The sequence below is a fragment of the Cornus florida genome, unplaced genomic scaffold (assembly GCF_030987335.1).
Source record: "Cornus florida cultivar Cherokee Brave unplaced genomic scaffold, ASM3098733v1 CherokeeBrave_3.0.0_Hap2_Chr02, whole genome shotgun sequence".
Classification (NCBI taxonomy): Eukaryota; Viridiplantae; Streptophyta; class Magnoliopsida; order Cornales; family Cornaceae; genus Cornus; species Cornus florida.
In genome coordinates this window covers 73,015,297-73,087,385 of record NW_026775572.1, presented here as the reverse complement: position 1 = coordinate 73,087,385, position 72,089 = coordinate 73,015,297, and the positions used below count along the sequence as shown (strand labels likewise).

The 72,089-nt window shown below is 35.8% G+C and overlaps 1 protein-coding gene across 3 annotated transcripts; it reads left to right on the top strand.

The window, feature by feature from the left end:
* The first annotated feature begins 38,718 nt into the window (after positions 1 to 38,718).
* LOC132295316 (long chain base biosynthesis protein 1-like) lies at positions 38,719 to 64,925 on the top strand. Of its 3 annotated transcripts, none has more exons than XM_059793531.1 (15): positions 38,719 to 38,964; positions 39,051 to 39,133; positions 48,647 to 48,717; positions 48,878 to 49,091; positions 49,194 to 49,288; positions 50,763 to 50,854; positions 51,212 to 51,305; positions 51,395 to 51,467; positions 51,575 to 51,707; positions 55,633 to 55,807; positions 63,219 to 63,359; positions 63,436 to 63,531; positions 63,683 to 63,824; positions 64,026 to 64,153; positions 64,232 to 64,925. In XM_059793531.1, the coding sequence occupies exons 4-15, from the start codon at positions 48,986 to 48,988 to the stop codon at positions 64,406 to 64,408; spliced, it is 1,452 nt and encodes a 483-aa protein (XP_059649514.1). In that variant the 5' UTR covers positions 38,719 to 38,964; positions 39,051 to 39,133; positions 48,647 to 48,717; positions 48,878 to 48,985; the 3' UTR covers positions 64,409 to 64,925. The 3 variants fall into 3 exon arrangements, with proteins under 3 accessions (XP_059649514.1, XP_059649513.1, XP_059649511.1); XM_059793530.1 differs by lacking the exon at positions 48,647 to 48,717 and adding an exon at positions 43,468 to 43,576; XM_059793528.1 differs by lacking the exon at positions 48,647 to 48,717 and having other exon boundaries at positions 38,720 to 38,964.
* Positions 64,926 to 72,089: the final 7,164 nt, after the last annotated feature.

Below are 72,089 nucleotides of genomic sequence, written 5' to 3'. Positions count from 1 at the left end.
GTTCTTCAATGCTCTATTTTGATTTTTGTTTGACTTCATTTGACTTTTTAATTTAAAAGAAAAAAAAAAAGAGGGATTTTACTTTATTTATTTCAAAAATCCAAAAATATTTTCATTTTTCAAAAATCCAAAAATATTTTCTATTTTAATTTTTAATTTTAGTTTTTAATTTTTCAAAAATTCCAAAAACACTTTGAAGAGAGACCATCAAAGTTCGATCGATCTGAAATCTCAGTTCGATTGATCGAACTAATCGGGAAAAGTTTTTTAAAATAGACCTGGAAGGTCTTAAGATCGATTCGTTAGATCGATCTAACCCTCCAAACCCTTGTCCCTCATTCCCGTCACCACTATACCCCATCATCATCATCTTCTCCGGCGAGATCCAAACTTTGATTCTCTCTCTCCTCTTGGATTTTCATCTCCATCTTCCTCTCATCTTCTCTCGCAACTTGAGGTAAGATCCGAGCCACACCTTGTCATTTCAAGCTTCAACTTAACAATACATGTTGCCTACATGTTAGATCTAGGATATATTGTTAATGAAATCCACCATTGATGAGCTTGAAGCATGTTTGTATATATATGTATATATGGTTATATATTTTTGAATTTTGAATTGATTTTTGGGAGTATGGGCTTTGTAAAGTGAGTAAGATTGATTGAATGATGTGTTGATGGCCCACGACCTTGTTCGTGTGGCCCCCGTGCTTCCAAAGTCACAGATCTGTGACTCTTCAGTTTTCATCTTCGCACAGTTTGATCGATCGAACTTAGTTTTTCAAATTTCTCAGATCGATTAAAGTTTTGAGATCGATCTCAAACCTTTTTGTGATCGATTGAACTTCATAGATCTCATACATACACTTCATTCATCATGTATTTTGTTCATGTTATCTCATATATGCCCAATGCCTATGATATTCCACATTGGATGCATTTCATACTTACATTGTTTAGCATGTTTCATATCCTGTCATTTGCATAGATTCATGTCATCTATATATTTTGTCTATCTTATTTGACATGCATGTTTATATTTTGTGCTTTCAATTCTTAATTCTGGTACTGACTCCCCTTGCAAGTTTTTAAATTATTTTTCAGGCCATGACTATGCGCAAGACTGTTGCCAAGAGGCAACATGGGCCTCACAGACATATCTGACCGAGGATAGAGGAGCCAGTAGAGCCCTCTCATGCACAGGAGGAGCCATTACAGCTTACTCCACCTCAGTCACCTGCTCATGAGGCTGAGGATGATCATATTCCATCCACTTCTGTGGCTCAGCCTGCATTTACACTATCACCATCTCCATCACATGCTGAAGCTGAGCATTCACCATTACCATCTCCACCACACCAGCCAGCTCCACCAGCTCGAGAGCGTGATAGGCCCGCGCCTAGATATACGCACATGACAGTGGATTATGAGTCAGTGTTCGATATAGATTTCTTCTCCAGATCGGTACTGACCCGATCAGCTTACCATGATATTATCCAGAGGGGCTTTACAGCTATTCTTGCCCCAGTTACTGAGCCAGTCTGCCCGCGGCTGGTACAGATGTTCTTCTAGAACCTCTGATCGTCCCCTCGTACCACGGCAGAGCTGGTCACTACTATAGATGGCCATCATATTACTATTACTGTGGACACGCTAGCCCGATCATGCCATTGTCCACACCGATGCCCTCCGGAGCTACAAGAGCTATATCCGAGGCTATACAGGCCCTCTTATGCCGACATGGCAGTTTTCTTAACAGGTCACCATGCCGATGGCCAGACTTTCGCCACCCGCACTTTTCTTCCAGATGACCTATGGTTCTTTGATTCCGTTCTCTTTCGGAATATATATATGGCCGGGCACAAGATTCAGCGGCGAGGAAACTATCTGACAGCCCTCTACGCATTTTATACAGGCCATTGGGTATCTATCCCTACGCTCATCTAGAGCATGATAAGGAAGCTCTTCGACGAGTATATCAACAAGGAGAAGCCCAGAAGGGCTAAGTCTCTCCCTTTTAGCCACCTTATCACCCAGATATTAATTGACCAGCGCTACCCTTTTCATCCTCGGGAGCACCCTGAGAGAGGTTCCTGTTACTTCTTGAAGAAGGATTGGGACAAAAGCAACAATGCTATTATCACTAGACTGCAGGACCACGCAGTAGTGGCTGCAGAGGAGCTCGAGGCTGAGGAGGCAGAGGCACTAGCAGCAGACCCTGCAACGGACAATGTATCAGTAGGTCCAGCTGCCGAGCATATAGACATTGATTTAGAGCGACCTGCAGATGACGCAGAGCAGCACTCTCCAGCTGGGTCGCCAGTACATAAGGAGGAGCAGACTCAGGATCTTTCTTCTGATTCATCCATACTTGAGGCTCCTAGTCAGACCCCCGGCTTTGGAGAGCATCTTCAGGCTCTTGAGGATGCAGTGGTTGCTATCAGAGCTGATACTGCTGCCATTCGAGCCGATTCTGTAGCCCACCGAGCTAATTTTGCTACATTCCGCACGAATCTCATGACTGCACTTCGAGACTTATCTCGCGATATCCGCGGAGCTCGCCCTGCCCGTCCTGCCTCGTCCTCCTGAGATTTCCAGTTCTTCTATCTTTTCATATTACACCTCTGCGCTCTATACTTCATTTTTATCACTGTATATTATTTGCAGCCGATCTGTCGGCTTTGATCTTTTGATGTATCCAGTACTCTATTTTCCTAATAAATGCTTTTGTTATAGATGTCATGTGTTATATTCTTATCTCTATATGTTTGACTCCATCAGGTACATCACAGTAACTTTAGTGAGAGAGTGCTACCCGATTTTCAAGACCACCCTTATACCTCTGTCACTGTTTTATTTCATTTACACTTACATGTCCACTGTGCACTGATTATCCCTTTTTGTTATCTGATCAGTTTATCCGAGTGCCAAATTTCAGGACCACAGTTAATCCCAAGTTTGGGGGGGCCATGCCACCCAATTTGGATACTTCAATCCCGATCATTCTATGCCTTAATTGCACCGGTATACTCTTTCCTTTTGTTCTCTTTGCACATTGAGGACATTGTGCCATTTAAGTTTGGGGGTAATGGTGTACTTTACAATGTTTACTTTTAAATTCAAAATTTTGAGCATGACTTGTGTATTTAAGAGATTTTTCTTGATTGGTCCATATCTAGCTATGATTTTGATCTTTTGAGGACTATATTGCTTAAAATTTAAAAATTGCTTGACTTGAGAGTCCAATACTCCTTGTATGCCTTGTAGAAGCCATTTAGGAGTAAATTTTTTGAAAGATTGATATCTTGTTTGCACTTGTGGTCCACATCATCTTGATTTTGTGATTGTTTTGAGATTCATTCTAGGATTCTACACTAGCACCGATGCACACTAGCATTCATTTGTGGGGTACATGCTTTGTTGATTATTGAATTGGTTATATCCCAATTGAGCTAGTAGTGCATTGAAAGCTTTCATTCTTGATAAAGGTGGATAACAACCCCTTTTCACTAAGTAGCCGGGATTCTAGCCTCATCAAGCACTGAACTTCTCGCGCCGAAAGGTAGAGGGCCCAAACTCTAGGTTAATAATTGAACTTGCTTACAAAAAAAAAAAAAAAAAAAAAGTTGCAAAAGCAATAAAAAGTGAGGACTTCTCCCAAATGGTGAGAAGTGGGAAATGATTAGATGGAGGTTGTCTTGATTTGTAGCCTAGTTAATTTGAGCTTGTAAGTCCGTAGGGGTGTTCAAATGCCTAATGCCCTAAAGCCGTCTGATTTGGGAGTCATTGACCTAACGCTTGACCTCATGAATCGCTAGAAAGCTTAATAGATTAACACATTACACTATGCTTCCATCTTTGATCCTATATAAAAAAAATAAAAAATAAATAAAAATCGAGTGAAAAGAATAAGCGCACCTAGATGAATGAAGTTTTAATAAAGGTCCACTTTTTGTCTTGATGATCAGTACTAGATTTGTGTGCTAGTTTGAGGGTAAGGATGTAATTAATTCTTTAGTTGGCTTAGATAGCAACATATTTGATGCCGGTCCACTCAAAAGGATTCTAGAGTTGTTTTGATTTGCATGATCATTTTCTTGATGTGTGAATGACCATACATGCTTGCTTAATGTTGAGATTTTGGGAAATTGCTTAGAAATGTTTGAAAAATTGCATACTTGAGGTAGTTTTCTTTCATTGCTTGTTTGCAATATTGGTGCCTCTTTTGAAAGAATGAGCTTCATGTTTATAGGTATCATTTCTGGAAACCTTCATGAGACTTCACTCGTCCACTAGGGGTAACCTAGGGGTTTGAAAGGCTTGTTGCATGTGCTAAGTGCAATCGTGTTCCCTACAAAAGTGGCGTTATCCATTTATTATTTTCTAGTCCATAGTAGTTTAGTTATTCATTTCATTCCTTTACTTTTTAGTTCATTGCTAGGGACTAGCAATATGTAAGTTTGGGGGTGTGATGAGCGCTGAAAAATGCGTATTTAAACCCCTTAAGCTTAGGCATTCTAGTACCTTTATCTATCTTACTTTACCATTTTAGATTGATTTCGTATTATTTCCATTTTCAGGCACTTATCCCGAAAATAAGCTAACTCAGCCAAATAAAAGCAGAAATGAAACAATTCTGGGATAAATCAAAGAAAGGAGCCAAGTGGAAGTAAAAGGAAGAAAAAGGTGGAAATCAACATCTTCGATCGATCTTAGATCAAAGTTCGATCGATCCAACATGATCGATCTCGGCACTTCAAGATGGATCAGAGCCATGATGACATTTTCAGAGATCTCAAAAGTTCGATCAATCCAACATTATTCTTTGATCGATCGAACTACCTTATCCTTATCCAATTGATTGATCTTATCTAGTTGTATCACTCTACCAACCACTTTTATCCTTTTCCCAAAAATATCTTCAAAATATATCAGATTTGTCTTTATCCAAAAAGCGCCGCCATTGAGGATCGATCCAACTTTAGTTTGATAGATCTCAGCCATATTCGATCAATCCAAGTCCAAGGTTTGATCGATCGAACTTCCTCCAGTGCGAAAAAGTTAAATCTCCAGCTCACAAAAAGTTGTCCTTTATCCAATCATTGGGGAATATTTTGTGCATGACCCCAGCTCATTTTGTGTGTCATTTGACCTACCTATATAAGGATAAGGATTACTTTTTACATGGGAGAACATCATATCACATCATATCATCTCATATCTTGTAAGAACTCTTGGAGAGTAAGCTTAGACGAGGAGGAGGCTAGAGACACCATTGAAGACTCTTCATCAACCAAGGAGCAAATCTCTACCATGGAGTTAGCCCTTGAGGGTTGGAGAAGCACTACCATGAGTGGCTAGATATCTTCTTGGGGCTAGAGTTAGCCCCAAGCATGCTTTCTACATCTTGATTTTGTGTATTATTGAGGGATTAGTGTTGTAATACATATTTTGTCACTTTTATATATATAGATCTTGTTTATTCAATGATTTATGTGGTTTAATGCTTCCAATTGATCATTTCATTCTATCCATATGTCTATGTATGTTCAAATAGATGTTCATATGTTTGTCTCTATTTCTTGTCTTATTGATGCATGTCTATGTGTATTAATGTCATAGATTTAGAGATTGTCAAAACATAGTGCTTAAAGGAATACTCTTATAATTTTCTAGATGGTTCATGCTCATTTCTTGATGGATAATTGTAGTGTAGTGGTAGCATAGTTATTAGATAGGAAGACAATCCATGTATGTTGTTTGATGTTCCATACTTTTGAATGCAAGTAGCATATGTCTCTAACCTTGTGGTGTATTTAGCTTGTGAGCTTAATGAAAGGATTAATGACTTGCTAGATATATTGTGTTTTTCACATGCTATTTAGACAATATATACTTAATTGTTAGATATATTGTATTTTTCACATGTTGATTAGACAATGTTGCTTAATTGGTCACCCTTGCTAATTGAATCAACCAAACACACACACACATCAATATTGCAACACACATTTCCCTCATTAGTCACTAGTTAAGGGTGTAAAAAAGCATTGTTTGGTGGTGACCTCTAAACCCCCAGATCTCTCTCTCTCTTACTTACTCTTTATTGCATTCAATTATTTAGTTTAATTTGCTCTCTAGTTTAATCAACCAACCAACTATTTGTTTGATCACTCGACCTACTAACCCTAACAGCGATTCCACAACCAAATTTGTCTCCAATTCCTTGGGACGATCCCTACTCATCCTAACTATATTTTTGGTGAAGGTAGTTGTGGCTTCTATAAATGTAAAACTTAGCCATCGCCTTAATGCACACTCTTAAGCTTGTGGTGTAGGACGACATAGCCACCACCAATAATAATAATAATAATCATAATTAGAAAACCAACCACAATCAAATCAGCCCAAACTTCAGGTTTAGCGCTCCACATTTTTGTTTCTTGACTCCAAGCAAACCCACTCAAACCATTTTTGAACAAGTCAAAACACTCGTTAAAACGAGTCTTGGTTGTCTTCAATCGATTCTTTACTTTAGCTTTGTTGATATCAATTCCGCGTTTTTGTTTCAATTTTTCAACAATTTCATGATAAGCTCTTGTTGTGAATGTCCTATCAAGCATATTTCCCTTGAGATATTGATTATGTAATGCATCCACAAATATATCATCCATTTGTGCATTCCAATCCAATCTGTCCCCCTTCGACACACCACTTATGGTTGATTCTTTACTCATTCTTATGTCTACATAATAACAAGTATAATACAAAGAAAGAGACAAAAAAATAAAATGAAAATTGAAGATAGATAAAAAAAAAAAATGCATGCAAAGTAGGAGTTTAATTATTAGCATTCTACATCTCCAAATCAAAACAAGCACTCTAACATAAAAAGACGTTAAGTTTTTTCAAACAAATAAACATATGAAATATCACATTTGATTAGCTACATAGTCATGCCACATATGGGAAGCTATTGAATCTCTTAAGTATTCCCCCAAACTATGGTCTTCACTTCTCTCAACTGGACCAGCCTCTTCATTTTGAGTTTCATTCAACAGCTCCCGGTCTACTTCATTAATAAGGCTTTCATCAGGATCCATGCCCATTAAATAGTTATGTATGATGCAACATGCTAAAATAATATCAACTTGAGTATTAACATCATATGTTGGTTCAGTACTGCTTCCTATGATAGGAAATCGTTTCTTCAACACACCAAAAATTCTGTCAATAACATTACGTAATGATACATGTCAAAGGTTGAATAACTTTCGAGGATTCTCTAGTCGACGTGAGGACCATTCTTTTAAATGGTAGCGCACACCTCTATTAGGCGTGATAAGTCCAGCCTTCAATGGGTATCCCGCATCAACAAGATAATATTTCCCTATTAAGAACAATAATAATTATTATTGGCTTCCTATTAATAATTTTTTAGTTAATATTAACAAAATTTAACTTGAGGAAGTTTTAGTTTATCTCCATTTCTTTCTAGTGCACTAGCCATAACTCTTGAGTTTGAAGCGGTACCCTCCCATCTAGGTAAGACATAAGTAAACTTCATGTCAAATGAACAAGCAGCTAACACATTTATTGTTAGATAATTCTTCATACCACGATATCTTGGTGCATCTTCGTTAGATACTCTCACACGAATGTGTGTTTCATCAATTGCCCCAATGCAATTCTAAGATAAATTATTATATAAAAATTTACATGTAATAGTTGGTGAGAAAAGAAAAATTGAAGTATTGAGGGGTACAAGTAATAATCATGTTTACCTTAAAATATGGATGAAACCTATCGTTATTGAGTATTTCTGGGGGGACGTCCGATCCATTAGGTTGCTTGAGGAACTGTCTTTCCAAGGATATTATTACTTTTAGCACACTATGAAAATGAAGGCTTATGGTCTCACCAGAGCGACAAAAGAAAAATGACATTGTCCGATTCCTTACATTGTGTGATATAATGTGAAGAAACTTGGCAACTTGCTCTTCAACACTTGCATGTCTTGTGGATCGAAGACCACCATATCTCATAAGCAGCTCATAGAAATTTTGAAAAGCTTCTGGTCCCATACGAGTAATGTTACAACATTTCACACTTACCCTAAGCTCGTTCATTAGTTTATCCCGTATTATTTGCCTTTCAATTTCTGGTTGTGTAATAGGTTTATCTATATAGTTTCTACGTTTTCGACGCATAAACCAATACACGGCAATGGCCGTGACTAGAGTTGCAATTTTACGCCGTCTTCGTTCCCACATTAAATGTAATTTTTGTATCCCATTTCGTTGTCTCTCCATCTAAAATTGTAAAATGCAAAATGATATATTAATAACAAAAAAAAAAATTGAAAGCAATTAAAATTGATGAATAATCTTAAAATTGGTTGTAAGTTATGAAATCTTTTTAATTTTTCATAGAAATGGTTGTTTACTTGTGTAACGACCCGGGTTTTTAGTCAACCCGGTGGGTCAGTGATAAACCGAAGATTGACCCGTTAATGGATCCAGATGCAGAAGCAAAAAACAAAACGATGGTCTTCCAAGGCACAAAACACCTCTAAGACCCTAGGATGACCCTCCATGAGGTCATGGTACTCAAAGAAAGTATGTTGATAAGCGCCGAATATTGTATATTCAAGCGCCCTAAATTGCATTAGTTAAGTCCATCGTTTGATTATTTAAGTAGATTATCTTCATTTGTGTGTATGTATATATTTTCAGGTCCATTTGCCAAAAAAGGAGCAAAATCAAGGCTTTGTGGAGTTTTGGCCATCAAAAGACACAAGGCTGAATTTCTGGCAGCAGTGGATCCTGAACTTTGCTCACCATTTTGACCTTGAAAACTTGAGAACTGGACTTCCATCATGACATGACATATTTAGAGCTCTGAATCAGCTTTCCAAATCTTCAAGTGGTTCATCATTCGGAGTTCGGAGAAGAGAGTTATGATCTTCTTATCATAGGTGCTCAGAACTGCCTGGCAGCAATGAATTTCTGCCTTGCTCTTCAATTTTGACCAACCAGACTTGAGAATTGGATCTCCACCAAAACATAAAGTTTTTAGAGCTCTCAATTATCTTTCCAAATCTTCAAACAGTTCATCATTCAAAGTTCGGAACGTAAAGTTATGGCTGTTTTACCAAAGTAGGTCCGGGCGAATCAAAGCAAGCATGGAGCAATCTGGTCCATTTTTGAGTGCTCGAGGCCTTGCTTAGAGTGCTCGAATTTGGGGCAGAATTGCCTTCGGGAATTATCATTTTGGCAACCACTTGTGCATTGGTTTCCTCATTTTCTACTTACTTCTTTATGAGGTGGTTGGGGATGTTTTTGGATGAGAGAGAGAGCTTTGTTGAAGGAGATAAGGCAAGGAAGGCCACACATATCATTAAGCTAGATTTTGTAAGATAGAGGAGAGAGAAGAGAGCAAGAAAAGAAGGGGTTCTTCAAGCTCCAAGAAGGTTGCACGAAAATGGCCATGAAGATGGAGCTTCTTCCTTCTTCTAGCTTGGCAATGGGTAACTAACTCCCTATCTAGGGAGGTGATGAAGCCCTACTTTGTAAGCATGTCTTAGTTTTAGTTTAATCTTGGGAAATATGTATATATATGGCACTTTCATGGTCTAGAGCTTGTATTTGATGTAATGAACATAAACTCTTATAAATGATCATGTTGAATATATTATCTTCTCTTAGAGTGTATGTTCTCATGGTTGTATTGCTTTCATTTCCATAGTGACAATGGAAATAAGATTGTGAAAGTGTTTTTATTGGCATGTATTTGAGAATCTTGTTAGTCCATAGCTTAGGGTCCCCCTTTGATGGATTTATTCTTGATTCTTAGCTCCATGTGCTATCACCATAGTTATTGAGGGGTTTGATAGTCCCTAGCTTAGTGAATATGTGAAGCTACAATTTCATTTAGGTAGTCAAGCATGTATAACTTTGAGGGATTATGCTTAAATCTTGATTCTATGAAATTCTTGGAGATAGTGTAGTAATTTTGTATTGCTACATATCATTGCCATATATCTAATTTGTTTCCCAAGTTAACCACATACTCGCATGTTAATAGAGTAGGTAGTGGATTCATCTCCCTAGTCTTTTCTACATGTATCTCACTTCTTTACATTCCTTGCAATCTACTAGTTTATGCATCTTTACATTTCTAGTTTAGTGACAAGCAAACAAACCCTTATTACCCCTTATCATTCTAAGAATGATTCTAGACATTTAGGTTGCCTTAGACTAGCGCAGTCCCAGTGGTTCGACTTACCCGACCAATAGCCCTATTTTACAATGATTTGTGCTATTGCGAAGGTTGATGTATGATTGACCAACCGATCAATTTTTGGCGCCGTTGCCGGGGACTGCAAACAGTTTAGCGACCATAGTTCTAGGGTTAAATTTAGTTTGATTGTGAATACTTGTTTTGTGAATATTTCTTTTGTGGTTTAACCATCTTTGTGTTGTAAGTGAGATTCTAGAAACTCAAGGCTTGCCGAATGAAAATTGAGAAAATTGTAAGTCTAGAGGACTTCCGATAAGTTTTTCAAGGTTCTAGTCTTTCAAATTGTGAATATCTTGCATGTGTTTAACTTAGTGTTATATAGCTTGTCGAGGCTATTATTTTGTTTTAATTTCGTGTACGAGCATTGGTCCTTGTCGTAGCCATTTATTTTTTGTCTTGATAATTGAGGAGAAAGGGAACATCGTATGTGGAGTATTGATGATGAATTGTGTTGTTGAATATATGCTTTGTTGTTGATATTTGGCCGTAGGTCACTCTCTTTACCCACACTTGACTCGCCTATTGATATAAATTCACTTGAAAGAACTCTTAGACGGAACCTTAGGGAACCCACTCTTACAAGGGATCTTGAAACTGAATTTAATACAATGTGGGATAACGTAGGAAATCCGGGGAATGAAAGGGCTGAAATTCCTAATGTAGAACCAATGACTCTTAGAGATCATTTCATCCCTACCACCTATGCTTCTCCTTCTTGCATAGTAATGCCAAACATCGATGCAGCTCAATATGAGATCAAATCAAGCACCATCCAAATGCTTCCATCATTTCATGGCTTTGATAATGAAGATCCATATAAGCATCTTGATGAGTTCCTTGAAATTTGTTCGACCATCCGGTTGAGAGGTTTTCCGGACAATGCACTCTATCTCCATCTTTTCCCATTCTCCCTAAAGGATAGGGCAAAATATTGGTTGAACTCCCTCGCTCCCAATTCCATTACTTCTTGGGCTCAATTGCAACAAGAATTCCTTAAGAAGTATTATCCGGTGAGTAAAACCAACCAAATGAGGCGTTCCATTCTAAGCTTTTCTCAAGTTGATGGAGAACAACTCCATGAGACTTGGGAAAGGCTACAAGATCTTTTTCGGAAATGTCCTCATCATTTGATCCCAAAATGGCAATTAGTGCAAGCTTTCTATGCCGGCTTGACCGAACCCCATAGATTCATGGTTGACTCTTCTTGTGGTGGGATGTTCATGTCCAAGAATGCGGATGAGGCTTGGACCCTACTTGAGAATTTAAGCAAAAATTCACTTCAACATAATTCTCGTAGGGCTCCGACCTCAACCATTGCAAAGAACACCAACCCTTGTCAACCAAAATCAATAAGGGAGGAATCATCTCAAGTGGATGCCATCGCTCATAAATTCTACCAATTGATGGCACCACATCTTCCTCCTTCATTGTCTCAAAATTCGGCAAGTTCAGTTTGTGCTTCATATACTAGTCCATTCCATCTCTCGGAAGATTGCCCCACACCGAAGCAATTTCCCAATCCCAACCAAGAGCAAGCTAATGCCATGTTCTCAAGGCCCGGGCATAACCCGTATTCCAATACATATAATTCGGGTTGGAGGGACCATCTGAATTTTTCGTGGAGGCAACAAGCCCCACAAAATTCCTAATTTCAAAATCAAGGGCCTCATAATCAACCCTCTTCTCAATATCAAGGTAGACCATTTCAAGCCTCTTCAAGCTACCCTCCTCCTTACAATCCAAATGTTTCCAATCAACCTCCTGTGTGTCCAACTGACGAGATAGTAGCTGCAAACAAGCAAATGATGGAATCATTGAACAAGCAAATCATGGATTCCAATAAGCAACTCTTGACATCTTTGCAGCCTACTCTCCAAATGGTTCACTCTCATACTCAATCCATAGCTAATCTCGAAAATCAAGTGGGCCAAATAGCTAACTCGGTGAATCAATTGCTTCAAAAGGACAAGGGCAAGCTTCCCTCTCAACCTTTTGAAAATCCTAGAGGAATGCATGTGATTGATGAAACCCCTCCTCTGAGTGGGCCGACTCATGAACAAGTTCAAGCTATCACCACCCTTCGGAGTGGTAGAGTGGTTGACAATAAGGTCGATGGAGACAAAAGTGAGGAAGTTTCTCCTTTGAAAAATCCAAATCTAAGCTCTTCTAATCCAAATCCAAGCTCTTCCAATCCACATTCTTGTCCAAATACCATTCACGAAAATCCCACACATGTCACCCCAAATGTGGAAACTACTTATGAGCCAAAAGCTCCGTTTCCTCAACGTCTTCAAGAGTCGATACATTTTGGGAACAAGAATTGTAAAATTCAAGACATGTGGGAAGTTTTCAAGCAAGTGAAGATTAACTTGCCCCTCTTGGATGCTATCAAGCAAATCCCTCCCTATGCAAAATTTCTCAAAGATTTGTGCACTCAAAAGCGCACTTCTAAAAATCATTTGCCAAAAAAGGTAAGGTTGACTGAAAATGTTAGTGCTATCATTCAGTACAGCACTCCTCCGAAGTATAAGGATCCGAGTGCCCCCACAATCTCTTGCGTCATTGGTTACAGCAAAATCGAGAGGGCCCTCCTTGACTTAGGAGCTAGTGTGAATTTGATTCCATATTCAGTCTACCTGCAACTTGGTTTAGGAGATCTTAAGCCGACTTCCGTGGTTTTGCAACTTGCCGATAGATCGGTCAAGCATCCACGAGGCATTCTTGAGGATGTTATCATCAAAGTGGACAAATTCTACTTCCCAGTAGACTTTGTGGTTCTTGATACGGAACCGGTCCATGACCCAAATAAGCACATTCCCGTGATCCTTGGTTGGCCATTTTTAGGCATGGCTAATGCATCAATTAATTGCCGAACCGGGGTGATGGACATTGCTTTTGGAAACATGCAAGTCAAACTCCACATCTTTCATGCAACTCAACATCCCTCCAATGAGGATGATTGTTTTCTTATGGATGTCATTGATGAAGTGGTCGAAGAATCTCTCCCCTTCATTCTAAGTAAAGATCCTCTTGAAACTTGCATGTCCCATTTTGACTTCTCAAACTTTGATGTTGATCAAGCCATTCAAGAAGTCAATTCCTTGCTTGATATTAATGCTATCATGGATGTACCTTCTTGGAAAATTCCAAATGGAACCACTTCCCCAACTTTCCACTACTCCTCCGGTCCCATCATTGCTATCTCCGCCATAACTTGAGCTTAAGCTGCTCTCGGCCCATCTCAAGTATGTGTTCCTTGGTCCAAAGCAAACTCTTCCGGTCATCATTGCCTCGGACCTTCAAAAAGACCAAGAGACCAACCTTTTAGCGATGCTCCAAGAGCATAAAGAAGCTATTGGTTGGACAGTGGCAGATTTGAAAGGAATTGACCCCTCCATTTGTATGCACTGCATTCATATGGAGGATGACGCAAAGCCTACTAGAGAGGTCCAGCGCCGGTTAAATCCAAATATGAAGGAAGTGGTCATGAAAGAGGTGATCAAATTGCTAGATGCGGGAATCATCTACCCTATCTCTGATAACAAGTGGGTGAGCCCCACACAAGTTGTGCCCAAGAAATCCGGTCTCACCGTTGTTGAAAATTCAGCGGGTGAGCTCGTGCCACAACGGACTACCACCGGGTGGCGTGTGTGCATTGATTACCGGAAACTCAATTCGTCAACTAGGAAGGATTATTTTCCACTTCCATTCATAGATCAAATCCTAGAAAGGTTAGCCGGCCAAAGCTTCTATTGTTTTCTTGATGGTTATTCCGGCTATAACCAAGTGGCAATCGCCCCCCAAGATCAAGAGAAAACAACATTCACATGTCCCTTTGGTACTTTTGCCTATCGACGCATGCCTTTTGGTCTATGCAATGCGCCGGCAACGTTCCAAAGGTGCATGATGTCCATATTCTCCGATATGGTTGAAAAGTTCTTGGAAGTTTTCATGGACGATTTTTCCGTATTTGGCTCCTCCTTTGACTCGTGTCTCAAAAATTTATCTCTTGTGCTCCAAAGATGCAAAGAGACGAATCTCATTCTAAGTTGGGAGAAAAGCCACTGCATGGTCCAAGAAGGAATTGTTTTAGGACATGTCATTTCTAAGCGGGGAATCGAGGTAGACAAGGCGAAAGTTGAGTTAATCTCTAATCTTACTCCTCCGAATTCAGTCCGTCAAATTCGTTCTTTTCTTGGCCATGCCGGATTCTATCGTTGCTTCATCAAAGATTTTAGCAAAATCTCACGGCCCTTGTGTAATCTCTTAGCCAAGGATGTTCCGTTCAATTTTGATGACGCTTGCATGGAAGCTTTCATCAAACTTCGCACTCTCCTCTCATCCGCCCCAATCATGAAACCCCTTAATTGGTCTCTTCCCTTTGAGATCATGTGTGATGCATCCGACTATGCATTAAGGGCGGTTTTGGGCCAACGTGTGGATAAACTTCCGCATGTCATTTATTATGCTAGCAAAACTCTCTGCGATGCCCAATTGAACTACACCACCACTGAAAAAGAATTGCTAGCTGTGGTGTACACCTTGGATAAATTTTGCTCTTATCTTCTTGGCTCCAAGGTCATCGTATTTTCGGATCATGCCGCTCTTAGGCATTTGTTAGCGAAAAAAGAGACAAAACCCCGTTTAATTCGATGGATCCTCTTACTTCAAGAGTTTGACATTGAAATTCGGGACAAAAAAGGAACCGACAATGTTGTCGCCGATCATCTCTCTCGCTTACTTATTGAGAAATCTTCAGAATTCGCAGTCATCCGTGATTCCTTTCTGGATGAGCAACTTCTTCAAGTTTCACATTCTACTCTTCCATGGTTTGCGGATATTGTCAATTATCTTGCAGTTGGCAAAATTCCAGCTCATTGGTCCAAACAAGAGAGGGACCGGTGTTTCTCCCAAGTCAAGCATTTCTTTTGGGAAGATCCGGAACTATTCAAGTATTGCCTGAACCAAATCATCCGGCGATGCATTCCTGAAACCGAGGCCACAAGCATTCTAAATTTTTGCCATACTCTTGCTTGTGGAGGCCATTTCAGTGCCAAAAAGACCGCTAACAAAGTTCTTCAAAGCGGATTCTTTTGGCCTACCTTGTTTCGGGATGCATACAATTTTTGCAAATCGTGTGAACGATGTCAAAAACTTGGATCCATGTCCCGAAGAGACATGATGCCCCTCACCAACATTTTAATTGTTAAAATTTTTGATGTGTGGGGGATTGACTTCATAGGACCATTTCCATCTTCTTATGGCTATGAGTACATCCTTGTAGCGGTGGATTATGTGTCTAAATGGGTTGAAGCCGAGGCTACCAAAACCAATGATCATAAAGTCGTGATCCATTTCATTCAGTCTCACATCTTTAGTCGTTTTGGTACGCCCCGAGCAATCATTAGTGATGGCGGATCTCATTTTCGAAATCGTTATCTCAAATCCGTCCTTACCAAGTATTCCGTCATTCATAAGGTTGCTACACCTTACCACCCTCAAACGAGTGGTCAAGTAGAGATTTCTAACCGGGAGATTAAGCACATTTTGGAAAAAACGGTTAGACCGGACCGCAAAGATTGGTCATTAAGGCTAAACGATGCGCTTTGGGCTTACCGGACAGCTTATAAGACACCCATTGGCATGTCACCATATCGACTTGTCCTTGGCAAAGCATGTCATCTCCCGGTAGAATTAGAGCACCGTGCTTATTGGGCCATAAAAAGGTTCAATTTTGATCTTAAACAAGGCGGCTCTAATCGTGCGTTGTAATTAAATGAACTGGAGGAATTACGTAATGACGCGTATGAAAGTGCAAAAATCTACAAGGCAAAGACTAAAGCTTTTCATGACAAACACATCGTCAAGAAGTCTTTTGCCCCCAGACAAAAGGTTTGGCTTTTCAATTCCTGCTTGAAACTCTTTCCCGGTAAACTCCGGTCAAGATGGGATGGTCCATACATTGTCACTACTGTCTTTCCTCATGGAGCAATCGAACTTCATGATCCTGCAAAAGGATCACTCTTCAAGGTTAATGGCCAACGGCTTAAGCCTTGCATTGATGGCACAATCCCAACCCGAAAAGTTGAGGAAGTCCTTTTGACGGACCCAATTCATGAGGATTAGTGCCAACTCTAACTTCGTCTAGCTATCAAGATTTTTGAGGATAAGTGCCAACTCTAACTTCGTCTAGCTATCGACATTAAATTTAGCAAAGAAAGGGAATAAATTCTTTCAATTTCCAAGCTTCCCTCCTTTCAATTGCCTGAGCCTTGAAATTTTCTGGGAAATGGTTTCGAAAAGCCAAAAATTTGATTTTTCTGTAATGTTTTTCAATTGTGTTTCACAATTTTAGACCGGCTTATTAGACCTTCTCAACTCTTGTTTTCATTCCCGCAAGTTTCCGGCTCTATCAGGCAATTTTCTCGGACTTTCGACTTGGCCCTCACATGCATAGCCTCTTCTCTTCCTGCATTATTGGATCATGATTCCTAAAAATCATCCATGTATTACATTGATGTTGCAAAAAGTTGAAAAGTTTCTTAAATTCATTCATGCAGTAGAGAGTAGTTGCAAGGTCTCAAAATTTTCCCAAATTTCATTCATACATTCATTGGAGGAAAATTGCACAGTTTGCAAAAATTTCTAATTTTTCCATGCATTGCAATGAGGTATAGAGTTGAATTTTTCATCCTTGCATTCGAATGACATGATGTTGCAAAGTTTAAATTTTGTTGCAATGTTTCAAGTTTATATATATATATATATATATATATATATATATATATATATACAAATTTTTGCAAAATTTTCATGAACTTGAAACATTTTTAAAAAATAAATAAATAAATAAAATAAAATAAAATAAAATAAAATTTTTTACGTTCATGTCAACTTATTATTATTATTATTGTTAATAATAATAATAATAATGCAAAATTTTTAAGGTTCCAGTTCAAAGTTTTCTTGCATGCATTGCATTCATGCATCATGATCCATGCATTCAACTTTCATCACATAATCAAATGCATTGATTTTCAATGAGCATGCAAGACTGCTGATGAATTGCAATTACATGGAAATTGCATGGAATGCTTTTGCCACGTTTTCCCAATGTTTCCATTCATGCAAATGTAGTGCCAAGTGTGAGCATAGGACTCAATGTTACATGGCATGCCCACTGTTATCAATTGCTCACTGGCATGCTCATTGTCCCTCCATAGTTCCATGGTATCAAGAACCTGTTTCATCCTCATGCCCAAGCCCAAGTGCTCAAGCTCTCCCTCTGCTATCATTTCAGTCCTCACAGCCTAGCTCACTACCACACTCTCGAGCACTCCAACCACCCATCCGAGTGCTCAAACTGCTAGCCGAGCCCTCACTCAAGCATTCTCACCCTTCCATCTTTCAACCTCACCCACTGCTCAAATTTCGAGCACTCGAAGCCCAAGCTTCGAGTGCTCGACCTCTTCATGCCCATCGCCCGACCTCTCTGCCAAAATGTCGAGCACTCAAAAAGGCCATTTCGAGTGCTCCACTTCCTTGTGCCAACCATCTTGCTCTCTGCCCCAAGCTCGAGCACTCCAGCTCCCACTTTGGAGTGCTCGAATTTTGCTTCACTCCAATCCTTCTCTCTTTTCATCATCCATCACCCTCGGCATCAACATCACACACATGGTGGCTCTCTCTCTCAACCCCACCTGCTGCACACCCCAAGCCAACTTCTTTCCTTTCACTCACAGCAACCAACTCCATGCAACCAACCAACCTCCAACCCAATGACCATACAAACCCACGCAACCCACTTCAAACCAAACAAGCCACACCTCCTCACGACCAAACCACCACCACCTCTTCAAGCCGAGCACCACCCTCCAACTCATGCTCACCACAACCCAAACCAACAACCTTCCCAATCTCGGCATCTCTGCAGACACCCCACTAACCTTCCCAATCTCTTGGCATATCTCTCTTCAACCTTAACCAACCTCCAACCCAACCACCATCTTGCTCGACACCACAAACCCACCTTCTCTCTTTCTCTCTCTACAACACCACCATGCATGAGCCACCTGCATCCACCTCCCAAACCCACCCTCTTGGCATCTACAAACCAACCCATCCATGCAACCCCACTCACAACCCTCTCTCTCTCAGCACTTACAAGCCCTGTATCCATCTTACAACCCCTCTACAAACCAACCCAACCAACAACAACCACTGCCTTCACTTCGAGTGCTCGAAGTGAAGCTTCGAGCACTCGCTGCAACCTCTACTTCACTCACAACACCATCATCTCTCGGTTTCCCATGCATCAATCCAACCCCACCAAAAACCAACCAACCTCTTCCTCTCGGCAAACTCCCCACCACCTCCTCACATAAACCCACTTCCCATTCCCCACCTCTCGGCAACCTCAACTCAACCCAACCCTTCCCTCGGCCCTCATCACCTCACCACCCTAACCAAACTACAACACCCCCCACAACCAACCTAAACCCCACCCATCACCACCAAGACACCCCATCTCTAGGCATCTCCCACAACATTCAAATGCCATCAACCTCACAACCCCCTACTCTCGGCATCCTCCCTCACCAACCCTCTCTCTCTCCACAACCCAACCATCCAACCAACCCCACCAAACTTCCTCATCCAAACCACCACTTTACCACCTCCAAGTCACAACCATCCAACCCCAAGTCACAACCATCCAACCCCAACACACATCCAACCCTCATCTCTCTATCTCAGCAAACCACCAACCTCCTCTCTCTCTTTAAACCCTCATGCACGCCATTCAAAAAATAAATAAATAAACCAAAAACAAAAAAAAAAATAAAATAATAATAATAATAATAAAATAAATAATAAATAAATAAATAAATTTGTTGTGCTCATTTTGAGGAGTGTGGGATTGACAATTTTGGAGGGTTGATTATGATTGTTGATGTTGCTCTAGGCTAGAGAGCATTTTTGTCTACAAATTTTTGGGTTTTCATGCACCATGCATTGTCTTTGCCTCTAATTTTTGTCTTGCACACCACCTGTTCGACAAAATTCCTGAGCCAACTTCATCTCTCTAAATTCCCCACTTTTGGCCCTATTTTGTTATCTATTTTAAACTTGTGGCTAATGTCTGCATTTGTGTTTTGTTTGGATTTTTATCTTGCACTAAAATTCAGGTTAGTGTTTTTATTTCTGTTTTGGTTTTTCTTACGAGCCTATGTTTTTACCTGTGTACATTAGTTATGTTTTGATAGGTCTTCATGTCCAAGTTTGGGGGACGCCGTTGCGCACTCACATGGCTGCACATCTACGTCGTCGTCACTCCACTTGGTATTATTGTTCTTTTCCCCCCTTTGCTCTTATTTTGTTTCACTTGTCTTCACACATTGAGGACAATATGACATTCAAGTTTGGGGGTGCATTAGGACATTTTTGGTTTTGCATTTTTGCTAAGCAATGATAGTATGATTTGAACTTGTCGGGGATGAAGCATATGTTTAATACCTAGTGTATAGAAGTAATTGACATTTTTGAAAATAAAGAAAAATTTGAGTTGAAATGATCATGTGGATTCAAATCAGTCTATATAAATGTCTCAATTAGATTCTTGCTGGATTTGACACTCTTTTAAGCTTCACAATGCACAGATGCACATTGGAAACTTAACTGTGAGGCATGCAACTTGATTGACCTTGACCTTGGCCTGATTAATTTGATTTGATGAACCTGATAGATGAATATATTTGGCATGATTTAAGTTGTCTAAAAAAAAAAAAAAATTTAGAAAGAAAGAAAAAAATGACCAGTTGACGTTCGTAGCATTTCCAACTTGAGCTATTAAGCCCTAGGAGTGTCTTTACACTTAGCATCCTAAAGCCGTCTGGTTTGGGAGTTGTTGGCCTAACACTTGCTACAGGGGTTGGTTAGAAAGCTTAAGGGACTTAAACATTGCACGGTCATTCAAAAAATAAACTGGTAATAAATATGGTTTGTTGGAGTTCGTAGCCTTTCCAACTTGAGCTATTAAGCCCTATGGAGTGTCTCTACACTTAACACCCTAAAGCCATCTGGTTTGGGAGTTGTTGGCCTAACGCTTGCTACATAGGTTGGTTAGAAAGCTTAAGGGACTTCAGCATTGCACAACCATTCTATGTTTCGCTTATGAGTTACAATAAATTGTCAACAAGCAACAAAAGTTGTCTTATAAATAAAATCATGCCTTAGGGACCTCATTTAAAGGGGAATTCAATGATTTGAAAACTTGTGCTTTGGAATTGGAAAAGAAAGTAAAAGCCGCATGTTGAGAATCCAATTCACTTTCACTGAAGCTAGAGTTGATTTCCATTCAAAAGATGATAATTGAGTTATTTATATAGACTTTGATGTTGATGCATGTATGTGGAAATGTATTTGGCCAATTTTTGTATCAATGCTTCATATATGCAAGGTAGTTTTCCCAATGACCCCATCTCCAGTTTTTGTCTGTTTCAAGTTGTATTTGAGCTATGTATCTATCTCATTTTACCATGGATGATATTTTTGTAGTAGCATGCCCATGGTTGTCTTTTCATTAAGTTTTTCATTGTAGTTTTGCTAAGGGACTAGCACAATGTAAGTTTGGGGGTGTGATAAGCGCCGAATATTGTATATTCAAGCGCCCTAAATTGCATTAGTTAAGTCCATCGTTTGATTATTTAAGTAGATTATCTTCATTTGTGTGTATGTATATATTTTCAGGTCCATTTGCCAAAAAAGGAGCAAAATCAAGGCTTTGTGGAGTTTTGGCCATCAAAAGGCACAAGGCTGAATTTCTGGCAGCAGTGGATCCTGAATTTTGCTCGCCATTTTGACCTTGAAAACTTGAGAACTGGACTTCCATCATAACATGACATATTTAGAGCTCTGAATCAGCTTTCCAAATCTTCAAGTGGTTCATCATTCGGAGTTCGGAGCAGAGAGTTATGATCTTCTTATCATAGGTGCTCAGAACTGCCTGGCAGCAATGAATTTCTGCCTTGCTCTTCAATTTCAACCAACCATACTTGAGAATTGGATCTCCACCAAAACATAAAGTTTTTAGAGCTCTGAATTATCTTTCTAAATCTTCAAACGGTTCATCATTCAGAGTTCAGAGCGCAAAGTTATGGCTGTTTTACCAAAGTAGGTCTGGGCGAATCAAAGCAAGCATGGAGCAATCTGCTCCATTTTCGAGTGCTCGAGGCCTTGCTTAGAGTGCTCGAATTTGGGGCAGAATTGCCTTCGGGAATTCTCATTTGGCAGCCACTTGTGCATTGGTTTCCTCATTTTCTACTTACTTCTTTATGAGGTGGTTGGGGATGTTTTTGGAGGAGAGAGAGAGCTTTGTTGAAGGAGATAAGGCAAGGAAGGTCACACATATCATTAAGCTAGATTTTGCAAGATAGAGGAGAGAGAAGAGAGCAAGAAAAGAAGGGGTTCTTCAAGCTCCAAGAAGGTTGCACGAAAATGGCCATGAAGATGGAGCTTCTTCCTTCTTCTAACTTGGCAATGGGTAACTAACTCCCTATCTAGGGAGGTGATGAAGCCCTACTTTGTAAGCATGTCTTAGTTTTGGTTTAATCTTGGGAAATATGTATATATATGGCACTTTCATGGTCTAGAGCTTGTATTTGATGTAATGAACATAAACTCTTATAAATGATCATGTTGAATATATTATCTTCTCTTAGAGTGTATGTTCTCATGGTTGTATTGCTTTCATTTCCATAGTGACAATGGAAACAAGATTGTGAAAGTGTTTATGGCATATTTGTATTTTATTTGCTTATTTGTGTAATAGTTTTGGAATTTAATTTATGGCTTATTTGCATTTTATTTGCTTATTTGCGTAATAGTTTTATGGTTTATTTGTTTAATCCGTCATGTTACTTAATTAATTGCTTAATAGTTTATTTGTTTAATCAGTCATGTTACTTAATCTGTTTTTGGTAACTGTTTATATAATTTTATTTATTTATTTAATTGTGTTTATTTAATTGTTTAATCAATTTTATTTAATGGAAATTTAAATTTAAGGGAATTTAGTTTTCTGTTCTCTACGTGAATTTAGGGTTGCATTTTACATGGGTGGCCGACGTAGGTATATATCTTAGGTCGGTTTATGGGCCGAGATGGGCTCTGGCTTTAAGGTTACCAGGATTAGGGTTTAGAGTTAAGCTTATAAATATATTACGTGAGGCAAGCTTAGGGTTTGGATTCATAGCAGTTAACTCGGAGACGTGAATTGAATTATGTGAAAAACACAGAAATTGTGAGGTATAGAGAGAGAACAGAGGAAGATAGGAGGTGTCTCTGGGTTGAACCAAGTTACTGGGGAAGCAGACTTGCAGTTTGGGACACAAACATATCACCACAGAAGCTGAGAATTTAGAGTTTCAAGTTTGAAACTCAAATGCGAGTTCTTCTCTTCCTCCTTCCATCTGGCTTGTGTTCTGTGCACCTAGATAATCTCTAGGGTTTAATTAATTATTAAATCAAAACTTAAATGCTTACCATATAAAATATTGATGATCTCTGCGTGTTAAAACAAATTCTATTAAATGTTTGCAAGTCTTGTTTCCGTTCTCTGTTTAAGCATGTAATGGTTGTTAGCAATTTTTGTTTCTTTAATTGTTTTTTTTAACCTCTGTAAATAAATCATGGGGATGATTATGGGGTGTTATAGGACTCTAAAGATCAGTAGTGAAGAGGAATAGAGGGTTTGAACTAGAACTATTATTGTAAAGTTTCAGATTCGTTCCTAACGCGTGTTAGTTCGGTAGCAAATTTAACCTCTATATTTGTTTCTAATGGTTGCTATCAAACCTTTGGGAAGCTCCTGGCATGTATTTGAGAATATTGTTAGTCCATAGCTTAGGGTCCCCCTTTGATGGATTTATTCTTGATTCTTAGCTCCATGTGCTATCACCATAGTTATTGAGGGGTTTGATAGTCCCTAGCTTAGTGAATATGTGAAGCTACAATTTCATTTAGGTAGTCAAGCATGTATAACTTTGAGGGATTATGCTTAAATCTTGATTCTATGAAATTCTTGGAGGTAGTGTAGTAATTTTGTATTGCTACATATCATTGCCATATATCTAATTTGTTTCCCAAGTTAACCACATACTCGCATGTTAATAGAGTAGGTAGTGGATTCATCTCCCTAGTCTTTTCTACTTGTATCTCACTTTTTTACATTCCTTGCAATCTACTAGTTTATGCATCTTTACATTTCTAGTTTAGTGACAAGCAAACAAACCCTTATTACCCCTTATCATTCTAAGAATGATTCTAGACATTTAGGTTGCCTTAGACTAGCGCAGTCCCAGTGGTTCGACTTACCCGACCAATAGCCCTATTTTACAATGATTCGTGCTATTGCAAAGGTTGATGTATGATTGACCAACCGATCATGTGTGCAGAAGCAAAAGATAAACCAAAGTCTTAAGAGATATAGATCATCTCTCAGACACAAGTGTGACCATCCATGAAGTCACGGAACCTAAGGAAATAGCCAGAAGTGGAAACTAGGATGAAAAGGTTAAATGGTACCCTATGGTACCAATGACAACCAAGGGAACAAAGTCTAGTTCAAACTAGACCATGTACACCATTAAATGGCTTGTACAAGATCAACGAGGTCAAGTGGGAACGAATGAAACAAGGTCAACCTGTCTAGGAAACAAACAAAACAAACTCATAAGGTAGCTCCATTTCGGTCGACCGAAATGGAGCATCGGTCTGCCGAAATGAGCCAAGAAAAGAAGGGGAAATGAGCCTTCAGTTTGGTCGACCGAAATAACAAACCGGTCGACCAGTTTGTGGCTCGAGATGAAAGATGGTGCTTCAGTCGACCGAAATAGAGAACCGGTCGACAGAAATGAGCCTCGAACAGTGAAATGGCTACTAGAATTGGAGTTTTGCTGAACAATAAAACCCAAAAGGGTTTCGGTCAACCGAAGTGGCATTTCGGTCGGCCAAAATGGCTCGAGAATGTGCATATGAACCTGTTATGCATCAAAATGAAGAAAAGACTCTAAGTCTTATTTGAAACCCCCACGGCATGATCAATTTACATTATAAGCTAATGTGTGATGATGTGAACATACACGCAAGTGTAATATGACATTTTAAACATGTTACAATGGCCTACGGCCTCATTACATTCCATTTACAAGATTTGACATGCCAAATCTCAAAGTTAGGAAAAATTACATTTTTAAACAAAAAGTGGTACCAAATGAGTACAATTGTAAATATAAACATGCTTGGCCCTTGGTCTCATGTTATATATGTTGAATATAATGAAAAGAGTGTACTTATGTACATATTACACAAATGGAATCAAAGAATACAAGTTTGATACTTAAGGCTACCAAATGATACTTCATGCTAACACTTGCATGAAATGGCAACTCGAAGCTATAAGCCATCCCAATGAATGACAAGCATCATGAACCAAGTCTTCATACTTGAACAAATCCCCTAGTAACTTCGGGGTGAGTAAACAAGTTTACTCGTAGAGAATGAGCATGCATCAACTCAATTTCTATAGAGATTTTTAGACTACATGTAACAGTTCAAGATGGTCATACCACCTAACGTCTATATCAAAATGAGACTCAGGGAGCATTCTAAGCTACCCTAGAGTACTAATAACAAGAATTATGATACATATACATATATGAAACAAATCAAAATTGGGATAATCCAAGGAATACGGCAAGAAGGATGCTTGAATATGAGCTAACAGGGATTACATTATCGATGCAATTAACATGATTAGGATATTTCAATTAACAAGACAAGAGAAATGCGTGAAATCAAGATCATGGCATAATATCTATGCAAGTAAACAAGATTGAAACATTCCAATTAGCAAGACAAGAGTAATATATGAAATCAAGAATAATGCATAATATCTATGCAAGTAAACAAGATTGGAAACATTCCAATTAACACGATAGGAGTAATACACGAAATCAAGAACAAGGTGTAATATCTATGCAATTAAACAAGGATAGAATATTCCATGAAACACGAAAATAGTTATACATAAGATCAAGAACAAGGCATAATATCTATACAAGTAAACAAGATTGGAGCATTTCACATACACGAAAAGTTTAAATCTTCAAGGAATAGCAACTTGAAATTTAAAGAGTGAAATCAACCAATGTGGAAAACTCGGATATCGCCCGGATTAAAACCGTACTCTTGAGATCACTTTAGGGCTACTAACCCATAGGTACCTTTCCCCTAGTGCGTACTATAGTGTATGAGGACATTCCCCCGTACTAGAACCAAGTCCTAGCCATTTCAATTCTTGATTGATATCCCAAGTCCCAAAATCAACAAGTTACGCAACCAAGATTGTATCAAAATACAAGAAATGCATTAACCATGTTTCATGCACAACCAATATTGCGGAACATACAAGTCATGCCCTAAGTTCATCAACTATAATAGTATGTGATGTAATGACCCGATCATTTTTCTTCCTCTTCTTTTTCTCAGATTTTAACGGATATTTTTTTTCCGTTGTCTTTTCCTTTTTGGGTTCGGTTTTCACACTTGATGTCGTCTCGAGTGCTCTGGAATGATTTCCGAGACTCTTTTCCTTGGATTGACAACTTCTTTTGAGGATTGTGTCATTTCCATATTTTATTTTTTCGAACATTATTCACATTTTGTTTTTTTCTCATTTATCATTTTTCCTTACACAACCTCACTTTTTGTGCTCAGATTTGATTCCGGTTTTGCATGCATTCATGCTATTTGATTTCCATAATAGTGGTATTTTTACTTTTCTAGAAAAGCATATTGATTGCTTACTTCTTTCATAAAGGGGCATTAATGCATACTTTAGTGTAATTATTCTTAACTTATGGGGTTTTAGTGTAATTAAATAAAGTAATTATTTTTCATCTTAGGGACCATTTTGTAATTAAATTTGGAAGATATTTTCAAAAAAGACCTTTTTACAATTTTTGAAAAGTGTCACACTCTCATTGGTCCACTTATTGACATTTGTGTGGAAATACTTTAATGCATTGGATGATGACATTTGAAGGGTGAGGATTCACCCACTTGTTGGCCTAGGATTGGTGCACTTGTTGGCTTAGATGGTTAACAAATGTAGGTGTGGGATTAAACCTAGGAAGGAGCCATGGATTGGTGATATCACAATTTAGTTTTGCATATATCTTTGGGCCACTTTGGGATTATGGTTTTAAATGAGGGTTTTTGTGCAATTGACCATAAATGTGTGTGTTGACAATAGTGTAAGAGCACATAGTGAGTGGAGGATTTCTATTTCCTTCACTCACACTTAACCACATTATTTCATTCTCTTCCTTACAAGAAAACCCTAGCCTCCATGGATGGAGCTTGAAGCCTTAAGCATTAACCTTGATCTTTGAGTCCCTTCCACTTACTTTAGATCATAAAGTTTGGAATACTTTTTGTTCCCATCATCCTCCTCTTCAAAACCCTTGAAGGATCTAGCCTAACTCCAAGTTTTGCTTTGGTATCTAAAGATTCAATTCTCTAGTGAGGTATTGATCTATTATATTGAAGTATTTTTATGTCATTATTGAGTATTTTACATGCATAAAAGAAAAGGACTTGTATTTTGCCCTTAAACTGTTTTAACTTGAAATTAATCTTGTTAAATTAAATATAGAATATGAAAATATACTCAATTAGCTTTCATTTAGTTTTGGTTTCATGTAATTTGGATTTAAAATGAATTAGTTATGAATTTTTGAAGTTGCAAGCTAGTTGCTGGAAATTTGAAGTTTTTCCTTTTCGGTCTGGAAATGAATTTTTATATGGAGCTGTGGTGCTTCAATTGCCTTAAAATTTTTACTGGAACTTCCCCCATGGGTTTTACACTACTCAGAATTTTTTCACAATTTTAGAGGATTTTTAAATTTTTTTTAAAATCCAAAACTATCTGCTATCCATGTTTTTATTGCAGCTGGAAAACATATTTTTAGATAATTTATTTCACTAACCTTTTGACATTGGATCATGGCTTAAATTTTTAGTTTTACACTCTCATATGTTTACTTCCAAAATAAATTAGGTTTGCCCAATTTGGATGTCAAATGAATTTTTCATGAATTTTCAAAGTTGGAAGGTACAGGTTGAAAATGTGTTTTCTAGGGAGAATTTGTTTCAAAGTTGTGGGTAAAAACTATTTCAATTGGGAAAATATTTTGTTAAACTAAATTGATATTATCAAATTACAGTGTTTAAGCTTTCATTGGGCTTTGGATTCATTCAATTTGGGTTAGAATTGAATTTTTTATGAATTTTACAAGTTAAAGGTAGCAAGCTGAAAAATCTGTTTTGCGAACCGAAAATTTGAGGCGATTTCATTTCAATGGTAATTGGGATTTTCATTCCAATTGAGGTAGGGAATGTTTTAGGATTATTTGTGTATTGTATTGTGTGTTTGCCATGATTATACAACATATATGTATGCCTTGTATCAAATCTAGAAAGTTAGTAATATTTATTTCTTTGTATAAGATGTAAAATTTATGATGATGTATAACTTTGATTTGAATTGTAACATGCTAGGAAATTATGCTTAGATATGTTGGTTAACATATATTAAATTTGGATCATTTGATTAAGAATTATAACTTTTATTTAATATTTATCTTTAGTGAAAGTTTAATTCACATGGTTGTATCAAGCATTAAATCAAGTTGTAATGTGGTATTTAAATAGGCCTTGGCATATTCTCTAACATAGATTAAATTGAGGGTATTTGGAATTGTTTAAAAATCTAGAGGAAATTAATTAATTAGCTTGATTAATTTTGTTTTAAGTGTTTTAATCACTTAACTTATTATTTGGTGTTATATATATGATGACCATGACATGTCTTTCAATATATATTAAATTGAGGTTATTTAGATTAACTTGGAATTTAGAGAATTTAAATATTTATGTTTAATTAAATTTTACTTTATTACTCCATGTATTTAATTGCATTTTGGAAGTTGTTTCTATATTTAAATCATGGATTTGGATTTGATGCATGTTCACTTAATTACTTTTGAGCATTGGATAACATAGTTGTTACTTTTATATTCATGAGAATATGTTTTTCGTTATTGAATATATTGTTGCTATGTGTAAGGAATTGCACACTTTGTATTTGACATCTCACATGCCATAGTAGTTGTGAATTTTGAGCATGTACTGTATAAGTTTCCAAAATTTGGATTGTGCTTGGTAAATAGTTGATATCTTGTATATACATGTTTATATATATACGCTGTTGCACAATTTGTTGATTTTGGAAACTTAGGAATGTCGTTGTTTGGCTACGGCTAGGACTTGGTTCTAATACGGGGGATTGTCCCTCTATACAGTCTAGTGCGCACATAGGGAAGTTACCCATGGGCTAGTAACCCTAAAGTAACTATGTTGTCAGTCTGATCCGGCGTGACTTCCGAGTATCCACTTTGTTTGATTTCGTATTTCATTTCAAGTTGATAACTAGATGATATCGTAACTTGTTATTCCTTATTTGATTTCCTATTTTGAGCTTAAGATGTAGCTTTGTGAAAGCATGCTTCATGTGTTGTATTGGAAGTTCCATTGTTGGTTAAATTACATCGATATCATAATTTGTGTTTTGATGTTCAAATGTAGTTTAGGAATGACCTTATAGATTCATTTTGAACATAGACGTTAGGTGGCATGACCCATACTTGTTGTTTTTGTATTTTGGATTTCAAGTTGAAGACTTTGAGAATCTATATCTTGTTACCTTGTATAACATGTTTCCATGTTGTTTGAATTGCATGAACAATGTGATTATGGTATAAATGATCTAGGTAGCTTAGGATGCTCCCTGGGTCTCATCTTGACATAGACGTTAGGTGGCATGAGCCCCTTTAACATGTTTCACCATAAGGTGATAAAATTGTAAAATGCTAGGTCGATGCATGCTCATCTCCTACGAGTAGCTTTATGTTACTCACCCCTACGATACTGGGGCATATTTCAGGTACAGGACTCAGGATTTGAAGATTCCATTGCTCCTTGGATGGCTTACAGTTTTTAAGTTTCTATTTCATGCAAGTGTTAGCATGAGATGCCTCTTTGTAGCCCTATTTGTTTAAACTTGTATTCGTTGATTCGTATATGTAAAGTGTACGTAAGTGCACTCTTTTCAATATATTTAACATGTATGAGATGAGGCCGGAGGCCGATGACATGTATCTCGTTTTCTATGCACTTTTGTTTTCAAAGTTTATTATGAAAATATTGAAAAATTTTAAGTTATTGCTTCATTACTTTCACATCGGGTGTTGGAATTTCATATCTTTTCTGCCCGGACTCAGATCAGACGATTCTTGAGTCTAATTTTGTTCATTTTTCGTTGTCCTTCCAATGGTGTGCACGGTGGCACCCTTTTCAGTGAGAAATGACCATTTTGCCCTTAGTTCATCTCTTTTCGGGTTAGGCATTCTTGCTTCATTTGCTTGGCTCATTTGAGTTCCATGGCTTCATGGAGAGTCATTTTGGGGCCTTAGGGATGACGTACATCTCTTGAGGTCATTTGGCTTCTTTTGCTTCCGCAATTCGGGTCCGTTATCGGGTCAACTTCCGGTTCATCACTAACGCACCGGGTTGAGAAATTCGGGTCGTTACAGGTGGTATCAGAGCTCCTAGGTTTGAATACCTTGGACGACGGGTTTTGGGTGCATATCATGCTTATGTTGCCATGCTCTATGTGTTTATATGCTTCATGAAAACATGTTTTTGTTTGATAACATGTTTATGTGCTTACGTGCTACATGTGGTATGCCGTTTGTTTAGCATGATTTAATTATTATGTAAAGAGCATGACATATGATGTATTTTAGATCAGATTTGTATATGCATAACTGTGTTACATATTTGGCATGACACGAGATTGGTCATTGAGGCTCGAGTTGAGGTTGATAGTGATTGTAGTCACGGTTGTATTGTAGTTTAGGTTGTTGTTGACCTAGAGTTGGTTTTGAGGTAGGTGGAGAGACACCTTTTGTTTAGGCTCTCGTGGGGTGAGCCATTAGGCACAACCGTAGTACTAGATTTGTTGATTTTAGACCATGGTTAGGTTTTGTACCTTTTGGGATCCTTGGTTGTTTTGGAAGGTTCCTCTGAGATTGCAATTTTCATGGGCGGGTATGTTGTGGGCGGGTGCATGGCACTGTCATGTTACCGTATTGGCAAGCTACGAGTGCAGTTCGGATGGAATCGGCGTTGGGTTTTGTTCCGACAGGTGTAGTCCTTTTGATCGATAATGATGATGGTTGTTTTGGGGATCAGTCGTAGTGATCGATTTAGTTGTCTGATTGTATGGCTAGAGTTGCCATTTTCTTTGAGTTCTCCTTGCCCGATGACGCTTTTAGGGTCAAGTCGATTGATAGATGCTTCGGGTAGAGAGAGCGTTGCATTGTTAGTGTCACTTGTAGTGTCACCCTTAAATTCAGAGATGGATTGTAAGAGTCTTACCATTGTGGTAAGGGCTCACGTTTGTTTTGAAAGAGGTTATTGTTGCATTGGTTTTTGGAGTCAGTGTATGGCTAGGACTGGTCCTTCCTTTTTACCTAGGCACTCTAAGACACGATGTCCATAGGGTTCATTGTTGCATCACTTTTGTTTTCAGCAGTTTCATTTACTACCATGTTAGTAGTATGATTTATGATATTGTGATGCATGAGTAGGTGGATGTCTATCCACGTTTACCTTCTTGTTGTGTGGCAATAGCATGCCTTTCTTATATGCTTCGAGATGCCATGTTGTTACTGTGCTTTAATGACATGCTTTTGTGTTTATGTGGAGACGTGCAGCATGTGCTTTTAATTTTCATCTATGTAAGTAGATTTTCTTTCTAGTAGTTGCATTCCTTATCATATGCATGACTTTCAGGTTTAGTTTTCCCATTCGTTTCCCTTGGTCGCACGTAGTCTGTATGTAGGTTTCCATAATGGTTTTGTGCTGGTTCGTGTTAGGGACTTCACAAGAAGTGAGTTTCTTCCCTCCGTTGCGTTGTGCACTGTTTTGGGGTTGGTGGGTCCATGAGGATCATCGTTGTTGTCTTGAGTCCTTGGTGAGGATTTGATAGATTTTGGTCGACTTACTTCCATGTAGGGGGTGAAGTCGTTGACTTTGTTGTCTTTCATTTCAGAGATGGAGTCGTGGTGTTATCCTTTTTTTAAGACCGGTGGTCCCCTTTCTTTCGTGTCTTTCCTTGGGGAGTTCCTGCTGTGGTTGTTGACGGTTGTGGTGGTCGAGTGATCAAACAAATAGTTGGTTGGTTGATTAAACTAGAGAGCAAATTAAACTAAATAATTGAATGCAATAAAGAGTAAGTAAGAGAGAGAGGGATCTTGGGGTTTAGAGGTCACCACCAAACAATGCTTTTCTACACCCTTAACTAGTGACTAATGAGGGAAATGTGTGTTGCAATATTGATGTGTGTGTGTGTGTTTGGTTGATTCAATTAGTAAGGGTAACCAATTAAGTATACATTGTCTAATCAATATGTGAAAAGCACAATATATCTAACAATTAAGTATATGTTGTCTAAATAGCATGTGAAAAGCACAATATATCTAGCAAGTCATTAATCCTTTCATTAAGCTCACAAGCCAAATACATCACAAGGTTAGAGACATATGCTACTTGTATTCAAAAGTATGGAATATCAAACAACAAGCATGGATTGTCCTCCCATCTAACAACTATGCTACCACTACACTACAATTAAGCTAATGACATGAAATTAAACTAATTAAGCTAAGGGAGAGACACAATCCATCAAGAAATGAGCATGAACCATCTAGAAAATTACAAGAGCATTCCTTTAAGCACGATGTTTTGACAATCTCTAGATCTATGACATTAATACACATAGACATGCATCAATAACACAAGAAATAAAGACAAACACATGAACATCTATTCTAACATACATAGACATATGGATAGAATGAAATGATCAATTGGAAGCATTAAACCACATAAATCATTGAATAAACAAGATATATATATATAAAAGTGTCAAAACATGTATTACAACACTAATCTCTCAATAATACACAAAATCAAGATGTAGAAAGCATGCTTGGGGCTAACTTTAGCCCCAATAGGATGTCTAGCCACTCATGGTAGTGCTTCTTCAACCCTCAAGGGCTAACTCCATGATAGAGATTTTCTCCTTGGTTGATGAAGAGTCTCCGATGGTGTCTCTAGCCTCCTCCTCGTCTAAGCTTGCTCTCCAAGAGTTCTTACAAGGTATGAGATGATATGATGTGATATGATGTTCTCCCATGTAAAAAGTAATCCTTATCCTTATATAGGTTGGTTAAATGACACACAAAATGAGCTGGGGCAGTGCACAAAATATTCCCCAATGATTGGATAAAGGACAACTTTTGTGAGCTGGAGATTTAACTTTTTCACACTGGAGGAAGTTTGATCGATCGAACCTTGGACTTGGATCGATCGAACTGAAGTTGGATCAATCCTTAATGGCGGCGCTTTTTGGATAAAGACAAATCTGAGATATTTTGAAGATATTTTTGGGAAAATGACAAAAATGGTTGGTAGGGTGGTATAACTAGATAAGATCAATCATTTGAATAAGGACAAGGTAGTTCAATCGATCAAAGAATAATGTTGGATCGATCGAACTTTTGAGATCTCTGAAAATGTCATCATGGCTCTGATCCATCTTGAAGTGCTGAGATCGATCATGTTGGATCGATCGAACTTTGATCTGAGATCGATTGAAGATGTTGATTTCCACCTTTTTCTTCCTTTTGTTTCCACTTGGCTCATTTCTTTGATTCATCCCAGAATTGCTTCATTTCTGCTTTTATTTGGCTGAGTTAGGTTATTTTCGGGATAAGTGTCTGAAAATGGAAATAATACGAAATCAATCTAAAACGGTAAAGTAAGATAGATAAAGGTACTAGAATGCCTAAGCTTAAAGGGTTTAAATACGCACTTTTCAGCGCTCATCAATTATTATTTTACTATTAAGAGATACATTAGTTATTTATTTATTTATTCATTTTGAAATAATGATAACATATGTATATTTTTTCTCTTTTTATGTTTTGGCAACATGCAAAACCAGCTGCTGAGAAATGGAAGACTACTACGATTTCCAATTATTATAAGTTGTTGGATTTATTTGGCAAGGATAGGGCAAGGGGGTTTAATGCCCTAACTGCTAAGGAAAGGATGGATAGATGGGTAGTAAATGATAGGGAGAAGAATAATGAATCCCCAGCAAGTGCTAATGAGAGGAGCAATGAATGGGTGCCAACTCATAATGATGATCCTATGGATAACATTTATGGTATTGATCACTTGGTGTCATGGAATGAAACAAGTTTAGATAATACGGGTTTTTTGGATACTGAGTTTGAAGATATGAATATGATGTCTCCTGAAACACCTTCAAGTGTACCTTCCCATTCCACTTCTTCTTCAAAAGGAAAAAGAAAAAGGAAATCTTCGACTGCTGATCAAGACAACCTAATGATTGGAGTAGTGAGAGGTGTTGCTGAATCTCTTAAAGAGGGAAATGAACTTCTTAAAGAAGGAAATGATCTTCAGAAAACATTCAATAATCTTTATGAGAAGTGCAACCAAAAGGGAAAATATGAAGAAGAAATCTTTAAGGAGTTGGCAGCAATTGGAATAGAGGAGCATGCAATTGTTAAGGCTTTCATTTTTTTTTACTACGCATGACCATCCTGCTAGAATGACACAATTTCTTGGTTGTCCATTTAATCATCGCAAACAACTCTTGGAGGAATTGATGTCCACTGATTCTAGACGTTGACTATGGTTTTAGTTATATTGTCTTTTGGGGATGTCTTTCTACTGTTTCTAGGTTTGGTTATATTATGTTTCTCTAACCCTAATATAGCTTTTGGGATATTAACTTTGAGACCATATGTTTGTTTTATTTTAATGAGACATTATAACGCGTTATCTATTTTGGAATGCTTGATATAAGTTATTTTATTTTTTTGTCTGTTTGTCATCTATTATGGAATGCTTGATATGGGTTACTTTATTTTTTTTTCACTACTGGTGTCTCTGTTATGTGGTGGAAGCATTTTGTGAGTTCTATTCTGGTGGCTATGTGGCTGTGTTCCTTCTACTGTTGTTGTTTGATGGGAAAAATGATGAGATTCTTGTAGTTCCAAGTAAAAATAATACTTCTAATTCTGTTTATTTTGTACTAGTAGATGATGTATACATATCTTCTTCTGTTACTTCTTTTCTTGTTTTGCATACCGATGACAATATGTGGATATTATCTAGGAGCAGGAGATTTTGTCTTCTGTCTTATGCTAAGGGGATGTTTTAGTTGTTATTATCATTTATCTGAGAAATTTCATGTTTTGAATTTAGCAGGGTTGAGTCTTTTGTATACATTAGTGGCAGGTTGCTTTTAAAGTATATAGGACATACAGGAAAGACAATTTACCATCCAAACCATGCATTAGTGCACACATGATCTCGGGACCTCTAGGTTGGTTGATATTGAGTGAGACATTCCCAGTGGAGACGAGAACAACAGGGTTTGCATTTGTTGTGAGCACCAACATGTTGTTCACTTTCCTCATTGCTCAGGCATTCTTGTTAATGTTGTGCCATATGAAAGCTTTCATATTCTCCATATGAGACATTCCCAGTGGGGTTGTTTGTGGTGTTCCTAAGACATTCCCAGTGTATTTCATTTCTTTGCTCCATGTGAAAGCAAGCAAACAACTCGGACAATTTCGAATTTATAAAGCTTAGTAATAAGAAAATTGATTTCTTATTGATAAATAATGATAATTTTCAAAATACTTATAACTAATATTTATGTATGTATAGAAATCCTAAAAACTACCCTTTTAAGAATGTCCAAAATAGTCTTAATTGCTAGCTTTTAAGAATACCAAAAGTATTCTCAATTGATTAGTTTGTTTTCATTTTTACTTTTTATTCTGGAGTTCATGGGATGTTGATAACTTAGCAAGAATGTAAAGCTATACTTGGTGGAGTTGACAACTTTTAGTTTCAACCCAACTCATTTATGTGCATTTATTTCTGGTTATACTACTGCACTTGTAAATGTGTTCAATTTTAACACTATTAAGGGACAGTTTTGCAGGGTTTAGGTTGGTATACAATCACCAGAAGGGATCACAACTACATGAGGACTTTTAAGAAGATTTAATAATTTCTTGAAATTATTTGCTGCTGTAAGGCTGATTATATTCGTACAAGCATTAATCATTTATTTTTTTGAATATAATTGGCAGTTGACCACCAAAGAAACACATTTAATTGCATGATATGTATAATTTTATTTTTATTGACCTGTAAGGGTAGGATAGTAATTTGGTCACTATCATTTTTTTTCTTTTCTCTCCTCTATCTTATCCAAACAAGAATAACTATTCTTTCTTTTATTTTCTCCTCTATCTATCCAAACACGAATAAAAATTATTACTATCATTTCTTTTCTTTTCTTTTATCTCCTAACTAATACTATCATTTATTTTCTTTTCTCCCCTATTTATCCAAACACACCCTTAAACTTTGTGAAGCCGTTAGATTTATGTAATTATTATCACAAATCTTACTGTTATAATAATTACTAATTGATACCTAAAAAAAGACCAAAAAATAATCATTACTAATTGATAAATTATAAGTTTTTCATATGGTACAAAATAAATTTTTTTATTAAAAAAAAAAAAATTGTAAAGATCTTCTTAGTTATTGATAATGCCGAAACACTGCAACCCCAAACCGTCTGTTCCCGTAGCCACAATCGCTCTGTACCCGTGGCTACAATCGATCTGGCCATTGAAGCAACACTCTTTGAGTTGGTCGATTCTTCAACCTTCTGGTGTATTTTTCCAAATGATGCTGTAATGATGCTGCTCCTGCCGAGATCGAATATATACGCGCGTGTTTGTGTGTGTGTATTCACATATTTATACAAAATTACTTATAAATTTAAAAAAAAAATTTATATATATATATATATATTTTTGTGAAAGTCTTAAGAATGCCCCCCACTCAAATTCTAATGATATTATCATTTTTGTATATATATGCCCAAAAATATATATAGGGTATTATTTTTCTTTCAATGTTTTGATTTTGTCGGACATGAGAGAGAGTTGAAGTCAGTGGAGAGGTTATTTTGTTTTTGATAATTATCTTCTATTGTTAGAATGAGTGGTAAAGATAAATTAAATTTGAATACTTTTAAAAATATATTATAAGTGGACTTGGAATGTGTTTAATTAGAAAGTGTGTGGATAGATTTTGTCGCTCAGCTAGAGCAAGAGATCATTACTAATTATTTTTTATATATATTAATTTTATAAAGTTTAATAGCGACGCACCGAAAAAGAAAGGAAGGAAACAATTCATACAAGTATAATGGGGACCATAAAGGCATACGGGAGGAAACAATTCACTTATTATTATTTTGATTTTGGATCACTATTTACAAAATGTTTTAATATTATATAAATAAATTAAGGAAACAATTCATACAAGTATAATGGGGACCATAAAGGCGTACAGGAGGAAACAATTCACTTATTATTATTTTGATTTTGGATCACGGTGTTTTAACATTATATAAATAAAATAAGATCATACTAAAACAAATTATTATTGTCAAAATTAACAGTGTAACACCCTAAAAACAAAAACACCCTACAAACAAAAGCAGCATAAGCAAAAAGCATGCCAAACGGGGAAGGATCTCGCCATTGAAGGCACAAAAGCTTTAGTCTCTCTCCGCATCGTCACCATCATTCCAGAACAAAATTCCGCAACTCCAAACTACTCGATCCCTGGAGTTTTTGAGGTTAAAAATTGACTGACAATACTTTATGCTTTATTATTGAAGTTCAATTTTTGGTCGAATCTGATATTCAGTTTCATTGTTAGGAGATTTTGGCCGGAGAGGCATAGTTTCATCAATGCATTATTGGTCTCGTGCCGACGAGGTGGGAGGGATAGTGCTTTTTGGGAAAGGAGTTTTAAGCTAAGTTAATCACTCAAAAGCTTTGAAACCCAAATCAATTAATTTTGATTTTATAACAAATTTAATCTTAAAAATGGTTTTCAAGGTGGAGTCTTTTTTCTTCTTGCTGCTGTTATTGAGCTTTAGCGATAAGCTTCAATATTGATAAATGATCATAGTTTTCCCCTACCAAAGCCATCAAGGCTAATAACACCATTCACCATATTTTCTTTACTGACCCATTTGAAACGGATTTGCAATACTCTGTTTTCCTCTTACAGGTAATGATGGTCGTCCCATGTCAGAAAGATTTGCAATACCATGTGACTTGTTGAGAAGGATTTGCAATACCATGTATTTTGGGAGACGAAAAAATAGGCAAGATTTTTATTTTTTTATAATTGATCAGAAAGATCCGAAGACGATGAACAACATTTTAACACACTCTATTTATGTGTGTTGGGTAAGGGTGTGTTTGGGCGCAATCTTAAGTTAGGTGTTTGGGTGTCATGGACTCGTGTTCTTTTCGAACTCATAAGGGCGTTATAGTTATTAAAAAATATATTCAGTGTCACGTGCGATCACATGATTTTTTAACGATGAGATTCAATTGGTACACCGCCCGATGGTACAATTCGTAACAAAAATGTATAGTTCATGAAATTATTTGCAATTTTTGTAATTCAGGTTTGTTGCTAATTGATCAATAATTCAATTTTTTTTTTTTTTTTTTTTGCATTTTACTCTTGTTTATATTATACACACCCATTTAGATAGAGGGAGGAGAGGTAAGATGGTAAAGGCCAATGAAAAAGCTTAAAAGAGTAGTTTTGATTTAAAAAAAATATTTTTAATGTTGCTTAAAAATAGAAACAAGTAATTAATGAGAGTAAAAATAACCAATAAAAAAAGCCAGTGTCAACGGACTGGTGGATTAAACAATTTGCCTTTAGCATTATTCAATTAAAAAAAAAATGTTAGTTTTAACTTAAAGTGAGAACTACTAACATAACCAAGAGGATATTTATACATACGGGACTTACAAAAATACACTCACTTTTTTTAAAATTTAATTTTTAAGATGAGATTTTTATTATATTTATTTTATCAAAAAAAAAAAAAAAAATCAATCTACAATGATGTAATAATTTATTTTTATAAATTTAATAAAAAAATTAAATTGATAATGCCTAAAAAAAAATTATTGAACTTTTTAATTACAATATTTATTTAAAGACGAGACATTTTTTGTTTATTTGGGACAGGCGAAGAAGTATACATTTTTGCTTTTTGACCCTTCTTGGATAGACTTGATGAAGCACTACGAACAAAGGTCTTATTTTGGTCAAGCGGTCGGAAGTTGTTTGATAGTAGAACAACAAATCTTTGACCAATTCCAAGCCATCTCAGAAATATCAGATATTTGTAAGTAATTGCGAACGAAATTGTAGACCTGCAATGTGAAAGAAGTTGCATCTATCTGACTTTCAGCTTTGTTTATTCCAAACCCATAAATACCTTCATCGATACATCGTTGAATATCATATCAGGTACTCAAACTAAAATCTGAGTCCTATCTTTTTCTCTCTCCCTTTTCCCATTCTCTCTGATCATCTCTCTGTCTGTCGGTTAACAGTTAACACAGATCGGTTTTCGCCCAAGACGTCGTGCGGCTCTCCCTGGCATTTTCATTGTTGTATTCACCATTTCCGGAATCCGGTGAGTTTGCTTCTCTCTTTGTTGTTCTCTCCTCTGTTTTCTGTTCACAAACACACACAAACACAGACTGCTATACTTGGATTGTTTTGGGTTTGATTTCGTAGAAGGCTAAAACATTGAACCCAACTGATTCAAACCGCAATTCTTGGTTTCAAAAATAATTTTGATAAAGCAAACCAAACCAATGTGTGAAATTGAGAAATCAAACTTCCCTCAAGAATGAAATCAATCAAACAAACCAATGATTGAATTTGCACTATTATTGTAGTTATGTGTTTGTAAGTGAAATTAAAATTTTCGTTTTTAATAGTTAATATTATTTGAGTCTTAAAGAGTATCAACTCTTGTATGGTTGATTGACACTGTAGCGGGGCGCCCATTCAATGGATGAAGTGGGTCTCAATATTATATTCACTTGAGATTCATCTTATTGACCGCCACTACAATCGTGACACTCCAAAGTTTTTTTCTAATGACAGTGGTCAGTCATCCTATCCGATCAAATTAGTAACAAATGCAGCTGTCCATAGTTTTTCTTTAATGACAATGATCAGGACAATTTCCAATTTGTCCCTCTTGGTCTTTCAATTCATGAGAATGAAATTAACCTCTGAGTCCAAGATGTGTAGTTTGATTATCGATGTTATATGGTTGTTAAGTTGGATTATTTGAAATGTTGGCCATCAGCTCCTTGTGTTCACACTAAATTGTTAGTTAGAAAAGGATCTGATACTATTCCTCCCTCTCTTGTCTCCTTTCCCTAGCCCTATGAAACTCTTCCCGTCTTCCTCGGATATTAGCCCTTTGAAACCCTCCCTCTTTTGGTCTAAAACCCTAAGTGATTGCTGTTCAGCAACTCAGATCTGAAGCTAGTCTTCACTGTTGATGATTTGGATCTCACTCTCATCATTGCCTGAGCTATTGATCCTCCAAAACTCACCATCAAAGATCTCTCTTAGGTCAGTTGTGCTTTATTTTTCTGTAAGTTTAGTTTTTTCCCCTTTAAAATCCTGCATTTATCAATTGTGCGATCATGGCGTGTTTTGTGTAGACATAAATTTTGAACTTATTTCATTTTTTATTGAGATTATAGGTTTTATATTGAAACTAATAATTACATTTTCTAAACAATGTATTTTAATTTGGTTGGTTCAAGTGATAATAATATATATATATAGTTTTTCTTTGTAATTAGTTGAAAATTTTCTTATCAATTTTTTGCTTCTCTCTCTCTTTCTCTCTCTTTATATATACACTTATATATTTGTCTGGTTGGTAGTTCGTGTTGGCAGTGGGGTAGTTGAGTTTGAGATTGAATGGTTCAAGGTTGCCTGTTACGGAAGTGATGTTGTTGTGGTGCAGTGGTATTGGTTCTGTTGGTGCTTGTGTGCTTTCCCCATCTCTTTCTTTATTTAGGGCGATTGAATTTAAACCTTATCAGCATATTTAAGGGTTGTGGTCCTGAAGTGTTTTCAACCTCGCATGTAGGGCCCAAAATGTAATGACACATTTTTTTACAACATAATAAAAATGGATTTTGAGTGAATTTTAGTTATTTTATTGAGTTTTCGAAGACCGTTTTACACAAGTAATGACCTATTCATGAATTCTATGTCATTGTCATTATTAAAAAGCTTAGTTTGAATATTTTTTATAAAATTAGTGAATAAAAATAAACTTAACTATGAATAAATGAAATGCATACCATATATACTATGTGAGAACTTAAAAAAAAAAAAAAAAATCTAAAACAAAAATAAATAAATATACTAGAAAAGATATATGGTTTTGTCTACATATGAAATAAACTATAAAGTAAATCTTTCTATATGTGATTTTATGGTCATTCTTCATTATGTTTGTTTACAATAATGACTAACTGAAGGGTTTTGTGATGATTAAATAAAAACTAAGCCCTGATAATAGCACAAGATGAAGCTTGTTTGAGTGACAAAAGTTCTACCTTTCTTACCAAAGGCTCCAGGTTTGATTCTCAACCTGGTCATTAACCATTTAAAAAGAAGCAGTAAGTTGGGTGTTGGCCTATTCGGGAACTGGCCCTGGATTGGCCTGCTTCTAACAGAAATGGCCAGTTCTGGTCTGGTTCTATGGTGAATAACCAGATCACAACAGAACTGGCCGCATCAATGCCAAGCCTACCATTTCTGTAGAGGATCGGCCTTCAGTTTGGTATCGGAACCTGCCAGGTTGCGGAGAAACGGCTGGTTCGTTGAACTATGGCCTTGGGTACTCGTAAACACTTGTTTCAAAATTATTGATGCTGCAATTGATATTCATAGTTTAGATGAGTCTGTTTCTATTTATCTCCCCTTCCACCTTCGAATGTCCACTATAGATTATTAAAATTGTAAAGAATCAATGCATCCAAATGCTTCTACTTGTAACAGTATAAGGAGTAAGGACTGAAGAGTGCAAACACCTCTTTGGAGGCTTGCGTAGATAAGTGGAAGATAATTGGCTCAGATGTGCAGTAGTAAAAAATTCTTACATACAAGGTTTTTAAGAGAGTGGCCTAGTGGTATCAACCTCTTACTTTTCAAAGGGAGGTCAGGGGTTCAAGTCTCAGAAGAGACAAGTGTGTGTGAGTACCAACTAGGAAAAAAAAAGAGAGAGACTCTGCAGGAGAAAAATGGGAGGTTTTAAAGGTGCCTGGGAGAGAGATGAGAAAAAAGGTTTTTAAAATAATGCATTACAAAAGTCAACCTTGATATTTGTTGCTACTGGAAAGTAAACTATAATTTCTGTGAGGAAGGTTCTCAGAAGCATATGTCTATGTGGGAGGCTACACAAGACAAATGAGCCTAACTGCCAATCTTCCATTCATTGCCTCTCTGGTGGAATAGATTTTATTAGGGAATTTAAGGTATCCAGTTATTAAAAGACTGGTGGTTTAGGTTGGAGATTGGGGATATTGGTAGGTGAGTGTGGTATACGAGCCAAACAAGCCTATATGCATGAGGATCTATTCCTGGAGGTATGCCTTACCTTGGGTAAGTCCTCTGACCATTTTTATGATGTTAGAATCCTACTTATTTTAATGGGGTCTTGTCCTATGTGGCTTTCTCATCATTCATTTAACTCAGTCTTTGTATTGGTGGAAAGAAGTTAGTAGTTGGACATATCAAAAGAGGGGGGAAAAAAAGGAAAGAAGTAGAGTGCTTTTGTGCAAAAAGTTTATGTACAGTTGAAAAATGAAGTTGAAACAAAGAAGTTCAAGTCGGTACTTGGTAGGGAATGGTTTAGCATGACAGGATCTGAACATATTGGATTTAGCTCTTCTCGCTCTTACTTGATTAACCTTGTTTTCAGGTGATTTCTTGCAGTGGTAAGGAATAGTGGTAAATGCCTGTAACAGGTCCATTGCAAATTATTCTCCAAATTGGAATCTCTGTATGAATTTAGGGTTTAGGGGGAGGTAAGATAGAAGTAAAAGTTCTTACATCTAATTTGCTGCAAAGAATGAAGTTTTCATTCTGTACATGCCAGATCATGAATTATTAACTACATACAACTAACCTACATAATTCTTGATGAATCTAAGGAGGGTTTAGCCTGTTATGTTGTCCAACTAAACACCATGAAAGTGGAGGAGGATTCTATGAGATGGTGGCCACAAGAAGGGGATGTCTGAGGAGTGCGTTTTTTGTGGGATGTTATTGGAGAGAGAGCTTTTAATTTCCCTGACAGAAATCTGAATTATGGTAACTTCTTTGGTTGGACAGCTGCCTCAGGGGGTCCTAGTGAGCAACAAAGTTGATATTTATGGCACCTGATGTCTTTATGTATGTGGTGCTTTGTGTGTGTGTACACTATCCATATTTTGGGTGTTGTTGGTTGGGGTGGTGGTGATAGAGAAATACTTTGTTTTGGTTGATTCTTCTGAGATTTCTGGGAGAGATGAAGTGATGAACTACAGTAATATAGCATATGAGGAATTTCAGTCACAACAAACAAGTTTTTATGTATGACAAATTTTGAGTCAATTCACCTGCAATGTGAATTCCTGCTTTGATTCCTGAAATGTTGCCTCTTTTTTTTTTTTTTTTTTATTTTTTTTTATTCCTTTTGAATTGATGCTTGATTGAGTAGAACCTTTTCTACAGGTGCACTTATAAATAGCAGACCTTCATAAGGTTATTACGATTAGTAGTTTGGATTATGTTCGTATGGAATTTAATTTTGCAGCCCATTTGTTAGCTGCTCGTATTAGATCAAATTTGTTAGTTTGTTCTGACATTAACGATCTCCCTTCTGATATAATGTTGGAGGTCCATAATAACTGTTCTCATTCTGCAAGTTTTTACCTCTGCCAGGAAAAAAAAACAGAAGCAGAAATTGAAAGATTTCATGAGCACTTGATTATAGAGGACATGAACCCTTTTATTGCCTTTGGAGGCCTTCTGTGTTAATTTAGCCCATTCTGTCAGTTCTCTACAACCATGGAGCACTTTTTTCATTTTTCCAAGTGTTGAACTTAGAAGAAAACTTTTCAGCTGGAAAATGGATTTGAATTGCTTGTCTCATTGTTCATCATGCCTTAAATATGTTCAATATTGATCTCTTCTACTTAGAGTGTAAAATATGATTTTTTTTTTTTTTTTTTTTTTTTTTTTCTTTTGCATTTTGTTAATTTCTCAGATATGGGATGGATATGGCATTTTATTTGTGTTGTATTATTCTAGGGAAACAAAACTTTTATATTATGCTTTCTAAAACAGTGAGAATTTTGTTAGCTCCAGGAATCTGAAGCTCAATCAGTAGATGTTTTTCGTTACCTTTTTTCGGTTTTTATTTTAATGCTATAATTTATGACTTTTTTTTTTTTTTACCTTTTCCTTTTGATATAAGCTCAACTCACCTGAAAAAAGCCTTTTCCCAGTAGTATTGATATAATTTTCTGATCTATTTCCTTGATATTTCTATTTTATTTAATATGGCACGCTTTCGTTTAATGCATATGAATTGAGATTCTTTGAAGATTATTGATGTTAAGCCTCTCATATGCATTGGATGGATGATCAAAAATGAAGACTATTGAGTTTAAGCCCCTCTTTTGCAATTCAGAGATAGTACTAGTTCATGTGGTCCAACAACTACCACATTGAAGACTGAAACCTAGTCCTTTCATAGGATTGCTTTTGGAATGTTTTTTTTTTTTTTTGACCGACATAGTCAATAATGCACAAAGCAATTGACTTAGAATGTTGGAAAACCAATAAAGTGGTTTAGTCATGTGCTATGAAGTCCAATAATTGATCAATGAGGAAGTAATATCACTTTAGCATCAAGTCGATACTTGTAACATGTCACTAGATTTGTCAATGGATCAGATTCCAATAACCGGATAATAATCCAAATCCGATAATCCATTCACTTAACAATTTCGATATGGATTAATGTCAATCCATTCTGCTAAGAACCCGATCCGACCTATTTTGTTATATATTATTTTAGTATACAAGTATATATGTATATTTTATACATCATCTCTAGGTTTTATGGAAGAAAGTAATTAAAACTTATATGCATGATAGGATGGGTTCCAGCATGCACATTAGCAGCTCCCAATATTTATATAAGCACCCAAACTAAATACTCCACATTCACAAACAAAGGCTCCAGACTTGAAAGAAATGGAAACGGTGAATAGGTGATGAAATGAGCTCGTTGCTGACTCACCTGAATCTTCTCCGAAACACTGATCGTCATTTTCAACTGAGTTTTGTTACCTATTCTCTCTTCTTTTCCTTTTCATCCTCTTGTTCTTCCATTCTATTACAAGCCCTAATTTTCCATCTTCTTATTCCCCCTTTCACAACAACAGAGATTAACTCAGATTTCTCTCTTTTCCCCTCTTCTTTGACTTCCCTCTCCCCTTTGTTTTTTCCCTCACTCTTTACTGTAATTTTGTGTTCTTTAATACGAAAACCCAAATTTGCAAATCTCTTCTTGCACCCTAGACCCAGATCTTCATTTTTTCTCCTTTACTGAGATTTGGTATATTATTTCTGAGTAGTAATAATGATATATTTGTTTGATTTGTTTCTTTCCTTTTGCAAAATTTTTAATTTATATATGGATCGGATTATTCGATAAAGGGAATATTGGATATGAATTTATTAAAAAAATATTCATCGGATTATTGGATCGGATTGGATCACATTTTGTCTTATTGGATTCACATCGAACCAAACGTGATCCATTCGAATCTGATCCTTTGATACTTGATAGGTCTACATATCCACTTGTACCTTTTCGTTGTCTCTTCACTGAGGAAGCTGATCTCTTTTTCCATAAGGTCAAGTTGATTTCATGGACAATGACATGTTTTACTTCTCATTTATTCACAGACAATCGAGCTAGTACTTTACTTTAGGGTGAATTATCCTGACCTCCTATGAGGTTTGAGCTTTTCACCTATTAATTAAACCTTGGTCAAATCTGCTGGCATGAGGTTTGGTCAAAATAAGAGATTCCTCCCTGGCCGTTAAGTCACCATCAGAATTATTTACTCCAATACCAAACCCTTAGTTATACTAGAATGGAAAAATTATCCCTGCACTTACTTGAAATGACTAACATGCCCATATAAAGATGACAAAAATGCCCTTTTATAAATTTAATCATATTGATAAAAATTTATTATTTATTATATAATTAAAAGATTATAAATATTTAATATGCAAATTAAATATTTACATTTGCTTTTCAAAGCATTCTAAAATTAAGCTCTAAATATAATTTCAGAAGTTGTTAGTGCATTTTCTTTGAACTCGAAGATACCCATACAGGAAAATACCATACGTGACCTTGACTGATAATTTGGAAAGACTAACCTTGCCTGACAATTTGGAAAAGACTATCTTAATCATACTTTCTTGAACAAGGGTACCCTTCTTGTTCCTTCCTCTTAAATTGCAACCAATTCCATACTCACAAGTCAGCAATCTTTTCACGTGAACCTAATCCATCTAATCACTATTCCTCTGATATATGTTATATATACACATGCACACAATCAAAGAACCCAAAAACCCTAATCATCATCTCTAAAACCATCTGCTATCTCATTTTGCTACCATGGCTGCAACAATGGCATCAACCGGAGCACGATTTATCCTTACGTGTTCGATTATTATCATCATGATATATATTTTTCTCCAAAGTCCAAATTAACTCTCTTCTTCCTTAGCCAAAGCTCCTCCACTTCTTGGTTTTGTTTGACCCACCCAATCATCCTCCGCGTTGCCAACAAGTAGTATCACCTACAAACAATGGTCCATAAAATTATTTGCGACCCAGAATTTGAAATTTCTTCTACTTCTAAGTTTTGACAAAATTTGTATTGCTTACAAGCATGAAGGATCGCAAATTTATGTTTCGTAGAGCAAAGTTGTCTTGATTTTTGGTGGTAGCTGTAGACTGATAGCTGTGTGTTCTTGTAAAAGAAGTTTTTTGATTTAAGTGTTATCACTGTTGGTTTTTTTAATGGATGGATATCTTTTGCATTACTTAGTATTTAATGTTTTGAACATAATACATGATATGTGAAATTCTGGAATTTTTGCTTCTACATTATCTGCTATGTCATGTTCTTGACTAAGGGACCCTTAATAGTTAATAGTTCTGAATGTTGTGATTATAAACTAGGGATAATTTAATAAATGACAACTTTTGAAACCAGTATTACAGAAATGACAGTATTCAAAACGAACTTGTGTATAAAGCAGCTTAACACAATATAATTACATATTTGACAGTTTTTACAGTTTAACTTTCGTATTCCCAAAATGCCCTCAAATTCTCTCTCTCTCTGTCATCTTTCAATACTCTCTCTATCTATATCTAGTGCACACACTTGCGAACCCATCTTCTCCGGCATCTTTTCTGGCGACCGGCGAACTCATCTTCTCCGGCGGTTTTGGATTTTTAGATCTATCAATGAAATCTATTTTGAAAGAAAAGTTCCGGAAAAATAGATTGAAAGAACATCAGGCCAAAAATTTTCAGGTCTGGGACTGGTCCGGAAATGTCGGGCTTTGGTTCAATCTCCTTCACAGTGAAGAAAGCTTCCTTCGTACAATACCTAATATCATAAGTGGCGATGATGTCAACATCACGTCAACACAAGCACCATGGACACCGGCGATCACTGGTTTTGGCACCGTTCAATGGTTGTGACTGCCTCCTGGAAGCCCTCCGGTGCATCTGCGGTCATTCGGTTGGACACCTCCGGTGTTTGAGTTTAGGGTTTTGAGGTTGGAGCAGAAGTTACCATCGTTACTGGAGAGGATTATGACGCCCACGTTAGGATTTTGGTCAAGAGAAGATAAAAGGGAGCAAGGACGATCCTCCGGTGCGTTGCCGGACTAACTCATGTTGGTGAGTCACACCTTCTCGGACGACCAACTTCAATCTCATCCCAAATTCAGACACCCATTACCCTCCTCTGCAACTCTAGAAACAGAAATAGACCAACCGATGACTTCGCTCTCCTCCACCGTCACAACTCAATTCAAGGGTTTCACCGATCTTTCTTTGCGACTCCAATTCTCAATCTTTGTCTCCACTTTCTCTCAATACAGGCATCTTTCGTTCCAAGACGACGGTGATGATGACTCAGTGAGTCACACGTCCTTGGCCAGCAAAGATACCACCGCGGGCTAGAATATTACCTCCCAAATCAAGGACGGTGTTTCCCCAAAAGACCTAGATTTCAGGAAGCGGTGGTGGGGAAGTGGGTGGTGCTGGAGGACAATTTGAAGATGGAGGGTTGGGTTAGGGGAGAAATGGGTTTTGATGGTGGTGATTCTGCAGAGAAGAAGAGTACATAACGATGGGGTGGTTTGATATGTCCTGGTTATAAAGGTATTTGTGTAATAGCATCAAAAGGTGTTGGGGGCACTTTGGACCAAAAGAGTCTATATTCCCATATTTTTAATTACTTTTGTTGTGAGGCTTTTTCAGTTATGCCATTTTCGTATTCTTCATATTTGTAATATAGGCTACAAAAGTTGTCTTCTATTAAATTTTCCCTATAAACTACATTCTTTTATAATTCCACTGTTGTGAAATTTCATTGCAATATGATTTGTTTGCATATTCAATATAATATGCACTGCACTCATGCTTTCAACTTGTCTTGCGTCTAGGCTCCAGGTGATTTTTCTGCCTTACTGTGCCTTGCACTTTTAATCATCCTTCAGATTCTTTTGAATTTTAAAATCGAATATTTATTTATTTATTTAATTTTTTTCAATGGGATTTTGGAATTAAAACATGTTTATCCTGTACATTCCGATAAGAGTTGGGCTGGGTTAGCAAAATTTATGGTCGTGGCATTATACTCCCCCCTGTCGCACCGTGATTGTTACTGTTATGGCGGATGTTATCGTTACTTTAAACCAGGTTTACAAGATGTCATTTCTATGCATACATCATGTATATTATTCTTTATTGGTAGTTGATTATTGAATATCTACATCAATGTAGGGATTTTTTTTCCTCATCAATGTATTGATTGAACTTCAAGTTATTGTTAATTCATATATTCCATTCTAACGGTATGCCTTTCTTCTTTTCCTGTTAAGTTCAAGCCCTTGTTTTATTTGGCATTAGTTACATCTGGACCAACTCATTACTAATCATACTTGACCAATATATATATCTATATGTATATATATATATATATATGTATTAATCACCAATCATTGATATATGCAGGCTCTGTGGGTATGTTGATTGGGAACAGTGCATGAGCTTAGGGAGAATGCACTAGAAGGAAACGTGTAGTTGATCTTGTTTGTATGCCACATTGAGATATTGAAAACAATGGCATCAGCTGCAGTGAATATGGTGAAGACTACATTAGACTTGGTGACATTAACATTTGATGCTCCTTTTGCTCGAGCTGTTGTTTTTGGAGTGCCCATTGGAGGTAAGTCCTCAAATCTTAAAAATCTGATGAATACTTTGTTCTTTTCATTCCTAATATTTTTGACTAAAAGGTTTAACATTTTCTGCCCTTTCTTGGCTTCAGGGCATCTATTTGTGGAAGGTCTCCTTCTAGTGGTTATCCTCTTTCTACTTTCCCAGAAAAGTTATAAGCCACCTAAACGGCCATTAACAAAGAAGGTTTGTATGGCATATGTCCTATAAGTCCCATATCAGCTATTTGTCTTGTTCGACAAGTTTTGTGGTGTAATCAGTAACGATCTTTAATCTCTTAAGACTCAAATAGACTGTAATGAAGCCACTAAATAATTTTAGCATCATATAATGGTACTGGACAATGAGGTCATATAAGCTTCGACTATTTTCTCCTTTACCTATAATTAACAAATGCTTTCAGTTAAACTAGAGTCTTCTTGGTGCCTGCATATGTTCTTGAGAAAGGCTTTACACTTGTAGTTCACATCGACATTCTTCACAGCTATAATAGTGATTCAAACTTCGTCAGGGAGAAATTTTCATGAAGGATCTTGTAGTTGGTTGGCTGTATTACAAAAATTTATGCCATGCCTTTTAAAACCTAGTCATATAATAATTAAAAGATAAAATTAGGTCTAGCATATGTTTCAAATTATTTTAAGCATGGGATTGTGAGTAGAAATCGGCAAACTCGGGTTTTCTAATATACTAAGGAAATGAGGATTGCTTTAATATCTCTAGGATGTTGGTTTAAAGATAGCGAATCAATTATTAGTCCCAGTTAAGACATGAGAGAAAAGAATATAGTGAAGGGAAGAAAAAGTAGGTAAAAAAGATGGGTATTAAATTAAGCAATCATTATATCCTTTACAAAGCTTTAAAAGTTTGACTTCTTAATGAACTTTCACTAACAGCAAAAGATATAACCATTACCCCCACCACCCCACACATGCCGGGCACACACCCCAACCAAAAAAAGGAAAAATGAAAATTAAAGATATGAATATAACTTTCTTTATGGATTCAATACTATAATAATATATAGCCCTTCAATCAAATCAATTTCAACTATTAACAGAAGTTTGATTTATTAAAGGAAAAACACTATATAAAAAAGCCTCTGTTAGTTTATTAGAATGGTAGCTTACAGTACTCACTAAATTATTTAAGAATGTTTCCCAGTTGGAAATAAAACTATACCATCAAAAGTCAAACAAATACAAGACTTGAGATCCTTGAAATCAGTCAAAAAGCTTGATTTTGATAGCAAGTCTTGGCATGGGTCTACAACACTTGTTTTAGGCTATAAAAGAGGGTATGTCTTCCATGCCTGGGCTATAGATACAACATCCTTAAAATCAAAATGAAATGTCAAATTTTGTTGACGTGTTGAAGTATTATAGTCCACTGTAATACATCTTATCACCAGATTATCAATATCTATTGTTTATGCTGTTATTGTAGACTTTTATAGTTTTACTTCGCATCGTTTCTGGCATTGTGCCTTATTTATTTATTTTTTTCCCGTATTATTTATATTCATGACCTTTTGTAATGCTTGTTAGTTTTCAACTTTACACAATTATAACATTTAAGTTTTACGTTTAGTGTAGTAGTTCTTGACATCTTGATCTTGTACCATCCAAACCTGATGACTGTGTTTGATTGGAATTTGTAGGAAATAGATGAGCTATGTGATGAATGGGTTCCAGAATCCCTTATTCCTCCTATTACAGAAGAGATGCAAGGGGAACCCCCTGTATTGGAAAGGTGAAAGCCGCATGTTTTCAATTGAATTTTTCTTTAATTGTTGAGTTCTCACGAAATGTTGCTGAGGATAGGCTCGTGTATTTTGTTCTTTCTCAAAGATTTAGGTTTTGACAAAAAAAAAATTCACCTGTTTTTCCTTTTTTTCATTGAGCAACTTTTCTGTGTCATTTGTTTCCTTAAATATAGCAGGTGGCTAATGTACTTCTTGTCTTCTTCTTTCTGGAAACTTCTTTTATGAAACTACTTCTTCGGAAAATTGTTGATTTTCTTCTTACAGATATTAACTTCTTGAGTATGTGTGAAAGGGGTTTTCCATTATATCAGAGACATCACTGCTCATGAGTTGCATTTATGCAGTGCTGCAGGGCCGCATACAGTAATCAATGGCAAAGAAGTTGTGAATTTTGCTTCAGCAAATTACCTTGGATTAATAGGAAATGAAAAATTACTTGTGAGGAAAACTTACTATTTTATATAAAATTTTCTTTTATGGTAATGGTTTTATCCAAATGGAGCATTTATAGCAATGCTGTATCACAGGAGTCATGTACTTCTGCATTGGAGAAATACGGTGTTGGTTCTTGTGGTCCTCGTGGGTTCTATGGAACAGTTGGTATAATTTGATATGGATTCATATTTCAGCAATCAACTTAATGAACTGCATTGATGTTTCCTCATATATCTTTGGCATGTAACTGTTAACAATTTTGTTTTACGTAGATGTTCACCTTGATTGCGAGGCCAGAATAGCAAAGTTTTTGGGAATTCCTGATTCAATTCTCTATCCCTATGGACTCTCCACCATGTTCAGTGCAATTCCAGCTTTTTGTAAAAAAGGAGATATTGTGGTTGCGTGAGTATATTTTATTTTGAGTGTTTAATTGTTGGCTGCCCATGTATGTCATAATATGAAGTAGTTAATGGACCAGGGAAATTAATATATAGATTACATGGAAAATGTTGTAATTCTTGATTGATGCTTCATTTAAGTTGTCTAATGTTTTAGTGACTAAATACATGATCATTTTTCTATGATCGGCAAGTTGCTTGCTATAGTTGAGTAAGTTTTTCATTAAAAATTGAGAATAAAAGTGGCATTCTTTACCGATTTGCCTATTATTGTCTTCTCTTAGAGCATCTCCAACCCAATGTCATTTGGGCTGCTATTTGTAAAATATGGCAGAAGGGCTTCAAATGGGCTCTCCAATGGGCTGTCATTTAGCCTGCCAAATTTTAACTTTGCCAATTCTTTTGCCAATTCTAGCACAAGACATGGCACTTGCTATTTCTGATTTTTCGTTCCTACCCACGGCAACAGAGAGAGAGAGAGAATAGAACAGCGGCATCCCGATCAGATGAATACCTCGGCCCTGCCCTCATCTCTTCCTTTTTCTCTCTCCTACACCACACACTCTTTCCTCAAACCATAGACACCTCGCCTACCCCATTGCCACTCCTCCGTTGCTTTGAAACTGTAGAAGGAAGCTATTTCTAGGGTTTGTTGAAAGCTGATCGCGTTCGTTTGCAGATTGTTTTCTCCATTACAAATTTGATATCTGTAAGCTGTGTTACCTGGACTAGCCGGCGACGGCCAGAGTGTCCGTGTCGACACGACACGACACGACACGGACACCGACATGGGATATGTGTCCGACCCTCTGATCTTCAACCGGACACGGCTGATGACGAAAATAAACAAAAGGATGTGTAACTCGATGCTTGTGAAGGATTAGGGATTTTTTTCGTGTTCTATTTAATAGATCTGCAGCTATACAAAGCTTCCTGGTTCAACAATGGCGCTCTGATTCGAATCGGTGGTCTAAAGGTTGAAGACGACTTCTTGTTTGTGAAATCGCATGCGCTGACTTTGCAAGTACCTACCTGAGCGTGGTTTCACGCAATTGTTAATACCCAGCCTTTAATGGCCAGGATGATGCCACCTATTTACCTATTTGTTTGGATCTGAAAAGATAGAGACAATAATGGGCTTTTTAATAAAAGTAAAAAATTCAATGCCTTACAGCTGGAAAGCAATACCTACAGCTGTGTGTGGTATACAGCTGTTACTTACCTTTATTACGAGTTATGACTGATATACATATTGTTTATATTGTTGAGTTGGGCTTCCTTGTTAATTGTGCTTTGACTTGTACAGGCCCAAAGGTCAAGACTAAGATGACAATTAAAAGGCATCTTAGCCCAAGCCCAAACTTGCCCAAAAGGAGCCCTTAAAATTTCTGATTACAGGTTCCCATCAAATAGTAACACGGGAATGCATATCCATGACTATGGCCATGCCACCAATCAAATGAGGCAAACAAATGGTAGTAATAATTATAAAATGTTTATAAAAAATTACAATTGATATATTTATTTTTTTAGTTTTATGATTGATGTCTCAAACATAAAAAAATATTCCAATTTTTTTTTTTAACTTTCCAAAGTGTCCAAGTACCCGTGTCCAATATTTGGACACTTTTGAGCCGTGTCCACATATCCTGTAAATTGATAGATTGACGAATCCGACTCCTAGACACGCACCCGTGTCCGACACCCGTACCCGAGTCCGGGTAACATAGTCTGTAAGTCTTGTGCCGTTATGATTTTTTTGTTGAATGGAAAGCCCCATGTTAGGTTCTTGTTAGATTTGTTGTTGTTTATACTCGTTTTATGTATTTTGTCCAATGAATTTCAATTTCATTCTAAACACGTTTATACTATTCTCTCTCTAAACACGTTATACAATCAATATCTGATTTGTAATATTTGATTTTGAGCTCTGCTTTGCAATTTCTGCTACGTTTCTGTTTGGTTGATTTCAAAAGTACCCTTAAACTTAATTGATGTGTTGATAACTAAGTTCAAATTTGAACCTGTCAAATGATAATTATTCTTATAATTTAATTTCGTGTTTTTGTTATTTTTACTTGTTGGAATCTTAGTTTTATGAAATATTGGATGACTGATATGGAATTTATGGTGATATGTTTGCATCTCGGCAAGATGATTTTTGTAAAAAAAATTTCTGTAAAATATCAATCCTTTATTTATCTTGATAAATGTTCTTCTTGAAGCTTAGAGAAAGTTATTTACATCACTTTGTTTAGCTTGAATAATGTGGGAAAATCCCATATCTTGAAAACTTATTATTCCCCCTCCATGATCATCTTTTGCTGAACTTAATTTGTTAATTGGGTAGAAAGAATATTGCATCAAATGTTTGGAAAACATGGTACTGGTTAAAATCTTTAGTAGAGGTTGGTCTATATATTAGTAACTACCTCCCCTTTACTAACATGGCCTTTCCAGGTTTAATACATCAAGAGAAAGAATGAATTCCTCCTCTACAAAACTTAAATGAAAAAATTATCCTCATTTTAACCAAAGAAAATACAGAAAACAATCTGATTTAGGTTTATGTAGCTAGTGCCATTTGCCCATCCGTTGCTCCTTTTAGACCATCCTCTCCTTGCTACTTGAGAAATTTAATTTGGTGGCTTTTAAGGATGCTTGGTTATTTTGGGTCTTCGGTTGGTCTTGGTTTCTACCACGGCTTTTCAGGGTAATTTAAGTCAATGGATCAGCAAGAACGGCATCACTGGCCAACAAAAATTAGCATCAAAGACTTTAAGAAGAAAAGCAAAAAATTAAGGATCAAATTTCTTACATGTAATCTGTGTTTGATAGGGAAACAAAGCTGCTTGAAATTTCTCCACTTAGTTTGTTAAAGCTGAGGTCTCTGCAAGAGAAATCAAGAGAAGTTGATTTTAGAATGACAATCCCAGGAGAATTTCTTTTAAACCATTTCATTCCTGTAAAGCTTAAAAGTGATAATCAGTATAATATTGAAGTTTGCAATAAAATAGGATTTTAACTGTCTCTGCATCATAAGTGTCTAAGAAAACACCTCAGGTTAGAAACTTAGAGATTGTCTTGGATGCTCACTGCTCAGGAATTGGTTCTTCTTTTTTTCTTCTTATTAACAATTTAATGCATAGATAGAATATGCATAAATATAAATATGGGGAAGAGCTACTTGCTATAACACTCTGGTATTTACCATATTGTTATTACATTCACAAAAATCATAGCATTGCATTATTTTTCTGCCCCCTATTAAGGTAAGCAGTGCATGATTGAATGTCCTGTGGAGGATGAGCTTTTTCCTACAATATATAATATCTGTAGGTTTATAGCCAAATTGAAATAGTTGTCATAGCCAAATTAGGTTTAATTTTAGGTTCATTTTTTTTTTTTAGTGGGAATGGTAGTTGAAAAAGTATGAATGGTGGGAATGGTAGTTGAAAAAGTAGAGTGGTTGTGTCAAAAATAGCATTTTGTGAAATGCATCATTGGAGCAGAATTGCTAAAATATAGCATTTTGACACTGTAGCACCTGTCAAAATATAGATTTGGCATGCGAAAATAGCTTTTAGCATTGGAGATGCTCTTAGAAGCCATTGTGAAAGTAGAGCTTGAACACGTGTGACTCATCATCCATGAAAATCATTATAGCTCATTCCCCATCACATTGTTTTTTAGTAGAGATTACATTATTATGATCAATCATCATGTGATTTCTTTCTGGTTCTTTGATGATTTATCACTCATCTACTGATCTTTTCCCTGGTAGCTCTTACCTTTTGATTTTCATTATCGTATCTTTCATTAATGTCTTTTGTAATATCAGTAGTATCCAGGTTCTTCTATAAGTTATTGTTGATTGGGTTTTTAATATTAAATTTGCATCACTATTTTAAAATATGTTGCTTTTCCAGGGATGAGGGTGTTCACTGGGGCATACAGAATGGTCTTCATTTATCTAGAAGTACAATTGTATATTTTAAGCACAATAACATGGAGTCTCTACAAAATACTCTGGACAAAGTTATTCACGAAAACAAACGAGCTAAGAAGCTCAGACGTTACATTGTGGTTGAAGCTGTGTACCAGGTACTGCTTTTCAATTAGTCTTTAATTTTTGTTTCCATTTTCCTTTTTCTTTTCTTCCTTTTCAGTAAGCATCATTGAGAACATGAAACCCTTTTTTTCCTTTCTTTTAAATTAAAAAATGTAACCAACTATTGGTCTCAATCCTTTTTATTCGAGAACTCTATATTTTGGCACTAATTATAAGTTGATAGAGAAAGTTGTGCACTGGAGGAGATTACGTCGGACAACACTTGAAAGCTGAGTATGTTGTTGACAAAACGGTATTTGATGAACTAAGGTTATGGCTAGCCTGTACATCATTTTCTCATTCTAATCTTATTTCTTTTTTGAGATTCAAAGGTTAAACAAAAAATTATAATTATTTTTTTTCCTGTTAATTTATATATAAAATTACAACTTAACATTAGGAAGAAGTTATATGAATTACAAATTAATACAGAGGAAGAGCATTGAGTATAATCTTGAACCAACCTCTAAGAATCCTTTTTCTTTTCTGTTAAAGAAATAAAAGTATATGCAAGTAAAAGACTTTCGAATAAAAATAAAGGAGCAAATACTACACTCTTGATCTCGATGAACAAGAAATTGGTGTTTTAAGTTAAACAAGGTGTGAAGTACGGCCCTACGGTGTAAGCATTGTGGAGAGAGGCTCACTAGAGATGTAGTAGGAGTGTCCATCTCATTTTTATTAAGAATGAGGAAACCCAAGAATAACTTCTGTCCTAAATACAACGAACTACAAAATAATTGTGAAATACATAGCTTTGGCCTTAGTTACATTCTAAAGAAAAAAAAAAAAAAGGAAGGTGTGAACTCTATCTAATGAGACAGTTTGATCTTCAAATGAACCAATTCTGGATTCAAAAGCAAATTTAAGAGATTGGAAAAGATGAGGCAACCAATTTTCCCATAGTTGCCTTTTTTTTTAATACTCCGTAATATTTATTTTGATTTCTGACGTGCAAAACAAACAAAAAGCAAAATATAATCACATTAAATAAAATAGAAAGTGAGGACCTCATGGATTTGAGCTAAAGCCCAAGGCAGCCTAGATACCCTACATATATCATGGTAAGAACCATAAGCAAGTAGTTCTCTTCTTAAACGTTATGCAATGTTAGAATAAAATGTGGAGAGAATGTCTGGTAGGGGCTAGCGTTATAATGATTTTTTTATATCATCAGACACATATTTGCACATAAACAAAAGGGCAATTTGCTCTCGTCTCTATATACTTTATCCATTCCCTCCTCTATTGCATTCAGAATTGGGATAGGAGGCATCTACATTACAAGAGTTCAAGGTTATTAGAATTGGGATCATATGTTGGGCCGATTTAGGTTCCTAAAGATCAAATCACAGGATTAGATCGAGAATCATAAAATTCTTCCCATTCAGGGGAAAAAAAAAAAAAAAGAATCATAAAATTCTACAAAACGAGAAAGATAATACCTAAAAGCATTTGTTTAACAACAATCATTGAGAATATCTACATTACAAGAGTTCAAGGTTATTAGAATCGGTATCCTATGTTACGCCGATTTGGGTTCCTGAAGATCAAATCACAGGATTAGATTGAGAATCATAAAATTCTACAAATGAGAAGATAATACGTAAAAGTATTTGTGTGACAATAATTCTTAAGAAATACACACACAGAGACAAAAAAAAAAAAAGAAAAAAAAAAGATAGAATAATTAAGACAAAAGTATTTGGAACAAATAATCCTCCAAAAGTTCTCCTTAATTATTTTGAAGCGCATTATTCGTCAAGGAAATAAACAAATTAGTAATGTATAAAATGTATAATTTATATACAACTAACCTTGATAGCACATCATAATATTAGATTCAAAATATAAAATAAAATAATCATGAATTGTCATTTTGTGATTATTCGTTATATGAAAATCTCTCACATACGAAAAAATTACTATTCAAATTTACTCGAGCTGTATTCTATAAGAGTGCCTATAGCATAGAGGAAAGAAATAGAGAGAAAAAGGAACGAAGCTGCTTCTCTAATAGCCCGCTGAAAAGATTTCTGTAGATAAGATATTGTTTTGTTTGAAGCAAACTTATTGAGCTTTAGAGAGAAGAGATAGAGATTGAACTCAATAGGTTGAAGTATTGTTTGTAAAGAAAAGTTTTGTGTACCTTTGTTGTTACATTATTATTATTATTATTATTACTATTATTATCATATTTTATTTTATATATTTATTTTTTGATAAGATACCTTTGTTGTTACATATCATAACAAAATAAACAACCCGAAGAAAAATGAAAGGAAAAAAGAAAAGAAAAAGGAAAGGCAACAATGTCTAACTCATACTAAATAAAAATGAGGAATCAAGTTGTCTGAATAAGTTTTTTAAATAGTTAATCAGTTTAAACGAGGACTTGAAGTATCTTTGTAGGGTCAAAATGAAAAGAAAACCTTCAAATAATTATCATTTCTAGGACACTTAAATTGGTCTTGACCTTTGTTTCGTAGAATTTTTGGAAATCGGTTCCTAACTTATCAAAAATTAAGAAAAGAGTAACATTTAATGATTTTGTAATAGGATTGATAGAAACAGGAGTGAAATTGGGATCCCAAGATTCCTATGACTGTATAGGGATTCCATATGGTTCAACCATTATGGGTTTTTTTGTGGGATTGGGAATGATTCAATACTTTTGGATTGTAAAATTGTATGATCGTAAGATCTGGATCAGGATTTTATTAACCATGCAAGTGTTAGCCTCACATTTGCAAATGGTTTTACTTGACTACAGTTAACATGCATGCATTATAAATCAATTATTTATGCCACTTGATGTGGCGGTTTTATCTTCTGCCACTTCGGTTCTTTGTATTATGGAGAAATTTCATATTGTTTGGTGTATTATTAAAGTTGCACCCAATGATATGAAATATTATCACATGCTTTCTTTTATTAGCAAAGCAAAAGTATGCACCAATGACATAAAAGAGTGTCATATATATATATATATATAATTTTTTTTTTCTTTGCAATTTAGGGTGGAAGGATAGATTTTTCCAACATTCTTATTCACCTAACATGAAATTTTCCCCATATTACAAAGAACCAATTGGAGGAAAATCAATTTGTGAATGGATTGGCATAAATAATTGATTTATATGTTGCATGCATCTTAACTATATTCAAGAGAAATCATTTGCAAGTACAAGGTTGCCTCGTGTACCGTTTTAGAGTGCGACAGCTTTGTTGATTTTTTTGGACCTTCCTTTACTCATCCATAAATTTGCTTGCAAAGTCTATACACCTACAATCTTGGTGCAAAAGGAGGAGGAAACAGGAAAGTCAAATAGTAATGAGAACAAAAAATGTAAGTTGAAGGTATCACAGTGGCTGGCCAAAGTTGGTGAAAAAGTGAATCAAGATCTTTTCTATAGCCAAGTGAAGAAATTAAAATTTAATGGTGGAGAACCACTCATCAGGCTCTTAGTCATGTGAATCATGATCCTCCTATAGGGGGTGCCACTTTTTTCACATTTCAATCTCATTTGGACACTCTGATTGCAAATCCTTTCCCAATCCTCAATGTCACTTTTGTCAATCTGCGAAATTGTGGTATTCTTGATGGTTTCTCAGCACTCAAATGATAGTCAACCACACGCATCACTTGCATAGACTACAACGAACTAATGTGCGTCTAATTCCAAATAACAAATGCTAGAAAGGCACAAATATGATTGAAACTTCAACATTGAGAGCACCAACAAATCGTTTTGTCAACCACTTTGTACGTATTGATCATCTTTGTACGTATCATCTACTAGAGGTGTGTACATTGCATTTATCCTCACGTATTCCAGTTGAAATCCGATAGACAAAGTTCTGTCCTTTCAAGTTTGATGAGTTACCAATTTTGTGTAGAGAACAAGAGGAAAGCTCGATCAGTTCTTTATATGCATTGACCTGTTCTTTAGAAGAGCCGGCTGGTCGGCCATTTTGATTTTTTACTTGATGAGGAAAAAAAACCTTCCGAACTATTTGACTTTGTATCATTTCTTCTGTAAGTAGGATATTCACCTCTCAAGAGGATTTTCTCTCTCTAGATGTTAGAGACATTCAACTCATACCTAGACCAACTATAACCCTATATTTATAGCCAATATAGGAGTACCATATGTTCTAAGTAGTTAAATTCTTAATCGATCGAGCCTTGAATCAAACTGCACTGGACACTTCTCAATAGATCAACACATCAATCGAGGCTTATTAGATTTGAATATGTTTTGTTATAACGTATTGATTTATTGACCATTCGGTCGATACATTCAGATTTTGAAAAATATTTTTTCAAGAACATCTTGATTGATGGACCATTTGGTGATGTTGCCCACTGAAAAATACTTGATCAATTGAGTATTCGATTAGTTCAAAAAAAAATTTCAAAATATGTATGAAAGTTTAGATTTGAAAAGCCATTTTTTAAGAAGACTTTTAGAAACATTTTTGTGAGCCCAACGCCCCCAACCAAGATCAAACTAGCTCAAATAAGGTCTTTCTAAGGTTATTTTAACTGTGTCTTAGATGTGATTGCGGATGCGAATTTTACAACGTATTCTTCCCAATTTTGTGTTTGCCATGTCTTCAAGAGTTTACATTGAATGACTCGAGACATTTTGACACATTATAACACAAGTTTTTTTGTTGAATTTGCCAACACAACTCATATACTTGACAAAAAGAGTATAATTCTCATGTGACCATGTACATCTTTGTTGGGTTCAACAACCAGTGGAAATGCTCCACAGAATGGATCCAATGCATGCGTACTCACATATTACATTAGGAGGTTATGCATAAAATGCACTCTCCAACAATTTTTTGCTCTCTGAGGACATGATCAATCAAGTGGCATAGAATGGCATCTCCACAAAAGGTACATAGGTACTAGGCTTTAGAGGTAGAGACGGATTGAATATGTTTGGAATCTAAGGGGCTAAGTTATTGGAATTTCATAAGGTAACTTGCTGGACTTTTGGCACGGCAATTAAGTTACATAGTGGTAAGGGTAATAAGATTTCAGGGTTTTAGAAGTAGTGATTTGAAATCTGGCATGCTCTTCTCTTGAGCATTATCACTAGAGTTAAGGGTTGCATGATCTAATATTTCAGGAGCTTTATTAGCTTTTGTAAAATTCTCAAAAATAATCTATTAAATAGAAGGGTTCTTGGGTGTTGAGTGGGTGCTTTTCCACTTCCTTATTTGGGATTGCCTTTGGGAGTTTCCTCTAGGAGAGTGGGGAGTTGGGATCCGGTAATCAACAGGTATGAAAAGAGACTGGCGGGATGGAAAAAATAGTATCTCTCGCGCGGGGGGGGGGGGGGGGGGGGGGGGTGGGGCTCTCGTCCCTTCCCAACTATTTTTTATCTCTGTTTCAAATTCCATGCTCTGTTGCTGAATGAATCGAAAAAATTCAGCGTGATTTTCTTTGGGGTGGAAGAGGAGAGGAGTTCAAGTATCATCTTGTTAATTGGGAGCAAGTTTGCAAACTTTTGAAATTAGGCGGTTTAGGCATTCGGAAGCTGGTCCCTTTCAATAAAGCTTTATTGGGTAAGTGGTTATGGAGGTTCGATAAAGGGCGTTATCAACAATGGAGAAGAGTTGTCTCGTGTCGTTTTGGGGAGGATGGTGGGGGTTGGTCCTCTCGTCCTGTGTCTGTCATGGGAGGCGTTGGCGTGTGGAATTTCATTTGGAAGGGTTGGGATGGGTTTTCCACTCACATTAGATTCAAAGTTCGCAATGGTAGGCACGTTCGTTTTTGGGAAGACTTGTGGTGTGGTAATCAGCCTCTGTCTCTTTCCTTTCCTCGCCTCTTCAGTATTGCTGAGAACAAGCATGTTTACGTAATTAATTGTTATCATCTTGATAGCAGTGGGGTTACGTGGGATGTGCTTTTTAGGTTCTTTTTAGGATTGGGAGATGACAGAAGTATGCGTTTTTTTGGATTTGTTGTATAGACAGAAGGATGTTGGCAGAGGTTGTGATGATATTCTGTGGGTCCCTTCCACTCATGGTAAATTGGAGTACGATCTATGTTTTTGTGTTTGTCCAACTTCACTGGCCAAGATTTCCCATGGAAGCCTATTTAGCGCTCTAAAGCTCCTCTTAGAGTTGCATTCTTTGTTTGGACTGCCACCTGGGGAAAAATTTTGACATTGGATAATTTGAGGAAGAGAGGTAATACCATTGTTAACTGGTGTTGCTTATGTAAAACAGACGGTGAGCCTGTAGATCATATTCTTATGCATTGTCCTATGGCGTATGATTGTTGGAATCTTATCTTCAGTATTTTTGGCGTTCAGTGGGTGATGCCTAAGCACTCTATTCAATTAATTAACGCATGGAGAAGGTGCCCAGTTAAAGGTCATGCTCGTGATTTATGGAGGATTGTCCCACATTGTGTTTGGTGGTGTATCTGGAGAGAGAGAAATAACATAAATTTTGAAGGGAAGGAATCGACTATAGCAAATTTAAAATTTTATAATCTTCGTTCTCTTTTCTGTTATGTAAGAGGAAGTGCTTGCTCCTCGATTGCTAATTTATTTGACCTTTTTGACTCTATTGGTCCTTAGGGTTTTGTTTTTGTGTATCAGTGATGCATTCCCCTTTTGAATGCTTTTCTAATATATTTTACTTATCAAAAAAAAAAAAACGAAGGGTTGTTTAGATAGTTTCATGTTGCAAACTGGTTCAACTAGGACTCTAGAATCGGAACCTAAGGAGACTGTAAAATTATATTAGACCTATAGGGTGCACATATAAAGATGCAGTAACACAACAACTAATCCCAACCACGAAAGAAATCAAAATCAATTCTGTGAGCCTTACCTGAAAAAACTCTGCATTTATACACATTTGAAGGGGGCTGTCCATAATCTTGTCTTGATTTGATATCATTTAGGTTTTAGAATTCATATTCTTTAATATTTTTGGACAACTTGGAGCACCTTTCCATTTGGTTAAGTACTTTTGATAATCCACTCCTTGATAAGGACCTACAGATTTTTGAATGAACCTTCTTATAGACAGCATTTCTCTGGGTATACTAAACTATCACTGTCTGGCTCATTAAATTTTGCAGAACGTTTCCTTTCTTCTTTTCCCCCTGTTTTATTAATCAAAGGAATATCAGAGCGAATTCCTAATGCAATAAAATCACTCAAGAAACCAATTATTAGGCTGAAGAGGTTCCATCAACACATTTTAGGTCTTGTACAAGTCTTGTTATACTAATGGTGTATTGCTGTCTATGTCCTACTGCGTTCTTTTTATGAGAATTTTCTGCTCAACTGGGAAATGTTTAGTTTTGTGATTATTCAGGGGAAAAAGAAGAAGTTTGTTTTGTGATTGATTTATTCCAATTTGCAGAATTCTGGCCAAATTACTCCATTAGATGAGCTCATCAGACTGAAGGAGAAATATAAGTTCCGTGTTTTATTGGATGAGAGCAACTCATTTGGTGTGCTTGGCTCTTCTGGAAGAGGTCTTACTGAACACTATAAGATTCCGGTAACATTTTGAAGACTCCTATATTAATTAGTCATTAAATCTTGGTATGTGAGTTTATATTGGTGTAACATTGTAGATTGAGAAGATAGACATCATAACTGCTGCCATGGGACACGCGTTGGCCACTGAAGGAGGATTTTGCACTGGAAGTGCCAGAGTTATTGATCATCAAGTACGAAAGAGCTTTAATTTGAAAAAAGAATCTTAGAAGAACCTTATTTTGGCCATACTTTTTTATTTTCATTATATATCAATCAATGTGATGATTAATCCTGTTTCAGCTTTCCTTGTACTAATGACTTATGCTATGCTTATATTGGCAGCGTCTCAGCAGTTCTGGTTATGTATTTTCTGCTTCTCTGCCCCCATACCTAGCAAGTGCTGCAATTACTTCTTTTGATGTCCTGGAGGAAAATCCTGATCTGATCACAAAACTGAAGAAAAATATTGCCTTTCTATGCAAAGGTTTGTTTTCCTTTCATCCTTATGCATACTGTATTTAAGGGACTTGATTGCACATGCCAATTACTAACTTGGAATACAATCAAATAAGGCTGGAATTGTGATTTAAGGTTTTGTTTCCAGTGGACTAGAACTGTAGAATTTTATTATTGTTTTGGCTGGCATTGACTTTCTTTTTGTTTCTAATTATTTGGGTAATTGCAGGTTTGTCAGATATCCGAGGCCTTGAGATTGCTAGCAGTCCAGAATCCCCTATTGTATATCTCAGACTAAAGAAGCCCTCGGGTTCTATAAAGAATGATCTACAACTGCTTGAAGATATTGCTGATCGTGTATGCCAGTAGTCTGAGCTTCATTCAAATCCTGAATTTGATTACTTCTCTAGTTCTTAATTCTTGTGCATTTTGCAGGCATTGAGGGAGGACTCTGTTTTTGTGGTGACTTCCAAAAGATCAACGCTGGATAAATGCCGTCTGCCTGTGGGAATTAGATTGTTTGTCTCTGCTGGTCATTCAGAATCCGATCTGTTGAAAGCATGCGAATCATTGAAAAGAGTCACAGATTTGGTGTTGACTGGTTGTGATTGAATGTTGCATACCAGATATCATGCTTTTAGTGGTATATTCCTCTAAGATCTCTTGTGGCCAACAAAGAAATGAGCGAAAGATGTTACTGGGATTTTGCCCTATATAGCTCATAGATTATTTCGAACTGTATTTTTTGTAACTGTTCCTTCACTTAAAAGGGCAGTAAGGCGGAAATGACGTACCGTTTGAGCTAATGGCAAGCTAAAATGTGTTGGAAGTTGAGTTGTGGACATGTTTTTGGTTTCACAAATATTACGTGCTGATATTCGTGTTATCTTGAAAATTACTGTTTGTACAACACAACTTTAGGTATTGTCTCTTCCGCTAGACTTCTTGTTAGATGAAATGTCTTCCGTGAATATATTCCATAGCTCACTGGATTGATTCGAGTGTACATTTGTTTATTTTTTGTGTTAGTGTGCTTTTTCGTTCTTCCTTTTATTGTACCAAATATATTTATCATATTTTGTTCTTGGATTGCTGTGTCTTTGACAAATAAATATGTTCTATTTCTTTTTGGAGGACTTTCTGGTGACAAGCCAGTGAATCTTTCTGTATTGGTAGTGTGTAATGCGGTTCACCGAGGGTAACCTTAAAGAAAGAAGCTAAACAGCTAATATGGGTTCGCTACTGAGGGTAGAGATGATTGTTTTTGGGGTTAAACCCACTATTTAAAATTTTAATTATAAAATTCTTGGGAGGTCAGGGGTTCAAGTCTTAGAAGAGATAAGTGTGTGTGAGTATTAATTAAGAAAAAAAAAAAAGAACAGACAAATTTAATCTTACTATTTAATGTTATATTAAAAATTAAAAATTATTTTTTAAAATTATTAAAATACCCTTTAATCTTCTTTATAAAGGGAGAAAAGAAGATTAAAGGGTATTTTTGTAATTTTAAAAAATAATTTTTAGTTTTTAGTATAACATTAAATAGTAAGATTAAATCTGTCATTTTATAATACGTCGGACATGGATATTAGAATAATGTAATCAATTTTTAAAAGTGTAGGAATTTTTAAAAATAGGTTGATGTTTTATGATCAAAATTTAAAATTAGTGAAAGTTTTATGATTTTAACCTTGTTTTTGAAGTGTGTGTTTTGTTTCCATTATATGAATTTGGTAAAATAGATGAGGAGATGATGGGGAGGAGAAAGAAGAGACGAGTATTAGATTAAATAAATTGAGAAAAACTAGATTTTGGTCATCAATTTTATTTTATTATATTTATTTATTTATTTTAAGTGATATTTAGGCCCCCTTTGGATTGGTTTTTCAAACACTACTTTCAAAAGGCTCTTTTGAAACATCACAGAATAGTTTTGGCATTTTAATGAAACTTTTTAAAGGACAAGCTTACCTTTTTTATTACTTAATAAAAAAATATAATTCAAAGCGTGTCCTATAAAAAGTCTCTTTAATTTTCTTTTCAAACCCTAGTAATACAGAACTCGCCTCTGCCTTCTCAGAAACCCAAAAAAAAAAAAAAAAAAAAAATTACATATCCCTTTCATACTCAAAGACGAGACTGATCTGATCGAGCATTCAACGGAAAGGAAACCCAGAAGATGATTCTTGTTTGGGCTCCTTCTCTTCTTTGTTTTTATTTTCGGTAAATAGAAAGAAGATTATGGGACTAATATGGAACCTACGAGAAAACAAAAAGATCTAATTTGCGTGTCCATAGCTACAATCTTGTCTAGAGTTGGATCATGAAAAATCACGTGCTTTGGCCCACAGAGTGGGTTCGTAGTTCTTTGGTTGCAGGGTTAAGAATTCTTCCACCTTTGATTTGGAATCGGTAGTAGGTCGGTTGGAATTGGAGTTGTATAAGGGCTTTAGCCTAAGGGGATATGTTTTTTTGTTCTTGTAGGTTCAATACTCCCCTCATGATCAGGGACGGAGCCAATTAAGGACCAGGAGGGGCACGTGCCCCCCCTGGATTTTCTCCTTCTCTTATATTCTATATATATTTTATAATAATATATATGTTTTTTTAATGAAAATATGGAAAGTGCCCCCCCTCAATTTTATCATTCTCCGTAGAATTCTATATATGTTTCACATTTTTTTATCCTAAATTGTTTCCTTAATCCTTATATTCTATATTTATAAATTAATTTCATTCCAAAAATATCATTATCTCTTTCTATATATATATACTCATAAATATTGACTTATATACATGTACATTATACTATAAATATATGATATGGTATATAGTACTATAATGTGCCCCCTTTAAAAAAAATTTCTGGCTCCGTCCCTGCTCATGATCTTTCTTTGTATTTGCCGGAGGAAAAAAAAAAGGGATTTTTACATATAAATGGAGTTAGGGAGCCATATTTACTCATAGATGGAGTCAAAGTTTTATATTTTCATAAAAATGAGTTTGATCTAAATGATGACATGACACATGAAGTTTTATTGTTTAAAATTTTTGTTACCTAAAATGCCCTTCTCCCTATTCCAATGCATTTACCTTATCACCCTTGTTTAGGAAACATGGTACCTGGAGGCCAAACAGTGGTACCTTCAGTTCAAAAACGTAGTACCTTTAGAACAAAAGTGGTACCTTCGTAAAAGGGACTTATTTTTGCAATTGAAAATGACATTAAACCCCACACCACTAATTAAGTTGCACATTACATCCATAAACAGCTCCATTAGCGCCATAAATAATACAAAATATTCTCCAAGCTAGCTAAGCGAGTGTTCAGAAAACATGGTAGCTGAAGACCAAAAAGTGGTACCTTCAGTTCAAAAACGTGGTATCTTTAGATTAAAAGTGATACCTTTGTAAAATGAACTTATTTTTGCAATTAAAAATGGTATTAAATCCCACACCGTTAATTAAGTTGCACATTAGATCCATAAACTGCTGTTGAAAAATTTATAAACCTTCTTATTAAATAGAAGAGCCTAACATGTATTTATTAAATAGAACAACCAAAATTCATTACTTTTCATTAAATCAAAACCATCAAGTGAAGTACCATGTCTACAAAATACTTTAAGTCACCGCGAATGTCAAAAAAGTTATCATCCATCTAATCTAATAAAGTCAACAAGAAATAAAAAACTAAATCACTAAATTTAAAGGAAGCAATCATCTTTTGCAAAATAAGAACACAATTATTAAGTTTGAACATTTATTAGCCCCCACTCGTCCATACAAAGTCTTGATTGCAATATTAGCCCCCACTCATCCATACAAAGTCTTGATGGCAAGAATCGATCCTCCAATCACACTGTCAAAAAAAAAAAAAAAAAAAAAAAAAGTTACTACATTTAATTGTATAACATTAATGAAAAAATTAACCAACCTTAAAGAAGTAAGCGAAACGGAAAAGGTGAAGGAGAGGAACTGAAAACGTGGACAAATTTTCAAACTCTTAAACAAAATGAAAAAATATAATTCAATGCATAAGATGAGGCATTCCAGAATTTCTAAATTGGGGCATTCCAAAATTTCAATAACACATCAGTATAATTATAATTGTATGTAAAGAAAAATATAATTCTAGACTGGGGCATTCCAGAATCTCAATAACACATTAATCTTTTTAAGTTATAATGTATAAGATGTATGTTTGAGTTCATGATAATTATTCTATTCTCATCATACAATTAATATATATATTAATATATATATATATATATATATATATATATATATATATATATAAGTAGCATCCTACAATTAATTAAGACCCAGATCTATATCAAAATTCTAAATGGTCTTCATGTATAAGAGGTCTAGAGACCAAATTGTCTCCCTATTATCATTGAAAAATTCTAAAGATTTAATTATGACCCAGATCCATATCAAACATGATATTCGGATACCATATTTTTTTTAACAATTGCATTATTGAAATAGTTATTCAAAAGTCCCGAACAACCTTGCCAATTAAAATGGTGCGAAAAAAAAAATCTACCATACCAACTATTTAGATGTAGTATATGATAATTAAGAAATATTTGTGTTATTTATGGCGCTAATGGAGTTGTTTATGGATCTAATGTGCAACTTAATTAGTGGTGTGGGGTTTAATACCATTTTCAATTGCAAAAATAAGTTTCTTTTACGAAGGTACTACTTTTGTTCTAAAGGTACCACGTTTTTGAACTGAATATACTACTTTTTGGCCTCTAGGTACCATGTTTTCTAAATATTCGCTTAGCTAGCTTGGAGAATATTTTGTGTTATTCACGGCGCTAATGGAGCTGTTTATGGATGTAATGTGCAACTTAATTAGCGGTGTGGGGTTTAATGCCATTTTCAATTGCAAAAATAAGTCCCTTTTACGAAGGTACCACTTTTGTTCTAAAGGTACCATGTTTTTGAACTGAAGGTACCACTTTTTGGCCTCCAAGTACCATGTTTTCTAAATAAGGGTAATAAGGTAAATGCATTGGAATAGGGAGAAGGGCATTTTAGGCAACAAAAATTTTAAATAGTAAAACTTCAAGTGCCATGTCATCATTTAGGTCAAACTCATTTTGTGAAAATATAAGACTTTGACTTCATCCATGAGTAAATATGGCTCCCTAACTCCCCCCCCCCCCCCCCCCCCAAAAAAAAACCAAAAACCAAAAAAAAAAAACAAAGAAGAGAACCGAAGGAATTAGAATACAATATATATATATATATATATATATATATATATATATATATATATATATTACCTTTCGCTGTTGCAATTTAATCTATATTTTTATTCATTCTTGGTTTTGTTTTTTTGTTTTCTTTCCATCTTTAGCTTCATTTTTTTTTTTTTACTACAAAATTGAATTGGGAAATAGGTGAACATGTATGTAAAGCTTCCTCAATATTCTAAAGGTCACAAATGAAGAAAAAAAATATCTTTCCATCTTTAGCTATTTTTTTTACCTCAAAATTGAATTGGAAAATAGGTAAACCTGTAAAAATAAAAAAAGGTGAACCTGTATGTAAAACGTTGTATTTAATTTCCTTTAAAGAATTTATAAAATGAGTAAAGTATATATTACCTTGAAAAATAATAATAATAATAATTAAATAATTAATTGTTGGTAAGTTAGTTAAATCATTTTATTACATCAACAATTTTTTTTTTTAAAAAAAATCATTCATGACACTCATGATAGATGTGTAACATATTTTATTTTTCACAAATTATATTTGTCCATATCATAGTTTTGATTGCAGCGGTTGGTCGGTAAGTGTTTTGGACCTTTATTTTATTGGTTTTTATGGTAAAAATGCTCATTTGATTGATTTTTTATGTTGATAAACACTCCCAAAAAAAAAAAAATTCATCTCCCAAATATATATATATATATATTTCATGTAAGGACAAAATAATTATATAAGTAGTAGAAAAACTCTTCCAATATTAAAAGCTCTTCAAAAATACACTTCCAAAACACTATCATATATGCCAAATAAAAGTGATATCTTGTAGTTCTCTTTTTCTTCTTTGTAAAAACAGAAGTAAAAGCCTTGACCTTAAACTCAAGAAGACAATGGTTATCACACTTAAAAGTTGAGGATAATTTAGTCAAAACTCTTATTTAATAAACATGGTAGAAAATAAATTTTAAATCATTAGTTGCAACTTCGAGTGGCGGAGATCCTAATTAATATTGAAATAATAATTGATTATTGTGATTTAGGTTAATTTATTCGTTTTATTTTTAGCTTGTCAGTATTCTATTAGGATTTTACTTTTCTAAGAGTTGTATTACAGCATCTTCAGCAGTATGTTAAAACTTTCTTTTGTGTTTTCACTTTTTTTTAGAGTTGTGTTAGAGCATGTCCAGCAGTACGTTAAAACTCTACACTGATCCGTATGATGTGTAATTTATTTTTATCTCCAGTCTGTTAAGATACATTACTGTAAAATTATTATGTATTTTACACAACTTTTTTATATAGTCACATCAACATATTTTCTATCTCCTCCCCCTTCCTCATTTTATTAATGAATCAACCTTATATTAAGTATATTTGTAAAAGAGTTAAAAATAAATAATCCAAATTTTTTGTACAAATCTGACACATATACACATGTAAAGGTTGAAGTAGTTTTTAGGATTTGTTATTTTGCCTATATAGCAAGTAGTGAGACAGAAGAAGTTGATTAATGGCTTCTCGCGTTTAAAAGTGCCACCGGAATGCGCAACATGGTCGGACCAATCTCCTCCGCCGCAGAAATCATTGGCACCAACAATGACCTGATCGTGGAGATCCTTCAGCTTCTGCCTGCAAAATCCGTCATTCGATTCAAATCCGTCTGGAAAACATGGCTCTCTCTTTTCCGCTGACCCTCTATATTTGGCGTTTGATCCTTCCAAATCACTTCACTACAAAGTTGTTTTGCTTCATAGACTACCACAAGCGTTTGGGGACAATAATTACTTGTATCAAATTCATATATATTCGTCAGAAACCGGTGCTTGGGGACGGCAAAATCAGTGGACTTAGATATTGGAGTCTATTGCAATGGTTCCATTCATTGGATTTCCACCTGCTCAGAAGAAGCTTCCGTATACTTTGATGTTGATCAAGAAAGATTGTGCCCAATGCCATCTCCACCATTTATGGTTGTCAATAGATACTGGCATTTTGGGGGAGTCTAGTGGTCATTTGCATCTTAGTGGTTGACTTTAAGATGATGCTTGATTTTTTATTATAAGAGATGATTATTCGTTGGTCGGGTGCATTGTCCCAGCTTAATTCATGGTGAAGAAGAAGATGTGTTTTTGGTGGTATTTGTAGGCACCAATATGGTCATCTCCAACAACATTAAGGATGACACCTTTAAGAAGATTCACGACGTAGCACACCATTCTGGTACTTCTTCAGATCAGCTTTTGCGGTTTGAACACTGTAGTATCTATTGAGACACTCCTTCCTGTTTGAGTGATGGTACATTTTAGAAGGCTAGTCCAAGAACCAGTACCAAGAGTGAATCCAAGAATTGTTGATGAGGTGGACTAATATTTTTTTGGGTAAATTAATACTAGTAAATCTTTTTATTTTGGATTGGACTAAAATTTACTATAATAATAATAAATTTTTTTTTTTTTTTTAGGGTGGACTTTAGCCCACCAAAGCCCCCCTAGATCTGCCAGTGAATTACCTAATAACTCACTACCATCCCAAAAAGAAGAAGAGGACGAAAATGATGCCCTGATAGAAGGAAATCTAAAGGAAATTGTTTCTCTTGTAGTAATTCTTAAGCGGACTAGATTATCTTTAAAATGTGTTAAATCTCAGTTACTTCTTCGATGATTATCTCAAAATTATCATTAATATTCTAAACAAAAAGACCAACAGTAAGAATTTAAATTCTATTTCTACCATATAAACTTGGGTTGTGCTTGTGCAAGCTTGTTGACAATTTGGACATAAGTTGTGATTTCTCCCCAGTTTCCTTTTCCATTTTCTTTCTCGGTTTCCAGTCGGTCTCATCCTTTTTCTTAGGAGAGAATAGAGATATCAAAGGAGAGGGGAGAAGGACGAGAAAGTATTCATTGCAATTGTCATAATGGTAACATAGTGTAACGGATTGTTACAAACACTTTACCAAAACACATATATCAGGTTTTGATTTTTTTGTAGGTCTATTTTGCTTTTTGGTTTTATCGTAAGTCCACTTTACCTTGGTGAAATATTTGTAGTCATCCGTCCG

Coding starts and splice junctions, on each gene's coding strand:
- LOC132295316 (XM_059793531.1), top strand. CDS start 48,986: ATGGCATCAGCTGCAGTGAATATGGTGAAGACTACATTAGACTTGGTG. Junction 49,092..49,193: donor TTTTGGAGTGCCCATTGGAG/GTAAGTCCTCAA, acceptor TCTTGGCTTCAG/GGCATCTATTTGTGGAAGGT. Junction 63,360..63,435: donor CTGAACACTATAAGATTCCG/GTAACATTTTGA, acceptor GTAACATTGTAG/ATTGAGAAGATAGACATCAT.